The sequence below is a fragment of the Erpetoichthys calabaricus genome, chromosome 4 (genome assembly GCF_900747795.2).
Source record: "Erpetoichthys calabaricus chromosome 4, fErpCal1.3, whole genome shotgun sequence".
In the NCBI taxonomy this organism is placed as follows: Eukaryota; Metazoa; Chordata; class Cladistia; order Polypteriformes; family Polypteridae; genus Erpetoichthys; species Erpetoichthys calabaricus.
The window spans coordinates 266,424,976-266,497,064 of record NC_041397.2 but is presented as its reverse complement, the minus strand read 5'-3'; the positions used below and the strand labels follow the sequence as shown (position 1 = coordinate 266,497,064).

At 38.5% G+C, this 72,089-nt stretch overlaps 1 protein-coding gene across 5 annotated transcripts; it reads right to left on the bottom strand.

Moving 5' to 3' along the window:
* Nucleotides 1-15,699: 15,699 nt before the first annotated feature.
* Nucleotides 15,700-46,391, bottom strand: tent5c (terminal nucleotidyltransferase 5C). 5 transcript variants are annotated; one of them, XM_051926769.1, is made up of 2 exons: nt 46,220-46,376; nt 15,700-19,127 (listed from the first exon to the last, which is right to left on the bottom strand). In XM_051926769.1, the coding sequence occupies exon 2, from the start codon at nt 19,078-19,080 to the stop codon at nt 17,923-17,925; it is 1,158 nt and encodes a 385-aa protein (XP_051782729.1). In that variant the 5' UTR covers nt 19,081-19,127; nt 46,220-46,376; the 3' UTR covers nt 15,700-17,922. The 5 variants fall into 5 exon arrangements, 4 of the variants coding, with proteins under 4 accessions (XP_051782729.1, XP_051782731.1, XP_028656576.1 ...); XM_051926771.1 differs by lacking the exon at nt 46,220-46,376 and adding an exon at nt 24,776-24,796; XM_028800743.2 differs by lacking the exon at nt 46,220-46,376 and adding an exon at nt 20,669-20,825.
* Nucleotides 46,392-72,089: the final 25,698 nt, after the last annotated feature.

The following is a 72,089-nucleotide window of genomic DNA, read 5'->3' as shown; positions in this document are numbered from 1 at the left end:
AAAAGAATTGTGGACTCATTGATGCTGTAATGGCATCCTACAGCAGTGTAGCTGTTTCCTTCCTTCAACATATCTAAAACTTTTACCTTTTTGGCAATCGTTAGCATCTTCTGTTGGCACTTGGGCACGGCCCCTGAAGCAGTAGCAGGAGCAGATCGTTTTGGAGCCATAACGAAGGGCTTGACTATGCACAAAGATAAACGCAAAAGAGAACAAAAGTTAAGTCTTTACACAGCGAAACACGTTGATGCTGAATGAGCGAAACGAGACTTCCTGGTTAACGCAGCGGAATCGAATTTTGTGCTCCGTCACTGAGCCAATCAGCACACAGGAACTTAACTACGTGCTCTGATTGGGTAGCTTCTCAGCCACCCACCAATAGTGTCCCTTGTATGAAATCAACTGGGCAAACCAACTGAGGAAGCAAGTACCAGAAGTAAAAAGACCCATTATCTGCAGAAACCCGCGAAGCAATGAAAAATCTGCGTTATATATTTAGATATGCTTACATATAAAATCCGCGATAGAGTGAAGCCGCGACAGTCGAAGCGCCATATAGCGAGGGATTACTGTAATTGCAACACAAAAACGGACTTAATCAGTTTTAACACGAAAAGATGCTGACTAAAGAAGACAAAAAGCACGCCACTGGGGTGGAGAAAAGAAGAGCTGCTCAGGAAGCAGCAAGCGCATCAACCTCTGAGTAAACGAATGCTAAACCTACAGAGAAGGGATATGAAAACTATGGAGAGCATACTCAGCATTTATGACAGGCTGGTGCAGAGTGAAACAGAATTGCTTGTGCAAGTGAGAGCAAAGAACAGACCATACAACAAAGACAGGCCGACACTGAGCAAAAGAGAATCAAAGAGCAAATGAGACTGAGGAAGAAGCTAATCAACGTCAGCAATCAGTGGTCAAACGTGCCAGAATTACAAAGGTAAATGAGACAGAGCACAATGCCATCCAGCAACAACAAAGAGACACTGATCACATGACAATAGCTAGAATGAACAAGACCGGTGACCAGAAAGTACATCATTTAAGACAAAATGCGGCAAGTAGATGCAGCTTACAGTGTGCCGTCACCTGCAGCTCCCAAACCATTTGACCTACTGACCTGAAATTTGGTTCACATATATGAAGTTCAAGCTCGACGGTCAACGAAGTATGGTCAAGTCAAGTGTATTCACTGCACGTTATCATACAGTGCGCCATTACTGGTATTGTAATAATGCAGAACACTACCTGTGTCAGTGTCCCACTTTCATGACGTTTAATAAGGAGCAAATGATTAGTTGGATCAAAGCTAATAGTAAATGCTGGAGATGTAGTCGAAACCACCATGCAGCTCAGTGTACCTTAAATAAGCCTTATCACTTAAGCAGTGAAAGGCATCTCCAAATTCTTCATGAAGTGAATGTTTGGAAAAAAGATGAAGGCTCATCATCAGGTCCATCAGTTAGCATCACCAATGAAATGCTATACCTGGACAGGCTAGAAGGCTCAAGTTGTATCCTTCTTAAATTTTTCAGAGTCCTTCTGCACCATAAGGATCAGATTTTAGATACTTGTGCTATTTAAGATGATGGGTCCAAGAGGACTATTCTGTTGCCAGCAGCTGCACACACATGTGTCATAACTCTAGGAAGTGGAAGGCTAGACCTATCATTCACAAAATGCCAGACCTCCCACCTGCCCGGCTTAGACTATTTAAACCTGCCTTCTATAGTACTAGTATGGACTGTTTTGGACTCTTGCACATCAAAATAGGAAGGCATTAGGAAAAGAGGTGGGGTATAATTTTTAAGTACCTTACCACAAAAGGTGTTCTTCTGGACCTTTTTACAGGTGTTGATACTAGTTCTTTTTTGATGAGGTTTGCTGCACAAACAGGTACCCCATATGAACTATTGTCCGATCAGAGAACAAACTTTCATGATGGGGAGCGACAGCTAAGAGAAGCCTTTGCAAATTTAAGACATGAGTTGTAACAGCACGTACAGTTGATAACCAAAAAATTATGTTTTATTTTAACCCACCAGATGCACCTCATTTCAGTGGGGCATGGAAAAGGAAAAAAGATCAGTCAAACAAGCACTCCATACTACAGTATAAATGGTTTACAGACAGTGATGGAGGAGTTACTCCAAACTGTATTCATTGAGGCAGAGGGGATTTTGAATAGTAAACCACTAGGATATATATCCTCCAGTGTTACAGATATTGACCCAGTTACCCAAAATATGTTGCTTAAGGGGTGGCTAGATAGTTCACTACCACAGGTGGTACATTCAGCTACAGAGCTTATAGGGAAAAGAAGGTATAGGCACAGTCAAGTGATTGCTGATCACTTCCGGGCAAACTTTATTAAATATTATCTGCCTAACTTGCAAGACTGCCAGAAGTGGAGTGAAGATACATTGGATATTCCTATGGGGAGTGTACTTATGCTTGGTTGATTGGTCGAGTGATCAAGACATTTCCCAGCCAGGATGGACATGTTAGAGTTACAGAGGTAAGGGTAAAACATAAGATTTATTGTCTGATTAAGCTGTCAGAGAACCTGGAAGTGTGTAACAATTAGCAGGTAAACCCTAAATGATCTCTCTGCCTTTCTAAGGAGCAACTATGCTTTGCATATTTGGGGATGGCAATGTAAGAAGGACAGAGCCAATCTAACTTGCACAAAGCAGAAGCTGCCCTGGCAGTATATGAGTGTTCAGGAAGTGTTAAAGGCTTAGCAGGCAGCGTGGAACAGTACAGTAAAGCCGAGTTAAGTTACGTATTTATTTTGGAATACTAGTCTTCAATAAAGGGTACTGAAAATTAAGCACCTGGTTTTCACTCCTTTTGTGACTGTGCAAAATAGGCCTTTGAAACATCTCTAGTGTTTTATTGACACCCTGTTGCGAACAGAGCAACCCGTGTTGGTGTTTGAGTGAGTTTTCCTCCCCTACGCCCCTGTCATTTGATAAAATCTAACAGCAATGTGAGGAAGAGGGTGGGTGATGTCAGGCAGTTATACAAATGTTAACCAAAATTTTTATTTATAATAAAAGTAGGAAAAACCCTCGAACAATATTGTTTTATAACTATGACTGCTAAGCTAATAAATGTGTTTTTTGTTGTGAAATTTTTCTTCTAGGTGTAGTGAGTGACATGACTTGGTACTCCAGCTTAAACAGATACTACATTTTCTTGTAAGCCAAAATTTCCAAGCAGACAGAAACCAATGGTGGTAGTCATGAGTGCAGTTCCACATCATAGTGGAGTGATCCATTAGTCATGTACTCTTCAAAGCATTTCTCTGAATCTTAACATGTGTTTGTTTGTGATTTATCTTATGTGTTCCTCCTTTCTTACAGTGGCTATGCCATAGTCAATGGGTCAAGACCGTTAATGCAAGCAAATATGGCTTTTTCTTCCATTATTACTCGGGCATGTTCTTTGACATAATGTGGTTGCAACATAAAGACTAAAATAGTCTGTCAATGTACAGCTCTGTATGACCATGAGCATTGAGGTTGATGAAGGAAGTAATCAGCTGAGGTTTTACAAAGTTGTAATGAGAACAGACCATTTAGTTTCACATATTTAATAATTTCCTAGTAACAAAGTTTCTGAAACATCATTAGACCAAGAGATTAAGATCTACAAAGTGTCACTTTTAATGACATTTTATAGTAAGTTTTTACTGTATCTTTAGTCATCTGTGTGGGGCAATATTATAATTCCATTCCGTAAATTTACATCTATAAACCCGCCATTTACATGACTGACCCACAGTGTGACACAGATCACTACATGATGTCTCATCTAGGATTGGTTCCTATGCTGCAACCAGTATTGCAGTGATCCTACACCAGATAAAGCAGATTCCAAAACTTAATGGATGGATGAATGAATGAATAAATAAAAATATAAGTTTATTAAAAAGAGATAACTGGCTCTAAGTGATAGATAGATAGATAGATAGATAGATAGATAGATAGATAGATAGATAGATAGATAGATAGAGAGCTTAGTACTGAATATTCCACATCATATTTATATTATAAAATTCTAGGCCAATGAACAAAAACATGAAAACCCAAAAATATTTGGTTAAACGAATAGTTGGTTTCACCCTTGTACCCTGTGATATTTATAAAATGCCTTTGACGCTGCAGATTATAAAACTTACAATAACAATATTATTAAATAACAATTGAAAGAAGCATTAGATAAGAAGGTAAATGATGAAACACTGAGAAACAGCTTCAAATAACCTGGTATGAAATTGGGCAAAAATGGAAAATGCAGGTACACAAAAGAGGTAAACAGATTTACCTCGCAATTAATCAACTGCTTATTAAAAAAGGCTGAAATAGTTTCAAATTGACCATTAAATGTGAACGATGGAACTTTGAGAACATTCATACAAACACAAAGCAGAGTAGCCTTAGCCAGCAGCCAGACCATTGAAGCTATACATGTTTGGACCCAGAAAGTATTTGGATGGGAGACCACCTAGGAAAAGCTTGGATTGCTGCTGAAAGAGGTCCTGGTGAGGTCATTGGGGGCATTTACCCTGTGGTCTTTGTGTAATTTCAATGCCCAACTGCAGTGATGGAGCCATTGTGCTGTACAAATTGGTGCTATCCTTCAGATGACATGTCAACCAAGGTCTTGACTCTGTGGTCATAAAAGACCCCTGGTGATATTTTGTACACAGTTGAGCATTTCCTGATGTCCTGATGCCTACCATGCTCTGAATCATTCTGGCCCCCAATCACTCCCTGTCTCTCATTAGCTTATTATCTCTATCACCCCTTCACCACCTAGTAGTTAATATGTGGTGAGCATACTGGTGCAAGATTGGCTGCCGTTGCATCATCCAGCATGAATGCTACACATTGGTGGTGGTTGAAGTGGTTCCCCATTGTCAATGTAAAGCGTTTGTAGTTTGTTAAAAAAGTGCTATAAAAATGTAATCATTTAATAAATTAGTCTGATAAATAAGTTATTGCACTGTAATCTAAGGCCGGTGGCTTATTACCCTCCACTGACTCATTGTGTGACACTGAACAAACTAGTTAATCTGGCAATCATCACACTGTAAAAACATGGAAAACAGTTATTCTACACCATACCTGCAAATTAGGATGTTAGCTCTATTGAAAGGTGCTATATAGCTTGCTAGTAAGTGAGGTCAATATGCCACGTGCTGCTGAATGATAACTAATTTGAATGTTCGATTCCTAGTACTGACTGTCTGTGTGACCTAGAGTAAGTCAAATAACATACTTGTTAACATTGTAAAAATAAGGAACCAGCTGTATTATCAAGTACATTCACTTTTGGATGCTATTCACTAGCATGAGGAACATTGTAAAATTGTTTATTTTGTGTACTGCAGGAAGTGTGGCTTAGTAGCATAGACTTGTACCTCTAAAGCAAAGCTGTTGGATCAGTTCCCATGATTGGCTCACCACTTAAACTGTCCTTTGAATAAATACAATGCAAAAAAAGCAACTCACAAATATCAAAGAAAATGCTTACCTTTTTTCCTTTTTAGGCCTTTTCCTCAAAATGTCTACTGTATTAGTGCACACATTTTTTTTTGTTCTTTAGGAAAAGAGAAGATAAAATTGTGACATTTTGGCCATAACAGAAAATGTATGCATTTCAAAAGAAAGCATTCATTAAAGAATAGTTTTCTTGTTCTCTGAGTGTATACATTAGCACTATTTCTTATTAATAATATCAAAACTTTGAGACTGCCAGGCAGGTATATGGAAAGCACCTCAACCCCTTTACTGTGTGGTCTACTTGCTTATGTCAAAACATAAATTCTTAGTAAACAAGTGAAAGAAACCTCAGGCAAAGTGAATGAAAAAAAAAAATCACATTTGTACTCATTTAATGAATTAAATGGAAATGCCAGTATACATCATCTGTACTTGGCAATTTTTTGTGACCCCCCCTGATGCAACCAGATGCTGTTTCGACTTTGCCAGTACATTTTTAGAAGAGTGACTTCAGCGGCATGACTCAATTGGAAAGCCCTGGCACTAGAGCTGCCACTTTCATGTCAGCAGCTTGTTGTTCTGGACTGAAATCAAAATGTAGGAAAAACCGGCTTTAAATCTGTGCTGAGCAGTTTTTTTTAATCTATTGTGCTTTAACTCTTGCTAGTATTCGCTAAAAAGGTGCAAAACGTGCACGACTGCCAGTCTGCACTGAAATCCAGCAGTACATTTTGTTTAAATCTGTGCCGTGACCTCTTAGTTTCATTAGACCTTAAGAAAATAGTCATAACACACAAGCGTCTGTAATCACCTACCAAGGACGGCGTGACGCCACTACAGCCCCATATAAATTATGTGTCCAGAGCTTCCCGAACTATGCGGAGTAATGGAGAATTAAATACTAATTTATAAAACAGCAAAATGGGTAAAATTTCCGGCTCGACACAGACAAAAAGAATAGAAAATTTGTGAACATGACGCAGAATCCGGTCAAGAGGGCAGCTGGCCAAACCCTGACGACGTTCGTGATTGGTCAAAGTAAATTGGAGGCTGGACCGTCAAAGTAAATTTGTTTCTGATTGGCCAGATGTTACCCGCAATTTTTTGCCTCGTATGATGTCTTTAACGCATCTGTGTTTTGAGTGGAAACAAGCGACTGAATATTTTTTCTGGCAATCTCTGCAAACTACATGGGGTGAGGGTTCATATAAAATTGTCAGTTTTGGGTATAATAATGCTTTAAAGCTTCACGTGTAGGCTGAGCTTAGAACGCGTGAAGCCGTTGCTAATAAATGTTTTATATATACAGTAATATGTATGTGTGCATTTTAAGAGATCACTTGAATGTTTTAAATGGATATTATTTTGTGTCCAACCCCATATGATAGTCTCATTCAGTGAACATTTCTCGTTTCCCTATTTGCCGTTTAGTCTGAGGGTGCAACTCCTCCATCAGTGTAAATTGCGATTTATAAACTATGTGGATTTGCACCTCGCCAGTCTGCCTGCACTGAATGAAAGCGCAGTAGCGTGCAGTTCACATGGATTCGCTGGATCATTGCATTCAGCTGACATCGTTGCTGATTAGTTGCTAGTTGAGCCCAAATGACATTGTTTATGACTGTTTAACGACGTCGCGTATTGTCAATTCCACCATAACCTGTCAAGGACTGCAAGATATCCGCTGGAATTATTGTGTAAAATATCCTTAATAATGGCCAAAAAGTAGCCACATTGTAATGGACAGTGGCATTATGCCATTTGTATCAGTACACAGGGTGGGCCATAAGTTTCCATACATATGGTTTTAACATTTTATTTTTTATATTTCAGATACACTAAAATGTGTTTGAATAAAGACCAACGAATTAAAATCATACTGATGGCCCACTTGATTTTTATCTTTGGGGGCATTTGAAGGCCATGCATGGTGTGTCAGGAAAAGACACGAAACATAAATCATCTTAGGGAACGTATCACCAACGCCATTACAAGGATAACCCCAGCTGTGCTAATACGTGTTCATCGGCAGTGGCGAACACGTTTTGAAATGTGTTTTCAAAACAATGGCAGCCATGTAGAGCATATTATATAAATAAAAATGATTTTTCATAAAAAAAATATTTTCCTATGTATGGAAAGTTATGGCCCACCCTGTATTCAAATGAGGAGATGCTGAATATCAGATTACTCTTTGCATACATCAAGGGGGCGGGGGGTTAGATAACTCTTCTAAACTGAAGTTGCAACAACTTTACAACGCAAGGGCAATCTGTCCCATGTTATTTTGGGCAATCCATCTTCATGACCCACGGGCGGGGCAGCTGAATTATACCCCAGTAGTCACAGGCTCCAAAGAAGCAACGATATCTAAACAGGGCACCCCCACATCACAGGGTGAACACACGTGTACGCAAAGGCAAATTTAGCATCGCCAGTTCTGTAGGCCTTTGGGATTAAAAAAGAAACCAGCACGTATACAGGGGGAACATGGAAACTGCACATTGGGACATGAATCCCGGTCTACTTGTTGTGAGACAGCAGGTCTAACAGTGCACCGCTATGTCGCCCCTTGTTTAGCCCGAGCAAAAAAAGATTTCACTGTACACAAGACAATAATTGACTATATAAGGCTATATGCGTACAAAAACATAACATACTGGTTTTTACTTACCTTTAGAGCAGTTTCAGCCGTCATACGAAAAGTCAGTTACCTTTCTACTAAATATATATTTATTTTATGTAAGTCCTTATCAATTTATTTTTATTTATGAATTTTGTTTTTTTTAACTGAATTAAGCACTGTGAGCTGCAACCTAATATGAAAATGTGCCATAGAAATAAATGTTACTTGTGAAAAGTACTGTGTAGTAAAAGTCCTTCCGACTTTAAGCATTTTAGCATATTGCCGGTTTTATTTTTTAATCTATTTAAAATTCACTTTACTTTTATGCAGCTTTTTTCCTTCCCACATATCTTTTTGAATATCTAGCCCACTTAACATACTAATAATCTTTACTTTCTTTTTTATACCTTGTTGTTCCTCGTCCTTGTCAGCTAATCATGCGCATTTGTAGGAGTCTGATCCTAAACAACATTTTTTAAAGAGTGTGCATATATTTCTTCTCAGTTTGCAGCAGGTTCCAGAAAATATGAGAAGTGTAAGTAATGTTGAACCTAGATCAACTGACACACGTACTAAAATGTATCGTCCTTTTTTTTCTTTTTCAAAAGTGTACGATGAAAACATTTATGCAGTCATTTAAAAATCAACCACATAGTCCATTAAGAAAAGAGCATAAAAGCTGAGCAATCAGCACCAGGTTCCAGTAGCGTTTTATTCGCATACATTTAAACCGTTACCTTTTTCTGCCATTACGCATGTCTTTATCCAGCAGGCTATTGAAAATAAAATCGGATAACAGTATTCATCGTGTTTTATTCAGCAAAAGACACGGCTCCGATTAAAACTCTGTACAACGAAGGTTTTAAGGAATGATCAACACACAGCGTAAGAGAAGTCCTCATCTCCTTTTTATTGCTTTTATCGAGGTGTCTGATACACGTAAGAGTTTTAAAGGCTGATTTGTGCTCGAGTAGAACATTTCACAACGTAACAGTTCATTACATTTAAACAGAATATATGCTTAAAAGCAGATACTTGAGATAATACCTCATTAAAGCAGTGCACCTTTCATTACCATAGGCTACTTTCCTAAATGAAGGAGGACGCCATCATTCATTCTGGAGCTTTCAAAATATTCACGTTGTTACATTTAATGTGTTTACATACATGTGTAACAGAACAATCTTAGGTTGCTGTTATTTGGGATTTTATTGTTAGCTTTCATTTTGCATACACATGTAGCTGAAACCCAATTTAACTATGCCATGTTGAATTTTCCCACATTTTACAGTTTTGAATGATGACTGGTGGCGGTGACAGGTTTTTCAAAAGTAAAATGTATTTAAAAGAAAGGAATATGTGTTGTGCTTCCATTTTATTCAATATATATTTGTATATCAGTAATTAAAACACAGTGACACACATGTTATGTGTGATGTATCAACAAGTATCATCTTATATAATATGCTACCGTGGCTGTCCGTTTGTCTGTCCAGGATTTTAATTCACCTGTAGCTCGCAAACCGTTTGACCTAAAATTTGGTACACATATACTACATGACATCTACTATCCGCTTTAGGGGTGATGATTGACCTCCGAGGTTATTCCTCTTTTTATTTTTATTTTATTTTATTGTAGAATCAGCCCTCGGCAGCGGCCAGCAGGGCGGTCATGCTGCAAATGCTTACGGGGCGCCGTTCTCATCCATACCACCTTCGCCGTCACTTCCCCTACCTCTTCATATCTTAAATCATTCTTGAGGCAGATTGAAGACTTAAGTGCCAGCTTAAGTGAACAATTAAAAAAAATGTAGTAAGTAATTGCAACACAAACACTGACTTAATCAGTTTTAACGCGAAAAGACACAACGAAAGAAGAGAAGAAGTGGGCCGCTAGGGTGGAGAAAAGAAGAGCTGCTCAGGAAGCAGCAAGCGCATCAACGTCTGAGCAAACGAATGATAAACATACAGAGAAAGAGGATGAAAAGTATGAGTGCTCAAGTCAAGTGTATTCGTGCAGTGCACCATTACTGGAATTGTAAATAACAACGAAACATTATTAAACTCTACATGTTTGATTTTTCAACTAATCCAGAATTTAACAGTTTTTAAGTTGGTTCCTGCCAGGCAGAAGTTCTACCCTGCTGTGTGTAAAAAAATATAGTATCCACAGTTGGAAAGACAAGATGCCTTTGTTTATACTGTTAACTGAAACCGGTTATTGCAATTATATCAAAGGCAATAATCAGCAATTATTAGTCATAATTTTGCATCTCTACAAAATACCGCATTTTTTTCCAAAACAAGCCCACAAATACCCAACCAATGAAATCCCTTTTTCAACTTTTTCAACAATCAAAAATAGCCCAATTGGGTGGAAAAATCATAGACCTGGCACCACTGGTTACCTGCCTAACCGGCTTATTTTGATGGGGAGTCGGTGTTCTGATATTTTACCCCACTTGATCAAACCGTCTTACTATTATAAATTGTTAGATTTACTGTGAGAAATGCATTTTTTGTGAAAGTATGTTTTAGTTTTGATGGAAAAAAATATTTTTAACATGGCAGTCATACTTTTTCTTAGAGTGAACTTGCATTGTTCAAATGTGCATATCAGTAGTGTAGTGCATGTGCAGGCCTTGAAAGCATTTCATTTCATTAAGGAGGAATTGTAATTTTAGAACACTGACGTCAATCTTAGAACCATGAAGAGTAAGGCAGGTACCAATCCATCACAGAGTATTGTCACACTCCCAGACGGGGTCATTTAGACTCGCTAATTATGCTAACCAGTGATTCATGTGAGAGGGACCGTTTCTCTGTGAGCCTGCTGTCACTGCCAATCTCTCATTTATGTAAGCTGATGCCTGTAATCGATACACCCTTAAACCATTCAATGTGTACAAGGTGGTATCACCTCATAACACTACCAAGCTGTTATTGTTCCACTTTATGGTCAATATCATAGGACTTTAGTTTTTAACCATGAACTATGAATTTTCATCTTTACCAGCTCTACCAAAGTTCATCTTTGATAATTTTAAGGAAAGCTAGGCTGCTCAGCAACAGGTCTGATGCATAAAGCTGTTAACAATTAATTTTAATAGCCATAACAACGGAATCAAATGCAGTCTTGCTTAACTCTTCTGGGCCAGGTGTTTGGCCAAATAAGTCATAACGAAATTTTTAAAGAAAACGTGTAAAAGTCTTCCAATTCTTTTAGTAGCAGTTTCTGATAACTTGTTTCATAGCTGAATGAGTTTCATTTGGATAAGAGAAAATACTTATTTTGTGCTTTATATTTTCTGTTAAAAATGAAGATTACTGGATTTTTAAACCACTCCTCTGAAACAGTATCTTTGGCCAAGCTATTCTCAAAAAAAAAAAAAAAAAAAAAAAAAATCTCACAACTTTATTTTCTGATTTTCCTCAGTCATTACACAGCACATGTCATGCTTGATGCTGCAGTAAGCCCGGTCATGTCCCTGTACTTTAAGAGAATTTAGACAATGAATAAATTCATACTTGATGAAAAAAGGCTACACTCCTGCAGAAGATTAAAATCCATTGTAACAGGTGGCTACATGTTTGTATTAGATCTTCTAGTGGTACAAACATAGAAATGGCACACCATACACATGCTTCTTGGTTTTCCTAGCAGTATATGAAACAGCAAAGTTGTCCTCTCCTCTGCCTCGAACTATTCACATGTTGTGGCTCTCAGTAGTTAACTATGCACTTACCTTTAACTTGTATTGCACCTTTCCACATTGAGCATCTTCTTCAAAGCAGTTATTTGTACAAATAGTACTGTTTTGCCCAGTTAAGTAATTCCTGCAGGGTCAAACAGCAGAGCAGTAGTAGGAAAGGAACGGGTAAGTTTAATGTGCATAGTCTAGTACCTTAGAGATGCTTGTTTTGCCAAATGCTTCTGGAAGGGGCAGAGCTGCCATACAGGTCAGGTCAAGGTCAGATTGAGGAAGCATGCACTGGTACAGCACATTGCCATACCCACCACACAATGAAACAGCTTGGGATCCCGGTTGGCAATCCCCCAAACAGACACATGGTTCAGTCCCATCCCCAGCAAACGACCCTCTATCTGCTGCAGTCAGGTGTGATGTGGGCATCCCCTTGGGCTGGGTCAGCCACTCGGATCCTCAACAGTAAGGATCCTGCAGGCTAGATCACCTGCGGGGAAATCGCACCACATGGCTGAAGTGCTGTAACTGACACTCTTTCACAATGCAGGTGATGTGCCTCATTTGGGACTCCATGAGCAACCACAGAAAGTCAAACCAACAGTACCCAAGGATTCTCCAAAGAGACACAGTCCTGAAGGAATCCAATCTTCGTCTCAGGTCACTGGATAGCATCCCTGTCTTGCAAGCATACAGCAGAACAGGAAGCAGCAGAACTCTAACGAATTGGACCTTCATCCTTTTGCAAAGATATACCCACTTTTCCAGCGACCTCATGACCAATCATACACTCTCATAGGAAAAGTCACCAGAGGCATAAATGTTGCTGCCAAGGTAAGTAAACCTTTGGACAAGGTTGACACTCTCTCCGCAGACAGACACACTGCTGATGGCTTTGCCTACGAGGTTATTAAAGGCCCGCATCTTGCTTTTTATCCAGGACAACAGCAAGCCTGGACACAAGACTCCTCGCTCAGTCTCTCAAGACTTCTGCTCAGAGCCTCCATCGACTGAAGATCACAGCATTGTCCACACGATCAGTGAATCTCTCTTCACCAACAGATGCCCCACTGCCGCTGGACCACACGACCTTGCCCAGCACCCAGTCCATGCAAGCACTGAAGAGAGTACCCCAATATCAACTGGGGAAAAACCCAGTGGTTCTGCCTCCTCTTTGCACAGCACTCACAGTACCAGTGTACAGGCCGGCCATGATATCCAGCAACTTAGAGGGGATCCCACAAAGTCTGAGCTGTCCTGTGGGACATCCTGAATCAACCGAGTTGAACACTTTACAAAAACTGACCAAGGCTGGAAAGAAACTGAATATTAGCATTGACGCTCTATGACAACCCTCAGCACCAGGATGCAGTAGATGGTAGACTGCTTAGGCATAAAACCAGACCGAGTCAGTCTCTAATAGATGAGCTAGTACTCACAGATCCTAATGATGGTGACCCTAGCAAGGACCTTACCTGGCACCAACAGCAGTTGTATTCTTCTGCAATTGCCACAATCCAGGTGATCACTCTTCCCTTGCCAGACAGGGATGACAAGTCCCGTTTTCCAGTCAGTTGGGATGATGTCTAGAAGCAATCTCTGCTTTCATTTGGGAGACAAAGCCTGGAGGACAGCCTTACCACCCAGCCCGGACACTGTGCAATCTCTGAGATTGGGTGGGTTACAGCTAATTGGAGGATCAACCTCAAGAACCGTGGACCCAGAGATATCCAACATCCTAGCTGGAGGATCAGCATTAAACAGCTGCTCAATGTAGCTATCATGCTAGCTAGACCTTGCACCCACACCATCCCTGTATAGCAGTACACATCACAGTAGCTATAGGGTGTTTACATATAAAATAAAAAACAAACACACACAGTTGATACTGAACAAGTCTTCAGCAATGCTTTAAAGAGTCTTACCTCCAGCCAAGCTCATGTAGCTGCCAAGTTGTCCATTCAATAACTAGTTGTTAATGTGTAGTTTACCTTTTCAATTAATTACAAAAGAATGCACACAAAAGATTAAGGTGTACAGAATTATTTTATTCACTTTCAGTCTGTTTCAGGGCTCAGATTGAAACATTTCCATTAACACCAAGCAAAGTAATTCAAACCTGCGCACACAAACACACTAAGGGAAGTAAATCTTATTCCTCTCACCACTTTATGTTACACTAACCAAAAAAAAAAAAAAAAAGTTTAGGAGTCTGGCAAATCCCATGCACACTTCCCATCACATACACACACACACGTATAATTGCAAACCAAAAAAATGAAACCCTGGTACAGAACACTAAGGCTTACCAAGGAATATTAATTTTATTTAGCACAATATTTTTGCATTGTTTACTTTAACATGACATTTTCATTGGTTAAAAAAAAGTTCAAGCCATTAAACCACACCCCCAGTTTATATATTTAAAAAAAAAAAAAAAAACCCACCAGTGTTGAAGTTATAAAAACTGACAAAGTGACCAGCTCAGTGGTGGACAGTCTGGTGTGCAAGGTTGGGATTTAGCATTTTAATAAAGATGCTACAGTTTAAGATTTCCATTGTGTTAAGCACATTATGGATGCCATGCCAAGTAGGGCAAGATGGCAGCCAGTTAGCAGGCACTTATAACTAAACTGAAAACACTTGCAGAGTTACACTCTTAACACTTCAAACTGATTCCCACTTGAAATCTGTGGTTTCCACAACACCACTCATATTAGGGCTTGCAGTCAAGTTTGCAAACTCCTGTTATCTGCTGGGAGGAGATGGAAATAGGAAAGGGGAGATAATTCTAGAAAAACAAAGTGCTTTGCTTCTGTTACCATACCATGAAAAATATGTTGCGTGAACATCGTTCACATGAGTTTGCTTTAAATATTCCTCCTAGGCCTTCTGAAACTGTTCCACACAGTGTGTTACTTTATTTTGCTGAAACTAAAAAACACCTTGAAACAGCACAAACTAACAGTATAGAAATATTCAAAAAACAGAACATCAGTCAAGATTGAGGGAAAAAATCCTAATTTCACAATTCAACTAATGCTTCCTGCATCAATAAATTTTAACATTAATTATAATTAAGCAAAGGAAATTCAGTCACGGGCTTACATGTATAATTTAGGGAATAAAACTTTGCCTGCATATAAACACTGCAGTAACAAATTTAAAGTGCAATGGTAGCTCAGAAAAGTTTGAACAATTCTGACATTTGTGCATTCATAGCTAATACCAGCATAACAGAAGGTATAAATTTTCTTCAAACTATGAACACAACCTAGAAAGCAAACATCCTATGAAAACCACTGTTCCAGAGAAAAAACAAATGAACTTTACAAGAACAGATATTTTAACAAGTGGAAGCCAGTTAATAGGACAATATGTACACAAACTGAAATGTGCTTTAATTTGCACCTTATATGCTGGAATACTGAAGACAGAACTTAGAAATTCACATGTTAATCTAAGGCAGTACTCAAATATACTCTTGCCAGTGGGAAAAAAAAAAAAAAAAAACACACACACACACAGCAAGCAATCACACATAGCGTGCCTACAGGCAAATGGTAATGCAAGTCTTCCACTTACCCAAGCAGTACTCTACAGGGTCAAGAACAGAGGACTTCATGCATATGTAGTATAAACCAAATGTATACAGTGGACAGGGAGTAACAAAAAACATGTATTAGGATGTGTGCTTTTGTTTGGCAGAGACATGACTCAATGAAGATATATTTAAGATGGGGAGAAAGAGGGAGAATGTATCAACAATAATGTAGTATCCTACCACTACATTGGAGTAGTACTTTTTATCCACTTAGCTCATTATGGGCACAGAATTTGTTTATTTTTTCTTCCCTTTGGTCCTCCAACTGCACCCAAAAAACTGCAATCTTGTAGCAGCCTGCTCTTTACTTTATACATCTAACACTAAGTACATGCCCTAGTTCTTAAAAGACTAGTGTGACCGGGTCATTTACACTCCATGAAGGAAGGTCAATAACCCCCTGTTTAGGCTAGATAAGGGTGGTAGGGTGGAAAGAGATATTTTAAACTGAACTGACGAAATCATATGGTCAAAGATCAATACCTAAAAAACACTACCTACACTGAAGAAATTCACAATTAGTTCTTTGTTTGCAAAGGCCATTTTCTCTTCAAAGGTCATGCATTAAAAATGACACTGGTTGAAGGGTGTATTAGGAAAGTCTGTTTATGTATTACAGAAAATGTGATGCTGCAATTTTCTGCAGTGACGTTAAAATCTTTAGCTTTCAAAGGAAAGGCCACACACCTAATGACCCTTATTCAAAGCCGTCAAACCATGAATACTTGCTACTGTACTCAACTAGGAATTTCCATATACTCCATGCCTACTCATCTTTCTGCACAATGTGTGTTAAAAGGATTAAGTGCATATGTTGATTTAAAAAAACATCACAAATCATATGCCACTCAAAAAAGGAGAGTTCTTATTGGAAGGTTTGGACTTCTTACAATGGCAGTACAACACTAAATTTAGCATCCTGCTTGATTCATTTATAAAAATCCAGTATTCATAGTTTACAAGAAAAGGGAAAAAAAAAAAAAAATTTTGCAAAATTGCAAGACCGCTATAGTGATAAGTGGCATCTTTCATGTCCTATCCACTACAAGGCCTGGGGAAGGTTTTTTTTTTTTTTTTTTTAAGCAACTCACCTCTGAATATTAAAACATGTTATCAGTTTCCACCCAATACACAGTTCTAGTCATTAAAGAGAAAAAAAAGATTCAAGAAACAAAACAAACAAACAAAAAAAAAAAAAAAAAAACACCACTCCCTTTGAGGAGCTGCGTGTCCTTCTCTAACATAAGAGGTGACAGCACAACTCTTCCCCATTTAACCTCAAGGGATAATTATAGCTTGCTGTCAAAGTAGATGGCCTATCTCCTTTTTCAGGATGGGGTTGCCACAAAGCGTTCACAGCTCAGCAAAGTCCAAAAGACCCTTGTAAGGCAAGAAGTGCCATTGGTAGCACAAACAGACAAAAGGGTTGTCAGCTTTTATTTTTTTTTTTTAGGCATAATTTGAAACAGATATTCAACTAACAGCACACTTTGCCAAGAATGGCAAACCGTAAAAAGCCTACAGCCTAAAAAGTAATCTGCTAGTTCCCCAATTTTTGATACAGATATGTTCTAGGTAAACCACAACCACCAGGTTCTTTACAAAATAAAAAGAATCTATGGATAAACATGGCAAGCTCCACATTCACTTGATTATAAAAATAAATGCATGATGGGGAAGATTCAGAACACCAAGAGGTCTCAATAGGCCACTAAACAGTCTCATGAAGATGGGGAAACCTCAAAATATGCAGCATAAGTTTATATTTTTCCATCACTTTTTTTTTTTCTTTTTTAAACATACTTTAAACAAAGGAGAAAAAAAAAAAAAGACCCCTTTGCTTTAACGTTTACAAACATTTATAAAGCAGGAGCTCAGACATGAAGTGCAAAATAAGCAAACCCCCAAAGCTAACCCAATAAGGTTGTAAAGCAAGGCCGGAAATATTTTGTCCCAATACGGGCACAATGACCTTCATATATAGAATATTAATTCCAACCAAATATACAAATACAAACCACATTGTGCAATAGTCTGTGTGCAACATCCCCCCCCCCCCCCCCCCGCCAATTTTTGCTTTTTTGGTTTAATTAAATTACTTTCATTATTTAACGAAAATTTTAATGTAAACATGTCTAGAATACTTCTAATCAACACTTCCCCCCTCCCCTTTTTAATTTGTTTAATTCTATACCTACTTTTTACATCTTTCCAACACAAAAAAAAGTGTTTAAGTGGAGCAGGAGACTATATTCATAGAATATGGAAAGACATAAAAAGTGCTGACAGCGTTTGGGTCCAAGAACTATATAGTATACACCTACCCTGCCACCCAACCACATGCTCCCTTGACAAAAGCTTATAAAAATTACCTACACTACCCCCATAACATTCAAGTGCTTCTGTCCACTTTATTTCAGTTCAAGTGAGAGCAAAAAAAAGGAAAAAAAGTTCTTGAACCTCTTTATCACAACCTTAGTTACAGGGCAACCAAGTTGGGTACGAATGATTGCAGGAGGCTACATAGTAGTTGCTGAAGTTTAAGTCTCTCACATAGGGAGCTGGCTGGTAATAGCATGTAACACTCGATGCATCTGGTATTGCATTTTGCTCTGCCAGGACACGGACAGCAATAAGGGAAATCAAATGAAGAGTTTGCCGCCTCTCGTGTCCCATGAGGCACACTGTGCTCTCATTGACCACCCTGCGAAGGATCATCAGATAATCATATTTACTTTTTTCCTCACCAACAAAATGGCTGTGAAGGTAAGACTCCAGTTTGTGCTGCTGCTCCACAATATCAGGAAAGTCTATAAAAAACCTTGAGCACATGTACCTCTCCAAAGCTTTGATTTCATCCTCATCTGCTGGTTTGAAATCTCTAACCAGCAGATTGCAATACTTAAGAAGCCCACCTCCCCGAATTTCTTCTGGATTCTTTGTAGTTATGAGCTTATTTTTCAAGTGGTGCAAAGCAACATCAAAGTCACCATACACGCTTTCTCCTATAACAGTTGGATGGAAGTGCTCGGACATGGGATTCTGTGAGCAGTCATAGTAAAACAGCAAGGAGTCAAGAACAATTTGAAAAGAATCTACACTGAACTCAAACTGACGTCTGATTGAGTCAACAAACTTCAGTTCTACATTTCTACCATTGTGGTTGGAAAGAGAAATCAAACTCCATCTGTCCTGCTCAGTGTAAACTTTTACCAGTTTCTGAACATAGGCCTCTTTCAGAGTCATGGGGGTAATCTTTTCCTTATTAACCCCTTCTGGCAAAAAATCCAAGAGTGTTTCCAAAACAACATCCTTGATCAGCTGGAATATTGCCTCACTCTGAAGATCCACTCGAAATATTAGATCCAAGTCCTTGTAACTCCAGCCATTGTCCGGCACCAAAACATGGCTTGCAGTGGAGCCATTTAAACGGATATCCTTAACTTGAACACCTTGTTCCCCGAGTCTGTTTCGGACAATTTGGATGATATCTCTCAGTCTCACCTCTAAAGTTGGGAAGTTACCTCGACCGTGAACAGGAACAGCCTCTGTAAGGACCTCATTCAAACGGCTTACTTGATCCCAGGTCAGTACACTGCAGGATTTGCATGCACCACTTGTAACTTCTGCCATTTTTTCTGGAAGTGTAAGGTTGTGTAGCTTTTCAGGATTTAAGTGAGCTAGAGAAAACAAAAACACAACAAAATAGAAAAGTGAAAAACTGGTCATACAGAATGTTTACCATGCACAACTTGTCCACAAACATACAGGTCATGATGTTCTGACCATTGCAACAATAGGTTTAGTGCTTTTTCATCAAAATGCACTAGACCAAGCCTTTATTTACTTCGTGCACACTAGGGACAAGGGACACCCAGGTATCCATTCAGTTTCAGCTGGATTTAAAGCCCCCTCTAGTGCCACGTGAATAAATTAAGGAATTCCACCTTTGCTGCCTTTTAGAAACCTGTCAAAAATTTCAGGACCATTCAACCCTTCATGAACCAGATTTTTCCAATCCAGGGTCGTTTTAGGGGCAGAGCCTGGGACAAATGCATGACAACCACTAATTGTGCAGAGACAGAGACACGAATCAATCAAAACCCGGACCCGAGTTTAAACAGACACCAATTAAACTCACAAAATCAACTCAATGGAAAGTCTCTGGTTAGAAACATTTACGATCAATGAGGAAAACGACAGAAGAGGAAGATGAGAATATTCAAACGTCATTAAGGTATCCCAGCCCGGAAACGAGAAGCGGACTATGAGGACTGACAACACCACCGTACCTCGCAGTCAACAAGGTCATAAAATCGACGACAACAAATGGCTGCCGCTAGCCCGACTAAATCTACACCGACCTCGCATGCACACCATAAGTTACACAGTAGTGCAATACAAGTATGTCACTTAGGAAACTATAAATACAAGTAGCGGAGACCAGACAACTTTATTCACCTTTAACTCGTTTCGACAAAGCTCAGAAACTCCTATTGGTGTCCGTAATGTTAATGCTTTGCTTTATTGGGCTTGTTGCAGACTACGGCGAGTTACGTCCCCCCTAATCAAATGAAAGGCGCCCTATTAAAAACTGAAACTCTTGAGCAGCAGAGTAGCACAGCAATACTCGGTTCCCGACTGAAGTTAATATTCCATGTAAACTTCAAATTTCATTTCCAAATAAAGAATAAATACGTAAATTACATCAATAAAACAGAACATACTTTTTGCACTGAGCCTACTGTTATTTATCGAAAACATAAAACATATGGACGACGGTGAGCAACTTATAAAAAAAGACTATATAAAACTTGTTCAACATTAACTACGGAGCCAACCATAATCGTAGAGTCCGCACGGCCAATACAGGGCAAATCTCAACATACCTACTCACACTGACACATTTAAAGGTTATCAGAAACTAACTTTTACCTGCAAGCAAGTAACTTACTGCGCGTCTGTACCTTCTTCACGGCTACATCTTAATCGGGCACTTTCACAAAAGTCGGCGCACGTGGTGGCAAGCATCGTGTCCGAATACAAGGTAGGTAAAATGTTTACCCGATGCTCCCACAGAAGCAAATACAACCATAGAGTCGGCTCGTCGGAAGCGGCAACGCACACTGAGATTCTAGAAAGTTTCACGAACCGCAGTTATCACTGCTCCAAACTCTCAGGACTTCTCCACAACACATAGAAATAGAAACGTACAATGTACCTTGTAGAATTTTAAAGAGCGTCTTTCAGAATAAGGCATTCAATATTGTAACATTATCGGAGAATACGTTTGTTTTGTTTTTAAAAAAAGATATCCAGAAGTGAACACAGTCGCTCTTAACTCTGATCGCCCCGCCTGCTCGTTACTGTGATGCAAGCGCCGCCGAACTCCTCCACCTTAAATGCCTAATGACTCCCTTCTGCTTCATCAGCGATAACCTTCCACCACCCCGCACTAGGATCTCTTATTTAACATAATCAACCCTCAGCAACGATTGATTGCCTTTGATTTGTTTACCACTCCACCCCTACTCTCCCAAGTGGAATTTCACTGAAAACGGCAAGAGCCTTTCATGTGCACACTCTTAATAAAACCAGAATATTCTCGTGAGGTAGGGAAACATCCGCGCTGCAGTATATTAATGCGCATTCACCAGGAACAGCATCGAACATCTGTTGCACGGCAACGGGACGCTCACGCACAATTCAAATTTACAGCGCCGTCAGAAAGACAGAGCACAGCATACCTACTATGCAGCGGTTCAGCATCGTTACTCGGAGTCTATCTGCCGTACGTTCCATCCGTTCCGAGGGATTAGGAGGGTGCAATCGAGCTTAGAGAGTGTAACAGAATAGTAGCAGATAAACTGAACTTGAAACCCAAATGTCACATACAGTACTTATTTTTCATTTTGACCAGTACTTAATTATGCATTTGAACCTGGATAGACTGTTAAAACGAGAAAAATATATATGGAAAAAACTTTTAAAGTTTATATACTGTGTTCTGGGATGATATTAATCAAAAGTACTGACAGATAATATAATATATATAATTAATAATAATTAGATAGATAGATAGTACTTTATCTGTCCCAAGGGGAAATTTGTCTTTTTACAGAAGCTCAAGAAATATTTTATCTAATTATAACAATCCCCACAAACACACTTATGAATTACCAAAAAGAAGGAAGTACTAGGGTGTTGTACCGTGTTAGCCATTATGAATGTAGTGAGAAGTCAAGTAAAACGACACCTTTTATTGGCTAACTAAAAAGATTACAATATGCAAGCTTTCGAGGCAACTCAGCCCCCTTCTTCAGGCAAGATGTAAGATGTATGTTCTGATTTGGCTAATGATAAGAAAGCCATATTGATTGTCATTGGTACAAAGGAGGCCCTGCAGTGTTTCTTGACACAATTCTGTTGAGTAATTTGTTGGTTACATGTCCTCAATGCTAGTGTGTTGGAAAGGGGATGTGCAGCATTGTTAATGACCATCATTTTTGTCTTTATTCTCTTCTTTACTTACCCCAGGCTCCAGACCAAATTGGTAAGGGGGGAGGGGGGGGGGGTTCAAGGAAGGGGGCATCCATCATACCACCTACACTTCAGTACAGGTGATCCAACAGAAGTTAAGCATATTTGTGTCTGGCCAATTCTTGGATGGGAAACCAACCAAAAAAAATATCCTGGTTAAGTTGTCCATCATGGCTTTGTCCGTTATTGCCTCCTAATCATCCTTTGTCTCTAATTGGCTATCTCTCTTAACCCTTCACCACATAACAGCTAATGTGTGGTGAGTGAACTGGGACAGGAATAGCTGTCCTTCACATCTTCGAGGATGCTGCTGCACATTGATGGTGGTTATAGTGGTTCCCTTACTATCTATGTAAAATGCTTCGAGGTAATTAGAGAAGTGCTATATACTGTAAATGTAATGAATTAATTGCTTAGTTGGGGCATGGTATCCAACAAGTTATAGTAATGGGCTTTGGGGGTGGGGGACCCTGGCTAAAGGACCCCCTGGAACCCAGCCTGCCTCTACTACTACCTAAAGCAGATTAAGAGTGCATTCCTTAACTGAGCCTGCCCTTTTAATTAGCTTGTTGATTTCGTGGGCATCTCTTGAAGTGATGTTACCAGTCCAGCACACCACAGTGTTGAAAGTGACATTGGCCACAACAGAGTCATTGAATAAGTGAAGGATACGTAAAGATGCATTATATAGGACATGGAAGTGGTACAGAGATGCAAGTACCTAGGGCTTCATAAAAAAAAAACAAATTGGACTAATCTGAAAACACAGTGGTGCTGTATAAGAAGGGAAGACTGTACTTGCTAAGGAAACTCAGGTCTTTTGATGTGTGCAGCAGTCTACTGGAAATGTTCTATCAGTCTGTAGTAGCCAGTGTGGTGTTTTATGCTGTGTTCTCCTGGGGAAGCAACCTCAGCTCAAAAAAAGCACAATGCCTGAAAAAACTAATCAGGAAATCTCTATCACAGGGCAAACAATGGACACACTGGAAACTGTTGTACAAAAGAGGATGGTGGCAAATTTGGATGCCATCATGAAAAATACCCTCCATTCCCTCCAGAATCACTGTCTCAGAGCACTTTTAGCCACAGGTTCATTGTGTGCTAAGGAGCGCCTCTGGGGATCTTTTCTGTCCACTGCTATCAGACATTTCAATGCTTCCTCCTGAGGCGCTTGTTAAGTTTATTTTGAAATATCTGAACAATATTTATTTATTTACATATCGATTGATTGATTCATTGGCTGTATTATTTGTCCTTTGAGTCTGTATCCTTGTTTTTATGTTTCTACTGCTGTATGCATGTGAATTTCCCCTTGGAATTAATAATGTTTATGTAATCTAATCAAATCTAATCTAACAAAGCAGATATATAGTAAAATTGAAATGTATCATACTGTATATTGTACAAGTTTATGAAGGAAAATTGATGCAGTGAGTGATGCAACAATGTCATTAGCTCATGCTGAAAAACAGTACACATAACTCAGCAAGGTTTAAAGGCAATGTAAATGATTTTAGCTTTTTGAAAAACTAGTAGTCAAATCATTTAGCATTTCATTGAAATTTCTTGTAACTACTGTGAGGTTTTTTTTTTTACTTTTTCACGGGTGTAAAGTTCAGGAAAATATTAATTAAAAGTTTCATACAGTTCAAACAAGTTAACCTCACTTTGACCATTCTTTCGGTGGTCAAGCCATGGCTCCTTAAGGGTGGTTCACACACATACACACATAATGTGGTCCTGTGAATTATGCAGTAGTTATGTGCTGGAAGGTGTGGAATGTAACTCTAAAACTGCATGAAGTCAGGAACACCCATGGACCCTACCCTTATACATATAATGGATTGATTCTTCATATAGTATACTAGCTTTCCCCTGTGGCTCCACCTGCATAGTAGTGAAACAGGACAAACTTTAAAAATCAATAAACAACAGGTATCTCTAGCTAAGTGGAGGCAAGGTACACTGACTCAAATGGAGGCTGGCACGTGAGTGAGGAGGGCCCTGCCTCGCTCTCCAGTCCTGATGTCACGCTTTCCCCTCTCCTTGACCCACAGCCTTTGTCTCGGATTAACGACAATATATCACTCCTGCAAGCGAACTATGATTCTTAGAGAGAAGTCGCAAAATCAACTGGAATGTTCAAGCAAATTATAGAAAACATCCCAATTTAAATCCATTAAGTAGTTCTCTCGATCACTAGCTATGTGGCGGTAAGGTACACGCCCCGAGGCTGGTGCACAAGTGAGGAGGGCCCACCCCCTTCCCCTCGGCCTGCTGTGTCTCTCTCAGATTTGTGCAAATAAATTGGTACCGCAAGCGAACTATGATACTTAGCGCGATGAGAGAAGTTGCAAAATCAACCGGAATGTTCAAGCAAATTATAGAAAAAACCCAATCTAAATCCGTTAAGTAGTTCTCTTGTGAAAAGTGGACAAACAGATATTGGATTTTATATATATACAGAGATTAATGCAGTAACAGATTTGAGTCACATGCAGTATAGGCTATCCCTCTTCTAGACTTGAATTTTGGGGATTGCAGCTCCCATCCAAAGGATGAAGCTTTAATACAGGTGGCCTATACATCCATGGCTAGGCTGGGAAGTGTGGCTTAAGAGTATTTACAACAGAGCTGACTGTCTCCTGGATATAATACATGTAAAAATAACAGCTTTTGGTATATTAAATTATTCATCAATATTAAATATTAAATAATATTGCATATTAAATAGAAATCTTTACTATAGTTACTAGATTCTACTATACATATTAGCACTGTCACTCACCTAATGCTTTGGGGCCATATCTGCTGTGGCATAGTGGCTAAGGCTTTGGACTTTAAACCCAGAAGTAGAGGGTTCAAATCCTGTTACTGACACTGTGTGACCATGAGCAAGTCACCTCACCTACCTGTATTCCAACTGGAGAAACAAAAGAAAAGTAACCATTTGCATCTCAGAAATTTTAAGTTGCTTTGAATAAAGCCAAATATGAAACTTAGGGGATGGGAGTTGGTACAAAAGAAGGAGGTAAGACAGAAAATCATGTAATCAATGAACATAAAAGGACAAAAATGGATTCTATTAAGTGCACTTCTTCAAAAGCAGCCCGATATGTTGGTGTGCACTTTTGTTAAGTCCCTTTCCTTCCTAAATTGTGCAGTGACTTTTGAGATTATTGTTTTGCTTAGTGCTAGTTGTTTAGGATTAGAAAATAGTTTAGTGTACACTGTAAATGTAAAACTGCTTGTTGATTGCATGTTATTCTCAATCACCCTAATGAATTGGAGTCCCAGTACTGACCCTGTGGGACCCCACCACTGACATCACTTTACTCAAAAAAATTTTCACCCTGTAATCCATCATTTCCTGTGTTTAATTTTTTTGTTCTGTCATCGCCATTCATATCTGTGTTTGATTCCAAGCCATATGTGAAAAAGAAAAATATTGAAAATATCATGTTTCATCAAAAGACAAAAACAAATGAAACATAAAAGAAGCTGGAGATGCTATTAAAAAACAAAAAAAAAAAGAATATACATTCTAGTACACCATGTATACAGTGCCTATAAAAGCACTGATCCCCTCAGAATTTTTCACATTTTCTTGTTATACAGCATTGAAGCACAGAGGATTTAATTTGGCTTTTTTTGAATAGTGAATTAACACTTGAAATAATCCAGAGCTGAAAGTGTTAAAAACAACAGAACATTGAAAAAAGAGAGTCTTACTAACATGAGGTGTGAAGGCTGTAAGAATCAAAAAGTATCTCGAAGTCAGCATAATATGTCATATTGGTCCCTTTGTCTGAGAGCCACGAGGGCATAAGTTACAGTATCCTCCTGAGTCCCTGTGCATTTTGACATAAGAGTCACTTGTGCCTGGTGTTTAACCACTTGGTCAGGGTCATCCAGGATTTCATTTTGAGTGTTATTACCAACCCCCAACAGATTGTCTTCTGCAGCAATGCTGTTAACTGGAGTTTACATTTTTCTTTCCTCTTTTACTAAGGTAATGGAAATTTGCTGTACAGTATATTGATATGCTTTTATTATAATTAACTATGTATATGTATGTTTATATATGCACAGGGTTAGTTTTCTGCTACTACATTAGTTATGGTTATAAATCTGTGTAGGAACAATGACATTCTAGTCAGTAAAGCACACTTTAGAAGAATAAAGTTATTTGATTTACATATAAATCCCTTACATATTAATCCCTAAGACTCCTTAAGGGTGAAAATATCTAAACCACTGGTCATTTTCAAACCCTGATTAAGAAGTTCTATGTAATGAACACTGCACTCAAAAAGCAGCCATAATGGCTTATCCTTAAGCATCCTTAGGTACCTGTAAGTTTGAAGGTTTGAATCTTTAAACTATATAAACATAATTTGTTAAGACTTGGGTATCTTTGTTCTATTAACAAAGTGTCAGTAACCTGAGAGGTGCCTCTGGTAGCCCTCTTGCTTAAACATGCTTTTGAACAATACTAACTCACTTAACAAACTTTCAGTAGATGTACCACTTTCACCAGCTCATATATGTCCCTAAAGCCTTATAATCAGGTCCATGGTGGAATCAGTTCCAGATCTGCTACTTTGAATGGGTGGGGAAATAGAGTACTATGCCTTTTGCTACCTGGAGGTATTACACTTTGCCTTCCATAGATTTAAATTCCTTTCCTAAAATGCAGTAATATCAAGAGATCTAAAAGTCAGCATGCCTACATGAATGTGTCCTGCATCTTTAGAGCGATACTTTTTGTTGTTGTATTATTGTGGCAATTCCATGCAAGATCTTGGTGCCTGTACTCAGTGAAATGCCCTACTAAAGAAAACATTTAGCTGAATATAGCTTAATGTCTTACACATTCTACAATGTATGCCACAGAGGCACAGTAGGTAGTGCTGCTTCCTCACAGATCCAGTATCTTGGATTTGAAAACTTCCAACTCAATTGCTGTCTTTGTGAAGTTTGCACTTTCCCCCCTGTGTGTCTGCAGGTGCTTTCTTCCCACATCTCAGAAGATGTCTTTGTTAACTTTGTGATCCCATGTGAGCAGGTGTGTGGGTATGTGTGTGAGTGGGCCCTGTGATGGACTCTACCTTGCACTCAGTTCTGCCAGAAGAGCCCCCCCCCCCAAACCTAAACTGGATGATGTCAGTCTTGAGAATGTTATATCATGTTAAGATTCACATACTCATATTTTCATATTGTTGTACAAGTGGCGGGCGGCACGGTGGCGCAGTGGGTAGCGCTGCTGCCTCGCAGTTGGGAGACCTGAGGACCTGGGTTCGCTTCCCGGGTCCTCCCTGCGTGGAGTTTGCATGTTCTCCCCGTGTCTGCGTGGGTTTCCTCCGGGCGCTCCGGTTTCCTCCCACAGTCCAAAGACATGCAGGTTAGGTGGATTGGTGATTCTAAATTGGCCCTAGTGTGTGCTTGGTGTGTGGGTGTGTTTGTGTGTGTCCTGCGGTGGGTTGTCACCCTGCCCGGGATTGTTTCCTGCCTTGTGCCCTGTGTTAGCTGGGATTGGCTCCAGCAGACCCGCTTCAGCGGGTTGGACGATGGATGGATGGATGGATGTACAAGTGGCAACTCCACACTGAGTTGCTATGCCATGCAATATTTAGAGGACTACATCCTACTGTGCTTCAGCAAAACAAAGCCAGCTAGACCATTGAACTCTAATTAAATATTCTTCATAATAAATATTTTTCTAAATATTATATACCAATATAATGCACCATCACAAGGTCCTTTATCTAGAATACAAGACTACATTACAATAACAATGCAACTTTAAAGGTACTCTTTACAACATGTGCTCAAAATGATGATATTTTTTCTGAGAAAACTCTAATGCTGGAACCCTTACTGTATCTGCTATTGATGATGGGAATGGTCTAAGCTGGTTAAAGGCTGCTTCTCTCTTTAACACCACTGCTCTTTTAAACCAACCAAACAAACTAATTATCACATGCTAGTGAAATTCAAATTCTGTGAACACCCTAAAAATAAAATTTGAATTGAAAATAAAGAATGAAATTAGTTGGGCCCATAGCATTACTGGTAAATGGTTTTTAATGTCAGTGCTGTGTATTTAAATATCTTCAAGAATATTTCTGTATGCTTATAATTAAACTTAGAGCAAGAATATACTGCATATCCTGTCAGCACTTTCAGTGTATTTGGAATGCATTATGAAAATAAACTATATGCAGTATTGTCAATGCTTTGCATTATTATTGGAGCAGTCTAATTTGCTCTTTGTGCAGTATGATCAAATCATTAGAATTTTACTTGAACAGATGGAAGAATCAAAAGTGCAGAATTTCACTTTTTTAAAAATTTGGGGTGAATGGCAGTGCATTTTGGTTTGTGTCTAGAAACACAAATAAATGTTTAGGAGCAGAAACTCGCACATTATGGTGTCTCTGACCCATTTCTCGTCTTTTTATCTCATCTTTTTATTTGTCATTTTGACACTCATTATTCATCACTCACTTGTGTATCTTGCAGGTTTAAATAAAGCATTTTTGGGGTATTTTAGTGGCTAGCACATTTATTGTCATTTGTATTACCCACTAGGAGACTGTCTTACTATGGCAATATACAGTATGTGTATCAGAGCACTCTGTCTCCATTTCAAGAATGTATGAAACTGGGGCCTGTCCTTATCAGTATCAGGTGTAAGACAGGAGCCAACACTAGATGGGATACCATTCCTGTGAAAGGCAAGCACACACACAGTGTATACTCAATTCAGATTCACCAATTAAATTATGATACATCACACGTTCTGGATATGAGAGGACCAGAACAAGTTGAGAAAGCCAATGTTTACCCAGGAAAAAGTGCAAACTCCAAACAGAATGAGACATGTCTGGGAATCAAAGTCAGATCTCTGAAGACACTATATACTACAGTACAGTATATACTAGAGAGTATACAGTATACTAAATGTTACACTACAATAGATACATGCCAATCAGACTTAACATTAAAATCACTAATAGTTGAAGTGAATACAATTGATTATCTTGTTACAGTGGCTCTTTCCAAGGGGTGGCATATATTAGGCAGCAAGTGAACAGTCAGTTCCTGAAGGTGATGTATTGGAAGCAGGACAAACAGGCAAGTATAAGGATCTGAGCAACTCTGACTAGGACCAAATTGTGATGGCTGGACAACTGGATCAGAGCATCTCCAAAACAGCAGGCTTCATGGGGTGTTCACAGTATGCAGTTATTAGTACCTACCAAAAGTGGTTGAAGACGGAGCCACCGGAGAACAGGTGACAGGGTCATTGGCCCCCAAGGCTCATTGATGCAAGAGAGGAGTGGAGGCTAGCTCATTTGGTCTCATCCCACAGAAGAGCTACTATAGCACAAACTGCTAAAAAACCTAATGCTGACCATGAGAGAAAGGCGTTAGGTCACACAGTATATAGCAGATTACTGTGTTTAGGACAACATAGTGGCAAACTGGTACGAGAGCATATGCTTACCCCTAAAAGCAACTCTAATGTGCACACAAACATCAGAACTTGACCATGGAGCAATGGACGAAGGTTGCCTGGTCTGACAAATCACATTTTCTTATAGATCATATGGACAACCAGGTGTGTGCACATCATTTACCTGGGGAAGAGATGGCAACAGAATGCACTATGGGAAGATGACATGCCAGCGAGGCAGTGTGATGCTCTGAGCAATGTTCTGCTGGGAAACCTTGGACCTGGCATTCATGTGGATGTTACTTTGACACATACCACCTACCTAAAGACTGTTGCAGAACATATACACCCTTTTGTGAAAAAAGGAATTCCCTAATGGCAGTGGCCTCTTTCAACAGGATAATGCCCCCTGCTATACTGCAAAAATAATTCAAGAATGGTGTGAAGAACATGATGAAGGGTTTAATGTTTTGGCCTAGTCTCCAAATTCCCCAGATCTCAATCAGATTGTGCATCTGTGGGATGTGCTAGAAAAAGAAGTCAGATCCATGGAGGCTCCACTTCACAACTTGCTGGACTTGAAGGATCTGCTTTTAACATCTTGGTGACAGATACCACAGGACATTTTCAGATGTCTTGCAGAGTTCATGCTGCACATCCCCTCTCTGACACACTAGTATTAAGTACTTTCAGACAATGACTTATTCAGCAGAAGTGTTTCAAGGAATGCTACTAATGCTCCTTTATACCTATGGTAGTGCACCTTTATAATACCTCACTGTGAATGTGCCTGCTTTTTTCCTTTAGCCAAGTCAGACGTTTTCTTTCTTTTTTGTAATTCTGGTGTGTATGTGTTTATTATGGTCTTTATTTATTTAATGAGCTTCTGTAAAAAGCCAGATTTCACTCTTAGGATAAGTAAAACAATAACTATCTATCTATCTATCTATCTATCTATCTATCTATCTATCTATCTATCTATCTATCTATCTATCTATCTATCTATCTATCTATCTATCTATCTATCTATCTATCTATCTATCTATCTATCTATCTATCTATCTATCTATCTATCTGTAGTGCTAAGAGTTGTCTGTCATGCAAAACCTTGTGAAACACTGGGCCTTAAACCTTGATCTTGGTTTTAATTGAAAGCTTATGATGTGACATACATAACACAAGCCATGCATTGGAGTTGCAGGCAACCTCGGCCATGTAATTGGACTTTGGGTTCTCTTTTCATTAAATGGTAGTGTGGCCATACTCTTTGGCTGGCTTTAAAAGAACAGTGATGCAAGAATGTGACATTGTTGCTAGGAAAAGAATCATGGCAACATCTGCTGAGAGTGAAGCAGCTTGCAGTAGCTAATAGGAAGAAGATAAATGACAGCTGTGCCTACCATTGCATGCAACCTGCTGGTACTCATGAATTACTGGGGCTGGATTTACTGAGTGTGAGGCAAATTGTAGAAGCAGATTACATAACAGAAAGAAGAAGAATGACATCTCCAGCCTCTGTAGAGTTATTGGGTTCACTTCATTCCTATGGCAAACTTCATAGGCAAAAAGATCAAGAAGGTGACATGGCTTCTGAACTTTAAGCAAATTGCAGAAGCTGATTATGTGATAGGAAGAAGAACAATGACAGGTCTGGCATCTGCTGCCTTTCAAGCACATGTGGCACAGCAACCTGCTGGTACTTGTGCACTGCTGGGGCTGGACCTCAGTCTTGGGAGGACTGAGTAATTTCAGAATTTTAAAGATGCCAAGAAGTTAAAAGATTCAATAAGAAGTATGTAAGTAACAATTATGTTTTAAATATTTCACATTCATTCATCCATTTACTGAATACAGTGGAAGCCAGAGTCCAAATTGGTAACATTCAATATAAACCAAGCCTAGGATGGGGTGCCAGCCCAATGTAGGACAAATTCCTCATATACCTGTATTCACTCAAGCTAGTACAGAACCCCCAATCAACCTAACCTGAATGTATTTGGGGTGAGTAAGGAAACAATAGTGCCTGAAGCAACCTTACAAGAACTCAAAGAGAATGTTTAAACTCCACACAGACACTAGGAGAACAAAATCCACTGAAACTGTGCCTAGGCTGGGAACTGTGACACACTAATCACAGGTCCCTCAAGAAGTTATTGTGTAATATTAGTAATTCTTGTTTCTTTAATTACTTCTTTTGTGATAATACTAGGGGGCTTAGCCCCCTACTTGCTTTGCTTGCCTACCCTCTCCCCCTGAGGTGCGCTACGCTCCAGCCACTTCGCGTCTCTGCTACTCATTTTTGCGAGGTTGGGGGTGGGGGATTATGTTCTGAACGCACACTAAGGAGATGCAGTCTGATCAGCTGCTGCTGAGCTACGTGTTCTGCTTGTCACACTGCATGTCGATCATTTAAAAGCCTGTAAAGCAGCTGTCCTTTTGTCTCACTGCCTTGTCTCGCTTGATGTTAAAGTGTCTCTCACAGGACATCAAATTGTCTTCTGAGAAGATCACGTATCGTCTCCTTCCAAGCCTTCCAAGATTTCCTTTTATAATAGAGAGGTATATTCTGATTGTAATTGAATTTGATTGTTCTTGAATTTGAATTTGACAGTCTGTATGATGTTTTCAGCTCATCTTCTAAGATGTGTGATATATTGTATAACATGTTATGGAGTACATGGGTTAGCTGCCATCCTGGCTCGGATGGATTCTTACCCGACCGGGTGGAAAGACAGATTGAGACTGCTTCCCGGTGTCAAGTGTTCCCCTGGTACGATAGGTGGCAGCATCTTTCTGGTGGATCTCCCACCTACACACCCACAGCGCTACATGGAAGTTGTAGTCCCTGTGGGCAGCCCTGCTGGGTTTCTTGGGAGCTGTTAGGGGGAGATCCAGAGAGGAGAATTTCTCATTTTAAGGAGGTTCTGCCCGACTCGGAAGTGTTCCTAGGTACAATGTGGTAACACAAAATGTACTACCAAGTCTGGTATAAAGGAGGCTACTCTGCTTCACCCAGGTGAGTTGGAGTCAGGTATGGAGAAAGGACAAAGCTCACAGTGAAGTCTGGAGGAGAGAAAGAACGAGAAAAGGAATTGTATTGTGGTTGTGTGAACCTTGTAGTGAGGAACCTGTAAGAGGTATTTCATTGAAATAAAATTAATTAATCTGAATTTAGGACTTATCGTTGCGGTTGTGTTTGGAGTTTGAGGCTCTGTGATGATCCCAACAGGACACAAAGAGTTCATTTAATTGACTGTGCTATTCAAACATAACAACTTCAATAAACACTCATGCTTCCTTGTCATTGACCCTGGAACTTAATAAAGGTAGTAATAGATATTTTTTCTTAGATTTTAATTTTTATACACTTACTGTACAGTATATTGTCTACATAGCCTACTTAGTCAGGGTTAGTGGTTAGCAGAGCACATTGTGTCCCAAAATTCTGCAGATGTGACATTAAAACACAAATTGCTGGTTCTGCTGCATTCAAATCCTGGTCTGATCACTATTTGAGTTGGGTTTGGAATTTGAGAGCAGCACATTGTGTCACATTTTGTGAAAAGTTTTGTTTTTCAAAACAATATGGATACGATTCAAAAAAGGAGATTATCATAAGCAAGAAGGACAAATAGTTCCCAAATTTCTCCTTCTATTTCTAAATTGAACTATTGCCCAGTGGTGAGGTCTCAAAATTTCAGGACTGTTTCTGCTTTATGGTTGCTGTCACTTCGGCAGTGCTGGCCGAGGCCTGGGAAGTTCAGGGCTGCTTGTGTACAGTAAGTTGTGGGGTGGGGATGATTTACATATCATATGGCTGACAAATGGTTGGAGGGAATCCAGTTGTAACTTTCTGCAAAGATAAAGGAGGATTTATCTGTTCAGCACAATCATGTGTTTGAAGTCTGATAAAATGCATGCAGAAACTGCATAATGAAATGTTTAATGAAACTGTGCCTGACGTTTCTTCTGGACTTCATCTGGAACTAAGTGACCGCTACAAAAGTAATAGTAATAATAATAATATGAACGCACTGAATTAAAAACTAGAAGGAATGCAGTTATCTGCCGAGTTTAAGACAAGATTAATTAACAGGAGGTCATGTAAGTTTAAACTCAGTGAAGGAATGGCTTTACTAGTTTATTGAGATAATCACTTGGTCACCAGCCCTATGCTGATAAATGTGTAAAACAAATAATTGGAACATGATAAAAATATCAGATTATTTTAGCTCTAAGTGTCCACAGATGTGGCTGTTCTCAAGCTACAGGCCAAAAATAAACACGTTCAATAAACATGATTCATTTTGGTGTAGTTGTATGTGAGCAACATTAATGGGGAAACATCCCAAGTAACACAAAACACTCAAGTTCTTTACAGCAATCCACCCATTTGGTCCACTGGATTCCCCAGGTCAGTGTTGAGCTCTCTGCTGCTTTTTTCCCATACAGTGGTTTATTATGAATTGGTGCATTTTCAGATTGCCCTTAAGAAATGACTATGATTAGGAAAACCTTTGTGAGGCGGTATGCATAATGAGGGCAGTTTGGACCCTTTGGTTTCCTTGCAATCTTGGAAGGTCATACAATGTACAGTATCTTCATGCTTGCATAGCTTATTTTTGGACTATAGGTGCAGACTGGTGTGTGCAGCTTTGCAGTAGCACACATGAAAAATGTCACACAACTTTAAGTTAACTTTTCTAAAGTTAAGCTTTATTTGTATCCTTATAATCAAAAATGACTTTTCATATCACTCCTATGCTGATGACATTCAGTTTGTTATTTCCTTTATTCCTGTCATACTGTATTCCTCCCTGCTTCACTGATATCTCAGTATGGACAACAGGACACCAGCACCTCTTGCTCAGCCTTTTCAAAGATTCGTTCTCCTCTATACTGCGATGCAATTAAAATGAAGGGTCCTAAAGCTACTGAAATCAGGATATTACTTTGAATGACATCTTAACTTTTATGCCATTGTCTCACTCCTAAAGACTCCTACTCTACAATCTGTCATATCATCTGTGCTGCTTCTAGTGCAAGAAATGGTCACATCTTAGTGATGTTATTGCAGCTCCGTCAAATTGTTTCAGCTCACTCAAAACACAGCTGGCCTTTTTCCTTTCATAACTTAACCATAGTTATAACCTCCCTCCATTGACTACCACTTGTAGACTATATCAGACTAAAAATCCTAGTGATGACCTTCTAGAAGAGCTCACCCTTTGTACCTCTAGAGCCTAATCCCCCCTTACTAGCCCTCCTCTATTCTGTTTCTCTTCTTGTTATCCTGATGTGGCACTTAGTGCCAAGGTGTTCTTCTACCTTTGAAAAAGTCATCTGAGATACCATGATCATTGGAATCAGTGGATGGAAAGCTTCTTTCATCAGATTGGATGGCCCAGCCTATGGAATGCCCAGTTAGCTAGTTGCCAAAAGCGCTATGTCTGACTTTGTCTTTGACTTTCTGTCTTAAAAATGAGTGTTGACCACCCAGAGGTTTATTTTCTCCAGACATGCTGCAGGCTAAGTTTTTTGTTTTCCTATTCCCTGTTGTCAAATGGCCATAGTTCAATGAACAATTAATGAAAATATATTGTAGGTTTCAGTTGATTTTAATCGGTTTCTACTTTGTTTTTTGTGTGCTTAAACAAATGTGTGTCTTTATGTGTGCTAATTCTGTTTTTACAATTAAGGATTGTGTAAAATTCATACTTTTATTGCAGAACTTGTCACAGTGCTGGTTGCCTCTACTCAGTGAAGGGCACTACACAAAAATAAACTGAATTAAATTTATGGCATCATTTAACAATGCCATCTCTGAACAGCAGGAGATCTGCCTGCCAATTCAGTAGTGGAGCAACTTATCTATCACAACTGGAATGGCTGAATCTGTCCATTATCAAAAGGTAAAGAGGAGGCACCTTTCCAAGGACTATATTTGTCTCAGTGTCCTGACACTAACACCTCTATTGTGTACTATTTGTGATTATCGCTGTCCTAACAACATTTACTACATGGAGTACATTTTGAACTTCTTTCTTTCCACTAGTGACTTAATTTGTACATTTTATAATTTTGATTTTTTTCTCTAATTTACCTACATTTGGTATTTTATTAGGTAGCTTCCTATAAGCATAACTGATAGTGTGTTATTGCAATTGGCAGCCTTTGATTGTTAGGCTTTGTATTTGTCTTCATTTGAATGAAGGTACCTACTAAACATACGAAAGTAACTGTAAACTGTACCAGTAATTTTGCAGGCCTCCTTGTTAACCCAGTCTTTTATTGTTCTTAAATAAACAGTGCATGTATTGCTTTTTGTAAAGATTACTTAAAAGTAGCTTTCAAGTGAAAGGAGAACCTTTTGAATACCTAGCTAGAGACCTAATGGTCTCCCTGAAGATTTGAATTCTGAATGTACTGACTGAGTTTGTTGAGTGCAACTTTGGTTAAAAAAAGAGTTTCCTTTGTTAAGACACAGTTTTGGATACTTAGCATCCTAGAAACACTGGACACAAGGCAAGACCCTGCTGTCCATTTCATGGCCCACACAGACACAAAAAGCCAGGTCAGAATCAACATTTAACCAAAACTGCATATGTTTGAAAATGAAACCCACAGAGACATTAGGAGAACTCCACACAGATGTTGGAAATACCCAAACCTCAATGAAGTGTTATTGGCTGTTATAAAATAACTGGAAAATGTTGCAATATGTTCTTATCAGTGTTTAATTCTAAGGGCTTTTTTCACGTTAGGACACACAGTATATAGCAGATTGCTGCGTTTAGGACGACATAGTGGCAAATTGGTCCAAGAACCTATGCTTACCCCCAAAAGTAACTATAATGTGCACATGAACATCAGAACTTGACCATGGAGCAATGAACGAAGGTTACCTAGTCTGACAAATCACATTTTCTTATAGATCATATGGACAGCCAGGTGTGTGCACATCATTTACCTGGGGAAGATAGGCAACAGAATACACTATGGGAAGAAAACAAGTCAGCGAGGCAGTGTGATGCTCTGAGCAATGTTCTACTGGGAAACCTTGGAGGTAAAATGATTTGAATTTTCTATTAAATGCAATGAAATTATATTTTTAACGAGCTGTATATACCCGGCGTTGCCCGGGGCAGAAGTAACCTAATCGGTCAAACACTTACATATATACCAAAGTAAACCTAATCGGTCAAACAGTTACATATATAAAAAAACCGAACCTAATCGGATAAACAGCTTCATATATACAGAAGCAAACCTAATCGGACAAACAGCTAATCTATATACATAAGCAAACCTAATTGGTCAAACAGTTACATAAATACAAAAGCAAACCTAATCGATGAAACAGCTTCATATATACAAAAGTGAACCTAATTGGTCAAACAGTTATGCATGTGCAGAATGATTTTACAAACATTATGCGTGTTAACAATCATTAAAAAGAAAAGATTGAGGAACTCTTCTTGTATATGTGATGAAGCTGGATGAAGCTGACTTGACAAAGACGTAGGTGGCATAGATTGGTTTTTCTAAAACAGAAGAAAAAAACGAGTATCTATTATTATTTTAAATTAGAATGAAAATGAGAACCTTGATTAGAGATAGATTATCCGTATTAAAATATGTGCATGAATAAACTTTTGCTAACTCTGTAGCAAAAGTTTATTCATACAAATTGGAATGGGATGGCTTTGTGAAAAAGTAAAAATTACATAAAAATAAATAGAGAATGCGTACTTCCATTTGACTGAGATTATCTGTAATGATGAAAAAAAAGTTTAGTATGTTTTTTTTTCCATACGGGAAGGATGTAAAACCTTACATAGGCACCCTTCAGCCCGTACTGAAGGGTAGTGTCAGATTCTTACTGACTAAAAAACACCCTTTTTATTCCACAGCTACCCGAAAAACCACTATTAGGCATTACTTTGGGGTGGCAGTAGTTTAGTTATGAAACAGCTGGGTCCTGAAAAAAATCTGTCTTATTAGTGGCTTCATCACATATAGAAGAACAGTTCCTCAATCTTTTCTTTTTCATGATTGTTAACACGCATAATGTTTGTAAAATCATTGTGCACATGCATAACTGTTTGACCAATTAGGTTCGCTTCTGTATATATGAAGCTGTTTGATCGATTAGGTTTGCTTTTGTATTTATGTAACTGTTTGACCAATTAGGTTTGCTTATGTATATAGATTAGCTGTTTGTCCGATTAGGTTCGCTTCTGTATATATGAAGCTGTTTGTCCGATTAGGTTCGGTTTTTTTATATATGTAACTGTTTGACCGATTAGGTTTACTTTGGTATATATGTAAGTGTTTGACCGATTAGGTTACTTCTGCCCCGGGCAACGCCGGGTATATACAGCTCGTAAATTATTAAACAGTAAAATCTTCTTCTGTAATTTGCTACCGTGGCAATTTGTGTGTCTGTCCAGGATTTTAAATGACCTGTAGCTCGCAAACCGTTGCACCTATACACTTGAAATGTGGTACACATATAATACGTCACGTCTACTATCCGCTTTATGGGTGATGATTGTTTTAGTCTTTTTATCTTTATTTTATTTTATTGTACAATCAAGTCCTATCTGCGCACAGCAGGGCAGCCGTGGGCGGATGCGTATGGTGTATTCACTCGATGTTATCGTGCATTGCGCTGTCAGTGGTATTTTGATAAAAGAATTTGAACAACATATAAGAAGCGTATAAATAATTAAACAGTAAAACATTAACATTTAAGAAGTAAAGTTACATTGAGTACTACTGCAGTGCCTTCGGGTATACCTCATTTTTTCTTTGCCCATTACATGCTTAAATGTATACATTTTTTGGTGTACCTACCCGAGAACACGCGACATATAACCGAGCGTGGGAGAAGCATGGATTTTAAACACGCGTTGAGTTCATCTGCTGGTCTCCCTCGTGGAATAACTGGTAATGTTTGAGTAAAATCTACAGCGAGTAAAACGACATTACCTCCTTTTTTTTTTTTACGATCTCTGAGATCTTGGTTTTTTTCGGTTCAAGGCTTGATAAGCTCTTTTATGTTCAATGTTGTACTTAATAAGTACTAATTATCCCAAACCATCATCTTTGAATGTTGCAAGACTTTCGCCTTGTATGTAGATCGGGGTAATTACATTCATTGCATTCCTAGTCTGAATCACAATGTGATTGTATGGGTGGTTACCTGGCACTGTAGGGTTGCCACCCGTCCTTTAAAATACGGAATCGTGCCGCGTTTGAGAATGAAATTGCGCGTCCCGTTTTGAATCAATTCTGGACGGGATTTGTCCCGTATTTTTTTTATAATTTTTTTTTTAAAGTAGCGTCTCATGCAAATCATCCCACACGCATTTTATGAAGATGCCTCCTTTCCTACTTTTGATTGGGTAATACTTGATGTCATCGTTAGTTTGATTGGTGTTTTTAACTGTCCAGTGAGTAGGGCGTGTCTTTCAACTGTAAGCAGATTTTTTGCACTGGTATCACTGACCTCGACGACGGCGACGTTATACGCCAAAAATAAATTACGATAAATGACGATTTTACCGATATTTTATTACGACGGCGGCTACATAGACACGATCAAATAAAAACAAAAAAATCAAATAATCATTCTACATTTTCAAAACGTCGAAAAAACGACCGAATGAAAAAAAGGCCCACCCGACGACCCACCCATTCCATTTTTATATATATAGATATGTTGTCATTTATGTCTTTTAATATGTTCTCATTTTTCATGGTGTAGGAGAACTGCAAAGTGTTGCATGTGGGATGGATATTTAAATGAGTATTTCACTGTACTCTGTACACACATGAAAATAGTTCTACTACCACAATGACTTGATGATGAAGGATTCAAACCCCAAATGCTGGATCCGTGAGGCAGCAGCATTAATCACTGCCTGCAATAGGATGCCTCCTAAGTGAATTACAGTGCTAACATAAAGACTTCCTAAATTTTGTTATATATGGTACTCTGTGGACATATTCCAAGACAGAGTATTTAGTATCATTTTAAAAACTGTAAAGAAAACAACCAAAAGTATTCTGTAAACATATCTGATAATAGAATGCATTGTGATGACCAGAGCTCAAGCTAGTGACATTCCTGAAGGGGAGTTCTGGCTAAAATAAGGCCTTTATGAAATTACTGTCATAGCTGTATGATGACTGTTAGATGAACTGATAGCTTAAAATTGATCTGGTGTGGATGTGGGTGTGTGAGTATCTTGAAATGGAGTGGCACTCCATCAAGATTTGCTTTCTGCATTGCCCCCAGTGCTGCCAGAATGAAACTTGACTTCCTCTTGCGCTACAGTTTGAATAAGTAGGTTGAATGATGGATAGATGAACAGATGGGTGGATGGAGTGACCGAACTAAGTGTTTAATCACTTTTGTGCTGACACATTGCATGTTAGGACGTCAGGCACAAAAAACAAGCAAGCTCTCGGCAGCCTCCACTACCTGCACTTTTGAGTTGAAACTCAACGATTGTATGGCCGGAAGGAACTTTTATGCCTGAGCCTGAAACCACTTCTGGGGTCACTAATGGTGCCCTTGGTTTTTGCCTTGGGGTGAGGAGTGCCCTTAGAACTCCAGGGGCCATTCTCCTAGTTTTCTCACCCCAGCTGCCCCACTTGTCCTTCTGAACCCCAGATTCTTTTACTTGGGACTGGTGCCCCATGGATGCCTGTCTATTATAATGCATAGCAGGGATCAGGCATTGCATAACTAGGCTCCCTCACAACATATATATTTCACATAAAGGTTGAATAAGACTGAACCAATGCTAAAATGGTTCTTTGACTTCAGTCCAGTATTGTGGTACACCACCATTACCTCCACTAGATTATTTCAAATCTCCTCAGTATGCTCCCATGTAAGGCATTTTCACTTTGCAGCCACTTCTTATGAACCATTCATAGTTTTCAGCTATCATGTAGAGGTGTAAATCGCACTGCCTGAACTGTGGCTCACAGGTAATGCATGAGATCTTTTGACAGCCTCCTTTTATTTGTCTAAATGTGCCTCTCTTGACAAATACTCTTAATCTGTGGTTCATCTATGAGGCTCAAACCACAGCTTTTATATCTTCCCAGAAACCCCTCTCGTCTCTTAAATCTGCTTTTCCTGAATTGAAATCTTTTATAACTGTCCTTCTGCTCATGTGCTGTGCTTTTCATTAACTCTCACTGTAACACACAGTTGATGTCTGTGTTCATTTGATTCAATGTGTAGCTTTCCCATCAGTATTTGAACATTTCTTTTTGATTTACCATGAGCTTTATTTATCTTGAAAACTACTTTTACTTTGTATTGGGTTCTAGTGTGTGTTGTAAAATACTAACACATGGATCTGTCTGAAAAACATACCATATAAAATAAAGGATGATTGATGGATTGGCTTCCTGTCCTCCCCTCCTTTTGTACATACTGACAATTTGAATCATTCTAGCTTTGTGTGTTGGCCCCTACACTTGCTATAAGAGGAACTCAGCACCACTGGGTAAAAGCATGAATGCTGCACTAACCATACCAATATCCATCCATCCATCCATTTTCCAACCGGCTGAATCCGAACACAGGGTCACGGGGGTCTGCTGGAGCCAATCCTAGCCAACACAGGGCACAAGGCAGGGAACCAATCCTGGGCAGGGTGCCAACCCACCGCAGGACACACACAAACACACCCACACACCAAGCACACACTAGGGCCAATTTAGAATCGCCAATCCACCTAACCTGCATGTCTTTGGACTGTGGGAGGAAACCGGAGCGCCCGGAGGAAACCCACGCAGACACGTGGAGAACATGCAAACTCCACGCAGGGAGGACCCGGGAAGCGAACCCGGGTCTCCTAACTGCGAGGCAGCAGCGCTACCACTGCGCCACCGTGCCGCCCCCATACCAATATTTTTTCTGATATTTTTTCTAATATTTCCATCACCAGAGGATATGCTCCCAGAAATAAACTGGCCTCCTTACTTCAAAGAACGGTTATCTTATAAACTTTGTATGAAATAGAAAATACGACTTCATAAACTGCATGTTTGCAGTTGATGGGTGCCAGCAGCAAAAAGTTATTATAAAATGCAGAACGGGGCAATTTTGAAGGGCGAGAAACCTCTGTGAGAACAACAGAAGAGCACTGGTGGGTAAGAACTTATATGATCATTAACTGGTAACACAGGGTTAATGGAAGTATGCTGAAAGACTGGGAGAGGGTCACATTTAGTCGCTCTTGCCATTTGAGAGCAGGGGCATGTGCTGTGTTCCAGAGAGTAGGACAAATGTTAGAAGGCAGACACTAGAACATGACTACTTTATAGACAATGTGCCTGTAAAGACAAGAGCCGTAACAGTGGGCCAAGAGGCACGAAAATATACTGCCATTATTTTTTATTATTGTTGCATAATAGTGTGATGTATTTTGTATGGTTGTGTATTCATGCAGTACATCACTGCAGATGAGTTCTGAAGCTGTTTAATCACAAAGTATACACGACACAAAGAGAGCCAACCACTCGCACTATGGTGATGGCAAAGTGAACTGTTAAGTTTACCACAGTAATTGACTTCAGTTTTTCTTTGCTCTACATATGCTGATTCTACTTTAAATATGGAGCACTTCTACTAGGAACAGTGTAGTCATTCTCTGTCCTGGGGAGCTTGGCACAATCTAATCTAATCTATTAATTAATGTAATTTATTAATTAATTCCTCCCTCTGCGAACAAGGACTCAGCAATAAAAATGGTTCACTCTGCTACCATCACTATATTGCTGAATCATTCCAACATTGAAAGGATGGTGACTTCAACCAGGGGAATTTTGGAAGGACCAACAACAAACTTCCATCAGTATGTGCCATGTTCTATTCATTGATTCAACAATTTGGTATAATATCTGCAAGTCGAATTGGGTTTGATAGTGTGTCAGGAGAAAAGGGAAAAGCCAAAAAAAGGGTTGATACCTGGAGATCTTAAAGAATAAGCATCAAAGCCAAAACAAGACAAAAACTGTGGTTAAAAAAAGAGCAAAAAAGTCATTACCAAAGATTGCTTAGCAAAAAGAGTTTAAAGAGGGTTTTGGATCCACAGCTTGGATAAGGAAGTGATTCCCTGGAGAGCTTTTTAGTCTGTTTAGGACAATGACAATGAGCGTATTTCTAATGACAGGATCTCCAAAATAATGGTGAGCATTAAAAGTAAAATGCAGAACAAAACAGTTCAAAAAAGTTTAACTTTCAGCATGAAGGAGGAATGCCGCAAATGGATGTCAGAATCAGACTGGAAAAAATGAAACAATAGATAAACATAATTAACACAGAACAAATGCACAAAAAATCAGAAACAGGAGCACATTTCTAAGAGCTGCTTTATTTAAATATTAAGTGCCATAAAATGTAAGCCTATGACACAACTGGGCAGATCTGACCAAATTCTGATAAACCTGATTGCCATGTATAAGCCATTATTAGATCCAATTAGATGGCAACAGGTCTCTTATCATGATCTATCTCTTATATAGTTCCTTTCATATCTATCTCTTAATCTACTTCAAGCCTGCTTAATATAGTTTAGGTTAATGTGGCTATGTTAGTTTATTCTTATCTAATCTGTGTGCATATTGCTGCAAATGTGCAATACTGCCAATACCAACATACATAGTGCTTGTAGTTTATTAGAAACATATTTTGATAAATGTTACATAAAGTCTTCATTATATTATTAGTTTTTTCTTTTTGATTTTTCCTGCTCAGCATGCTCATTTACCTTGAAGAATGTCTTCTTTTATCCTTAGACCTACTGCGTTCAAGAAAGCCTTACAAAAGAATTAATGGGTCTCCATTCAGAAATTCCTATTGCAGACTAAGTAATTTTTTTGAACTGTCATTGTTATCATGTTTGTCCAGTATGCAAATCCACACCATTGGCTCTGTCTATGCCAAACTTTGCACAGACTTCCTGTTTGTACAATGGAAGACCATAGACCATGTTACAATTAAAAATTTAGTTGATATTCCCACCTCAGCAGTGCCAGTTGGTGCATCCAACCCGGGTGGCACTCAGGACTCCGCTAGTATTGTATATACTAAATATAATTGCATATACTGTATGCAACATATATAAACTGCAAAGTTGCTATGATCCTCAATTGTCCTGGGAGAATATTGTGTACTTTCAGCCATGTTACGCTCCAGCTCCTGGGGGAGACTGTAAATAGCCTTTGCAAGCAATATGATGGAGTGCCCTCTAGTAGTATTCTTTTGCCTGCATTACTGTCATGACATGCAAAGCTTCACTGTCTTTTATAGGGACTTACTGGGCCCTGCCCATATCTAGGACACCCTTTTTTGCTTTTATGTTTAATTATTTTTAATCTATCTATCTATCTATCTATCTATCTATCTATCTATCTATCTATCTATCTATCTATCTATCTATCTATCTATCTATCTATCTATCTATCTATCTATCTATCTATCTATCTATCTATCTATCTATCTATCTATCTATCTATCTATCTATCTATCAACCAGCTTATGCACACACAGGCCCAAAAATATATTTCTATAACTTGCTGCTTTTTTCCAGCACACTTTTTTTGCTTTTTTATTTTCCTACTTAAGGACACTGTGTGCTAGGGTTTACCTTTTGACTAAATGAGTAAAATACAGTTTCAGGGTGAGTCTCAGATGTTTTAAATAAATTGTGAACACAGCATTTGCATTCATTCTTTAATATTCTGAACTTTGTTAAATGGTGCGACTCAAACCACCTACACCTGAACACCAGCAAAAAAAAAGGAGCTGGTGGTGGATTTTAGGAGGACCAGGCCCCTCCTGGACCCCGTGATCATCAGAGGTGACTGTGTGCAGAGGGTGCAGACCTATAAATACCTGGGAGTGCAGCTGGATGATAAATTAGACTGGACTGCCAATACTGATGCTCTGTGTAAGAAAGGACAGAGCTGGTTATACTGACTTAGAAGGCTGGTGTCCTTCAACATCTGCAATAAGATGTTGCAGATATTATATCAAACGGTTGTGACAAGTGCACTCTTCTATGCAGTGGTGTACTGGGGAGGCAGCATAAAGAAGAAGGACGCCTCACGCCTGGACAAACTGGTGAGGAAGGCAGGCTCTATTGTAGGCATGGAGCTGGACAGTTTGACATCCGTGGCAGAGCGACGGGCACTGAGCAAACTCCTGTCAATCATGGAGAATCCACTGCATCCACTGAACAGTATCATCTCCAGACAGAGGAGCAGCTTCAGCGACAGACTGCTGTCACTGTCCTGCTCCACTGACAGACTGAGGAGATCGTTCCTCCCCCACACTTTGCGACTCTCTATCTATCTATCTATCTATCTATCTATCTATCTATCTATCTATCTATCTATCTATCTATCTATCTATCTATCTATCTATCTATCTATCTATCTATCTATCTATCTATCTATCTATCTATCTATCTATCTATCTATCTATCTATCTATCTAATTTTAAGGAGTTCATGAAGTCAGAGTTTTTCACAGCTACATGGGGTAGGAGACAGCAACCCAGTATGGAAAGGATGGCAGTGCATCACATCAGGCTACTTTAATGCCAGCAATGAATATAACATGCACACACATACACATGAACATGTTTCCGAACATGGAGGAAACCAGATGTGCCAAGGAGAATACACAAATTCAGGTTCAAGAAGTAGTTCTATGTTTCTTCTAAGGTCAAAATCTAAGTCTCACAGCACTTGTAGCCTCCAAAAAAGACCCCAACAAGTCTTGTGTAGCCTGTTGTCCTGTCCAAAGTTGGTTCCTGTCTTGCACTCAATTCTGCCAGGGTGGGCACCAGCTTCCTACACCCTGAATATATAAGTGGGTTAGATAATGGATGGCTGCGGTGGGTTGGCACCCTGCCTGGGATTGGTTCCTGCCTTGTGCCCTGTGTTAGCTGGGATTGGATCCAGCAGACCCCCATGACCCTGTGTTCGGATTCAGCGGGTTGAAAAATGGATGGATGGATAATGGATGGATGAATGATTCTTCATACACATTATAAAAACTTTTTAATTCTTCTTATTATATTAACAGAAGCCAGAGTCGAGTCCCAGCTGCAGTAGGCATAGCCAAGAGCATGCCCAGAATCGGGTGACTATCCCCTGAAGAGCACACACATGGATAAGTATTTTCATGAGAACATGTGACCTAAATGTATCACGATGGGCAGAGTGACAAATGCAGCAGATCACCAAAAAAAAAAAAACAAAAAAAAAATTGACAGAACATGCAAACTCTACAGTGGGCCAAAGTGACACCTGCTGAATGGCCTCTTAATGTATACAAAACGAGAAAAAACAATATCCATATATGAAATGTACTAAATGATAAGAGAATATCAAGTGCCTATAAGTTTGTGTTGTTCTTCCCGCAGCTCTACAGCTTCCATAACAGTCCTGAGCTGCAGACGTTTATAGCTACAAAATAAGTTAATCAGCCAAACTGAACAGTTAATCAGTAGAGAAAAAGCAAAGTTGCAAAGCTACCAGCCTGCAGCAATAAGCCCACAAATATGTGTTTTCTGTTGAAACGAAGATCCACTAAAATAGGCAGTTTCAAACACTGAGAGATGAATCTTGGCAACATTACAAGTGGCGACTCATTATGCTCAGGTACCTTGCTGTTTTCGAGACTTGGGCTTCGCATTCTTAAACAGTGAGTATGCAGAAATTCACTTACCCTTTACTTCCAAAGCTGCAGGGCCATGTCATATCATTCTTGCAGACTAAACTTCTGGCTGGTGTACTCTGTGTGGCTGGTCATACCCTTCCGTCCTCAGGACTGACTGTATCCTCCCCTTACTGGGAGACGCTTGGATATTAAATCCTGGGGTGAGCATATACAGGCTTGGCAGTCTACTGTAGTTTGTGAGTCACTCTGAAATTCTCTCACTCGGTCTCCCTCTCGCTCTCTCTGTCGTTTCCTCTCACTCAGGAATGACAGATGACCAGAGTGCTATGTAAAGGACCTTCACGCTGCTTCAGCTAAAGCCTATATATGGTGAAGCGTTTCCAGAGTTGCGAGGTGCCAGCTTGACATTTCAGTCTCTGCTGTCTCTCTGTGCATCTCCAGGTGCTGCAGTGTGTCAACTGCAATTTATTTTTCACGTGTAATGCTTATTTTTTTTTACATTTTTACATAATGTCTTATACAGTATAATGATATTAATTTATGTGTATACTACAGTTACACAGACACGATGCTCAAACCAGTACTGACTCAAAGTCTGTGCACCGTGCCAGAGCTCATTCCTCATTTTGATAGCAAATCAAGTCAGTTCTTAAGTGGAATGCAGGAAAGCCTGTTGGCTGGTGTAGGGAGATCCAAGTCACCAGGTTCAAATCTCATAACCCCAGCTGTTAATCAATGCTTAGGAATGGCACTATTTAAAATTATTACACATTAAAGAAATTTTCAATATATATAATTGTATGGGGTATTGCTCTGTATCTGTGTTCCCCATAAAAGTAATTAAATACAATAAAAGATGATACACCTGTCCATTTTCTAAGCTACTTTTTCAATTAAAGTGGTATGGAGGCCAAATTCTACCTGAGCAGCCAAACCTGGATGGGCCACCAGTTCATGACAGGACACAATCATACATTTACAAATACATATTCATCCCAGACCTGTTTAGGTTCAACAGGTAGCATAATATGTACATTGTTAGTATGAGGGTTGAAATTGAAGTACATGGGGAAAGTGGGAAAGATGTGGTCCCTGGAGCAGCACAGCAGACTTCCAATATACACACAAACTCCCTGAGTAGTAGTGCGGCAGTGTTAACCTGCACTCCATAAAATGAATGATGATTAATAACGGTTTAGGCTTTCATGTCGTACTGCTTTCTCATTCTGTATCATTTTGAATCTGTAATGTTATAGTAATTGACACTTGGGAATTTCATTCCTCATAAAAGGCATAACATTAGAACATTTGAGAGAAGAACAGGACATTTACCCTAACAAGCTTGTCCATCCTCTTCAACTAAATTGTCCAAAAGAACATTAAGTCGAGATTTGAAGGACTCTAAATTCCTACTCAGCACCACACTATTTGGTAACATATTACATGTGTCTGTAATTCTTTGTGTGAAGCAAAACTTTTTAACGTTTGTGAAAAAATGTATCCGTAACTAGCATCCAACTGTGTCTCTATGATTGTTTTGTAGAATTTACTTTAACGTAACAGCTGGGATTCGCTGTGCAAATCCACCTTGATAAATGGATAAGTGTTTGTGGGACCGTCCAGTTGTTATGATGAGCACATTTCTCATTATTCAGCAGTATACACATTTTCAATGTTGCTGTAAAGAAAATTATTTTTTGTTTAGTCTCTTTCATTATTTGTTTTCATTAAAAGCTATATAATGAATCAAACCTTAATTTAGTCTTTAAATTAACACACAAATGATATATGTGAGTGAAAATGCCATGAGAGCCATTTGTGATAGTAAAACCTGTAACTTTGGCCTAGATAACAAACATGGCCAATCTAAGGTAGTTGGAAATTGAAGGACGTTGAGGGATTTGGACACACAGAGTTTCTGCATTTGTGAGAAGTAATTGCCGATTTGCTGTTAAATGGGCAGACATTTTGAGTGTAGCTGTAAGGGAGAGTTGAGGTCCAGAATTGCAGGGTTCCCCTAGACCTCTAGGGGTAGCGTTAGAAGGTCAACCCCAGGGATTTCAGTGGCTAAATCTGACCAGGTGTTCACAGTAGCAGGTCCTGGCTAAAGTTCAGAAGCTCCTTCCAGCAATCAGTCAGATGATTTTTTTGTAAGAGGGTACAAGAAGTTGAATACTGAGATGAAGAGAAGCCAGGGAGTTGAAGGGCTACGGAAGTTGTGAAAGTGAACTGAATGTGGCTTATTCAGAGGGCAGAAAGTGCATAGGACATGCAACCAAACAGACAGAGGTTCAAATGCTATTTTTCTTGGTCCAGTGGGGTAGCCGAGGTCTTGTTTGTCTTTTTTTTGTAACTTCAGTCCACCTGATGATTTATGCCCTTCCTTGAGTTATTATTTAATAATAAATACACCAACTTTGAGGACTATAACCTACTGGATGTTTATTCTGGGTTAGGGGTCTGCTCACATATTATAAAAACTGGGTTCTAGTGCCTATACTGTGTAATGGTTTTCTCCATGAAAGTTTCTGTATAAAATAAATATATTTGTACTAAACACTAATCATCTGACCTGTTGAAAACAGGTAATAGAATAAATTTTAAAATGCTGTATTTACTCTTTCTTGTCCTACATGTACCTTTAGCACATTTCCTCAGTATCCGTGTGTCTGTAATCCTCTCTTGACTGACACACTTACTGTTGAGCACATTCCTGTAAAGCCTGCCTCTCAAGGTGACCTGCTTTCCTCGTGTCCACTTTTAAAATTCCTATCTTTGAAGGTGACTCACAGCATGCACTACCCAATTTGCAGTACCTTGTAGCAACTTGTGCCTCCTATGCCTTTTACTTTTCCTCATGTGTCTCACACTTATACCTCTCGTTTGAGTGTGTCACCAAACCCAAACTGACCAATCGGATTACTTACAGGGACTGAACACACACACACACACACACACACAGATCTTAGTGTTTTATTATATAGTAGATTGAGGCTAAACTTTGAGAGCTTATCTCTTCAGATTAGTACATTTGCTAAGAAACACACTTAATAAAATGAATAGCAATGAAGCACCATACTATATAATGATACCACTTATTACTAGGTTATAATTTTCCTGATGAAAAGTGCTATATAAAATATTATATGTACTGTACATACTGTATTATTAATGGTTTACTAAGTTTTTCTTTTTTTTCAATTTAGATTTGTATTTCCCAGCAAAGGCTCTATATGAAACATGTAACAATTAATGGTTGTACAACTTAGAGCTATCAGCTGCGAATAAATAATAATAATAATAATAATAATAATAATGCATTTTATTTATATAGCGCCTTTCCCATGCTCAAGGCACTTACAGAATATAAGAAAGAGCGGCAAGGTATACAGTATATAGCGCTGTACAAACCAGAAAAATAAGTAAAGAAGATTACGACAGTGAATTCAGAGAAAAAAAAAGAGACAACATAATTGATGGACTAGCACAGGGGTAGGCAACGTCGGTCCTGGAGTGCCACAGTATGTGCAGGTTTTTGTTCCAACCCAGTTCCTTAACGAGAACTCAATTATTGCTGATGAAGCACATATTGCTTAAGTGACATTTTAATGCTTCATTTTAGTGGTCTCGCTTGTTAAGGTTCTCTAACCTTAATTGCTTATTTCAATCTTAAACTGCTGCATTCAGTGTTTTAATTGCTCCTTATTAGCAATAAGATGTAAAAGACAAAGCAGCCAGCAGTTCTCCAGCTAGCTTTTTTCCAATTACATCTGTGTGTGTTCATCATGCACGGTTTGATTTAATAAAACACTTAATAGAAAAATGTGACAGACTGAAAATGATCTGTTTTAGGCTTCAAATCATTTGGATGATATCCTTGGAAAGGAAAAAAATCTATGATATAAAAGCCTTACATTGCACAGACTAACAAGCCATAAAATTAAATAAGGTCTGAGATTGGCAATGATTGGTTTCTAATTAAGCAATTGGGTTGAATGAAAACCTGTAGCCACTGCGGCTCACCAGGACCGACATTGCCTACCCCTGTTTTACATCTTATTGCTAATAAGGAGCAATTAAAACACTGAATGCAGCAGTTTAAGATTGAAATAAGCAATTAAGGTTGGAGAACCTTAACAAGCGAGACCACTAAAATGAAGCATCAAAATGTCACTTAAGCAATATGTGCTTCATCAGCAATAATTGAGTTCTCGTTAAGGAACTGGGTTGGAACAAAAACCTGCACATACTGTGGCACTCCAGGACCGACGTTGCCTACCCCTGGTCTAGCACACACACACACACAGGGTACATGAGCATCTTGACAGAGAAGTAAACTGAGAGAAGGGTAATAAAGTCAAATAGAGCTAAAAGCCTTCCTGAACAGATGAGTTTTGAGTTGTTTTTTTAAAAGAATTCATGGAGTCAGCTGACCTGATTAATTTCGGTAGGTCATTCCAGAGTCCGGACGCTATACAGCTGAAGGCCCTGTCACCCATGGAGTGTAGATTAGTGTGGGGTACAACAAGATTGCCAGAATCAGAGGACCTTAGGCACATAGTGATGGAGAAGGTCACTGATGTAGTTTGGCACGAGGTTATTTAAGGCTTTGTAGGTTATTAGTAGGATTTTATATTCGATTCTGTAAGATACAGGGAGCCAGTGAAGACAGAGCAGGATGGGTGTGATGTGCTCGCTGCTGCTGGTTCGAGTGAGGACTCTTGCAGCTGAGTTTTGAATAAGCTGGAGCTGTGATAGAAGATTAGAAGGGGCACCTGCCAGTAGGGAATTACAATAATCAATGTGGGATGTGATAAAAGCATGGACAAGTTTCTCAGCATTAGAGAAGGAGAGGAAGGAGCGAACACGGGATATGTTACGGAGGTGAAAGTAAGAAAGTTTCTTAATGTGATTTATGTGGGTGGAATAAGAGAGGGAGGAATCAAAAATGACACCAAGATTCTTTGCAGTAGAGGCAGGTCTGATGAGATCACTGCCAAGATAGACTGGGAAGGAGCTCATTTTATTAAGTTTCATTTTAGTCCCAATTTGCAGGAGTTCAGTTTTGTTGCAATTTAATTTTAAATGGTTCACTTTCTTATTAAAGTATCACTCAGTAATCTCTAGACCTACTGCCGTTTCTCTCTTTCCCTTCACATCCTGCTATCTCTTCCTTTCTCTACAATCACAGAAACTGCTGGTTTTAAACTCCCTTCTCAGATTCATTTAGAGCCTAACTCAGTGGTCCTTGGTGTTTGTGCAGCCCTGAGTCTTCATTTTGCTCTGAAGGTCCGAGGTTTCCATTTTGACAGAGGCTCAGACAGTCCTGTTATAGGAACATAACACATTTGCTCCTCATTGGTGCTCCTGCCTGTATAACGTCTGGAGCACTCCAGACATTACACAGGACAGAGTGTCCTACTACCTCTTATATTGTCAGGGTTTTGAATGGCCCTGCTCCTGTCCTCACTGCAGACTGCCTTCAAAATAGTGTATTAGGCTGATTGGTATTTAGTAGATGCACCTCTGGTGTCAATTAAAGCCTTCATTCTGGGTGGACAGGTCTTGGTCAGCTTTACACATTTGGACACTGTACTTTTCCTCCATTCTTCTTTGCAAACTTAGGGTGAATCGCCTTTATCAAGTACAGTGATAGTTTCTCATTTGGAATGAGATCTAGTCACTGACTCAACTACTCCAGTACTCACACTGATGTTTTAGGCATCCCTATGCAGCTTTGACTTCATGCTTGTGATTGCTGTCTTGCTGGAAATCCGGCCTTCTCCCAAGGTGAAGGTGTCTTGCAGACTACATCAAGATTTACCCCAGGATTTCCCTGTATTTTGCCACATTCATTTTACCCTCTACTCTCATAATCCTTCCGGGGTCTGCTGCAGGCAAGCATCCTCACAGCATGATGCTGCCACCACCTTGCTTAATGGTGGGAATGGTGTGTTTTTGATAATGTGCAGTTTTTGGATTACATTATATAGTGTTTAGCCTGATGGCCAAAAAGTTCACTTTTGGTCTCATCAGACCATAGAACCCACTTCCAGATGACTTCTGGAAAACTCTAACTGAGATGTCATATGAGTTTTGTTCTAACAGTAGCTTTCTCTTTGCCACTCTCCCATAAAACTGTGACTGATGAAGCACCCAGACAGTGGTTGTTGTCAGCACAGTCTCCACAATCTTGCCCATTGTAGCTTGTAGTTCCTTCAGAGTTATCAGAGGTCTCTTGGTGGCCCCCTCACACTGGTCTTCTTCTTGCATGATCACTCAGTTTTTTTGTAGATGGTCTGTTCAAGGCACATTTACAGCTGTGCCATACTCTTTCAGTTTCTTAATGACTGATTTAACTGGGCTTCAACGGATATTTGGTCACTTGGGTGGTTTCTTGTCACATCTCCTGCCTTGTTCTTTTCAGTCACCATTTCACCAAGTTATCTGGAGTGTTCTTTAGTCTTCATTGTGTAGGTTAGGCCACTACACTGACTCACCACAAGTTGGACCTTCTTGATAAGGTACATTTATACTACTATTACTAATTCCCCAGACAGGGGATTTCCATTGAACTCATTTTGTGACTTCTAAAACCGATTGGCTACACCAGTGATGTAGATAGATAGATACTTTATTAATCCCAAGGGGAAATTCACATAATCATAATATAATGATTAATATAAGCATAATATGATGTGTCATATTAAAGGCGATGAATACTTAGTAACCAGTTATTTTATATCTATTATTAATTTAAACCACTTTGCAAAGATGTTTCACTGTGACAATAAAGAGACTTTTTCTTTTGATCAATGGCAAAAAAAGCCAAATTAAATATACAGTGATTCCCTGTTGTATAACAATAAAATGTGAATACTTCCAAGGGGGTGAATACTTCTTATAGACATTAAACATTGTGCATTTAGTGCATGTGCTTGTATACTTTCTAAATATAGTGCATTTCCTAGTAAGTAATATGAAGGAGCAGTCTGTGTGCAAGTTGTGAAGCTGTACTTTTTAAACTCATATACACACTATATGAGATAAAGGAGGACCCTTGAAGTGCAGGTTGCAGCTGCTGCTTCTATTTTTAGACCTGAATTGCATTTTCCACCTGTGCTAACCTGCTTCTGAGAATTCAGAATGATTTGCACAGTCAGGAAATGCGTTCATCTTGTGTCTCTCTCGAGCACCCTCATCAATTGTACAGTGACGTTTGAGAGATGTGACTCAGTGCACCCCCCGCTTCCTAACTAAGCTAAGGAAAGATTTACTCATCTGCAATTTGAATGACACTGAAAGGAACAAGAAAGCAAAAAAAGCTGCTTCAGAGACAATTCTGATTTACCCGTGCCCACATTTGTTTTTCCCAAGTGGACTGTTATTTGCTGTTCTGTTTAAAGTGGCCACTTTGGGAAGCCCATCTGAACCAGAGAACACTATAGTGTATTCATGTTGTCTTTATTCTACACTGACAGTTGTAATACACCATTTTATACCCTTCCATGCTGGTGACCCTGAGGTTAGAATTATTGTCTCTCAGCCCTTAGGTCTCAGGTTCAGTTCCAGTGGTCTCATTTTCATGTTATCTCTCTCTGTTTGTGTAGGTGTGCCATACAGTGGGGTCCTACCACATTATTACCAGGCACCTTAACTCTTACTGGTATAACTTTAATACTTCAATAATAATAATAATAACCTTATTCAGGTCTAACAATTCAAAGCAGAATACCTGACTTGGGCCCAGTCAGGATTGTCCCCAAGCTGGATCTTGAATCTGTGGCCACACTTTTTCACTTCGTTTGTGCTCTTAAAAAGGAGATGAGGCACTCTACTGGAACAGGCATCCATAGAAAAGCCAGCCACCCACACACACACGCTGGTGCGTCCAGGCCGCTTCCAGGCCAGCAACTGTCTGCACAGATGGCAGCTCCTCAGATGTCATACTACTCTTCAAATCTGATATGACATCAAGTCCAGAATTTAATAAAAGCGCCTTACCTGTAACATCTGGTGGCTCTAAACCAATGTGATCTTTTCAGATAATTAAAGAACAAAACAATTAAAGGAAGAGGAAGACAGTTTCTGAGGAAAACCCAGCTTTGAGGAATATGATTAGATTGTTTTAATAAAATTCTTCTTCCTCTTTTAATTTTCATTTCTGTTGTAACATATTGTTGCATAATATTCTCAAATACGATTAATCCAGTTTGGGGTCAAGGAGGCCATCTCTGTTTCTGCAGCCTTGACTGTTCAGCTTTAACCAAGCCCAGGTCTGAATGCTTATGAGCTCTGTACTAAGTCAGCCATGTCTAGAATGTTCCAAGAAGCCACAACACCTGGAGAAAACCCACACAAATGCCGGTAAGACCTACAAATACTTTGTACAAATCTCACTTCCATCCATTTTATGAAACTGCATATTTCACAAATTTCCTGACTCAGTGAGGCCCTGTGGTGATTAGTTAAATCACTGAACAAATGTAGACAGCTAAAAACAGTTTTCTACACTACTGAGTTGCCATTTGACTGAGCAGAATAACCCCTGAAACAAGCACATATCGTATACCAGAGGTCGGCTAAGAGACATCAGCTGGTGAAAGAAAAACAAATGTAAATAAATACAAGAAAAAAAGATCTTAACGGTACGTCATAATACGGTTTTTGGGGATTCTGAAGTGATAGAATCTGATTGTTGTATATACACATTCTTCTGCAGTGCCATCTTGTTTTCTCTATGGACGCCACCATGCTGAAGACTGATTGCTAGGATGCACGACTGTGTTGCTGGGAGATGGTTCTCAGAGGTTGTGTGTCATGACATCTTTAGCGCGACATTTTAAAAATCTAGAACTGCACATACCTCATTCATCCAAAATTTAATTCCTGAAAGAAAATACTTTGCATTGTTACTTATTTTTAGTTTTTGATTCTAATGGTTACAACATTTCTTTTCTGTCCTCTGATTATGGCTTGTGTCTCGTGTTTCTCTGAAGTTACGTGTACAGTTTTTAGTCTTATAAATTAGTGGTCTGTTTTCAGACTACGATCCTGACCCCTGCATGCACTCTGACTTTTCTGTGCTACCTTCCAGTTCCATTTTCCTCCAGACTGCTGTTGCTTTGTGCAAGCAGTACATCGAGAATCCATTTTATCTACCATCCAAAATCAAAATCAAAAAGGGGTCTATAATACAAATAAAGATTAAACCAACAACCACACAAAGATTTTTTTTTAATTATTTGCAAATGTGGATGATGGAAGGTCGTCATAGCCCATGGTGTGAATGATGTCAGACACTGTGACCTTTGACAATTGGATGTGCATCTTAACAATGGAACTACTAAAATGGAGACATGCATGAAATTAGAGATGGCACGATGCAAAAAAATGGATAACTCTCCGAAAACAATAATCTTAGAAATGAATTCTTTGACCCAAAAAAACTCTAATTACAAATAAAAACCAGCAATATCAGTTCAGAAATACTGGTAAAAAAATAATACAGCGTACAAATCTTAATAATTGATTCGTATTACTCTTTGTCTTGTGAGCATTTTCATTCAAGGTGATTTACAAAATCCATATGTATGTCGTGTCTGAATGAGTGCTGTAGACCTCCTCCTCCTCATCTGCAAGAACAACTTTAATAACTGTCTTAGGTAGTACACCAGCTAAAGTAGACATGATGATAAACCAAAAAACTGTTCTTTGTCGAGTTACATTTGTAGAGGGCCAACAGATCTCCCTCACTGAATATGTTTGATTTCCACTCAGAGTAAAGTGGTCTCTAGAAATGTCTGCCAGCCATCACACAGTTCTTAATGAGAGTTAAACTGGCTGAGTTTTTTGGGTGACAGCCATGTTTCTTAGATGTTTCATTAGAGGATACCTCAGTTTTGGGTGGATCAGGGATTCAAGCAGCTGATGGGACCGGATTACACTCAAGATGGCTGGAGGCGAGGTGCCTGATCAGCCTGGATGGACACCTGCGTGTGAGTGTGAGAATAAGGATCTGGACAAACATGATTAGCTGGGTGGGGTTGAGCTGGCAGGGCTCAATTATGGATCTGTGACAGAAAGATAGAGAAGCGGGACTAGAGTTGTGCATAGGGCTATCTCAGTAACACATGGAGTCCTTATTGTATGTGTGCTGCTCTATTTCAGTTTTTTATTCCAGTAAAAACTGAAATAAAGCCTCACATGAGCAGTGGCACTAAATGCATTTACAGATAAGCAGCAATAACAGGAAGAAGGGGCACAGGGGAACTCCCTATTGAAATTGCTAAGCCATACAACCTGATCATGTCAACTTTTATTAATCTTTACTGCACATCTGGCTTTACCTCATACAACACATCGCCTGTATGACACAGAAAATCACTGGAGGGTCCTGCCAGTTCTCAAGGACACTGAAATCAAAAAGGCTTCTATGTAGTCTAGTCACTCCTTGGATATTTTCTTGTCTCCACCCGCTGACTTGTGCTTTTCAATCACCTTTTCGTGGAGTTGCTTTGAGTGTTCTCACGTCCACCATAACGACTCACCACAAATTGGGCTTTCCAGATACACAAGTGCATTTAGACTGCAATCAACGGAAACCCCAGACAGGTGATCTCTATTTAGATAAATGTGGGACTTGTAAAACCGATTTGCTGCTCCAGTGATGATGTAGGTGTGTCATTTTAATGAGGGCAAGTTATATTACATTAATTAGTGTTTCATATTTGTAATTAATTTAGAGCACTTTGCAGAAATCTGTTTTCACTTAAACATTAAAGAGTAATTTTCTGTTGATCAATGTAAAAAAAGACCAATTAAATCCACTGCGATTCAATATTGTATTGAAATAAAATATTTTATAGGCACTATATAAAGCCTTATGTGTGGAACACAAATCTGGCAAGATACAAAACCTTTTAACCCAAACTTGTATTACTATAGAGTATACAACTTATACTTACAACTTTATTCAGACCCTTCCACAGGGAAGTAGTACAATTAAGTTTTGTTACTTGCTACTTAAGTTATAATTGCCAGACAATTAAGTTATAATTAATTATAAGTTAAGTTGTAATTGCAAGACAATACGAGCCTGAAGTGATAAGATTAAAAAGGCTAACATGAATGTTTATGTATCCACTATATGGCTAAATGTATGTGGACACCCCTGTTAACTGCTGAGTTCAGGTGCGTCAGCCGCTCTCATTGTCAACAGCCTGGTGCAGAAAATCAGCAAATAGCCGTGCAAACTCCACTGACCCACACAGGCAGTGCAATGGATTGTAGTGAAGCGTGCAGAGACCTTCAACATGGAACTGTCATAGGACGCCACCTTTGCAACAAGTCGGTATGTGAATTTTTTGCTCTGCTAAATCTGACCCCATCATCATTAAGTGTTTTCATTGGGAAATGTGACAGTGCCTATTTTTTTAACAGGAAACTGGTACATGACCCAATACTAAGAATGACCATCTGCAGAACAAGATGCTGAATTTACCTACCAAATTGAATGTGAATGGATTGGAGCTGACATGAGCCTGTGTGTCACTTTTAACACCACAGTGAGTCCTTCCATCAGTAGTGGTCGAGTGCTCACTTGTTAGTATACCTGATTAGGTAAATAACTCAATGCCATTCTTTGTATTCACTTCTTGGGATATCTGTAAATCTTCATGCTGCACTGTTTTTGCTTCATCCGATGATAATTCTGCATCTAGTGGAGAAGATTTGAGTGTTGTTTGCACTTTTGAAGCTCTCTCCACTAACTCACCTTTAACAAGCCCATGACTTACTTTTGAAGATGGGTTCCTTGTTAACTAGCTCAGTGATAGACGTTTTGGTGGGTTTGGAATTTGTTAAATCTTTTAGGTGTTGGTTCACCTCCTGTTTTGGATAGATATGATGGATACTGCCCACCTTCCTGATCAGTTGTTTGATGAATACATTTTATTAAGATATTGTAATACACTGAGTGTGCATCAACCATATACAAATACTCACCCATTTATTTAATACTGCATGGAAAAATTGACAGTGCCCAAATATCTGTATAATGCTCTGCCAGCTGCAATAAAAACACAACATTTATTTTGTGTGTTTTTTGTTTCACACATAATCTGGAGAATGGCAAAAGACGGAGTTAGCATGGTAGCACCAATAAGGTCCTTTATGGAGTATGTGAACCTCTGCTATGTTTTACAGGGAACTGGCTAGAAGGGGATCAACCTACCCTTTAAAACAGGGCCATAGGTTGGTGGGGGAGGTATAGGAAGAGAAACCCTGGAATTCCAGTGGGCATTCATGATCTCAGCAGTTATTGTGGCATTAGCGCAGAAGTAGGCCCTTGCTGGGGCTTAATGGCTCCTTGAACATGGAATTGGGGACTGAATGAAGACAAGAGTTCAACTGGAAGGAGGATGTAAGGCCACAGGGTCAAAGGGGAAAGTCCACTGAGACACCTTGGTGGGAAATTGCTGTGCTGCTCTTACATTATAGACAGAACAACTGTTTTGGGCCTGGGGGCCCAGAGAGGCTTCAGGATTTGTTGTCTGTCTGTGCATTTTTTTTTCTCTTAATATTCAGTCTTCCATTGTGAACTTTTATTTGTGCTGACTTTCTTTTAAGAAGCTTGGCATCCTTTGTATTCATTCTCAGCTATGGCTCCAAACTGCCTCCTATCTTGTTCCAGAGCGTGACTGATTTATTTCATTAAGGAGTTACTGTATCGTAAAATGCTCTTGAGACAATCTGAGTTCAAAAGTCACTATAGAACAAGCACTGATTATATTACTATGTTATTGTGTACAGTTTTGTAAATTGCTTTAAAAACAGACCTGGGATGAAAGGCATTTATCCACATATACAGTATATTGATTGATTTAAGTGCTGTTTTTATTGTTGAGAATTCAGAAGAATCTGAACCTGCAGCCGTTCAAGTTGAGGACACATTTCAGTATGTTTCACTGTAAAAAATCAATCGCACGATCTACCCTCCAAAATAAAACTAGAAACTTGTCAAGTTGAAAACAATACGGAACTGAAAAATAAATGGTAGCCATCACTGCATGAAATTCTGGATTTCTAGTCTTCTGCAGATTACCAATAAAACTCCTTATGTCTGACCTGACTGAGATATCGCTGTATCACTACATTAGCACACTACTGGATAAGTTTGTGCAGAGAAATGTGGGATTTTATCTGTCTACTTTTAAAGCTATTGGGGCCAAATCCTTCCATATCGGCACCAGGTGCAAGGCAGGCTAAATGACATGGGTAAAATAACTGCCAAAGAGGACTGGGGTACAGTATGTGCTACTGTTAAGCACCTTTTGCTGCCCACTGAATGTGTGAGCTCAGCTTATTCACTGCAGGCCGATTCCTTGGAACCCGGCCATACTGCCAAATGACTCATGAGACTTGGGCTGTCCAGCTGAACTTCTACAGCGGACATTCTGAATAGACATGCAGACGAAGAGCATGGCGTGAGAATGCTTTGCTGTGTTTTCCACACTGATTTCCACTGGCCTAGGCAACAGTCTTTGCTTTTTTTGTAGCATTTGAGCCGCTGGGAGAGAAATAAAAAACTGAATAAAGTGCTATCCTTGCCAGTTTGTGAAAATATGGCCAGGACACATCCAAAGAAAAATGGATTTTTCTTTGAATACAACAAAGTATTGAAAGGGAAAAATGATTTGCAAGTTACTCATTCCAAAAAGGGTTTTGTTTTTTCTGGTAATTCTAATTTTGATAATAAACCTTATTTGACGGTGGCAGGTTTCTTGACATTTTTCAGCTGACTTTTTCTTGACACTGTATTTAGACTAATCTAAATATTCTTTTGCTGCTGCTGTGGGCTAAAGACCAAGAAGGCAAAGTTGAAATAAGGATAGCCTTACTTACTTATCCTGTGCTGATGGCTCAGTGTGTGTGTGTGTGATCTTGAGCAAGTCGGTTAACCAAGCAAGGACTATGCCATGTTCAAAGTCACTTAATTCACATTTCTTCCCCATTCTCATGCTTGGTTTGAACTTCAGCAGGTCATCTTGACACTGTCTACATCCCTAAATGCACTGAGTTGCTTCCAGGTGAATGGCTGATTAGATATTTGCATTAACAAGCAGTTGAACAGGTCTACCTACTAAAGTGCCCTGTGTGTGTATGTGTGTGTGTGTATGTGTGTATACACACCTCAAAGCTATTTGATTTTGGACCTGATTTGTTGCCATTTCAATTTAGACTAGAGCCAGCTGGCCACATAAGCAGTATAGGGGAGCGCTGTTTAGCGCAGGGGGTGACGGAAAAAGGAATAATTTTATTTTTATCCATCCATCCATTTTCCAACCCGCTGAATCCGAACACAGGGTCACGGGGGTCTGCTGGAGCCAATCCCAGCCAACACAGGGCACAAGGCAGGAACCAATCCCGGGCAGGGTGCCAACCCAATGCAGATTTTATTTTTTATATATATATATATATATATCCATCCATCCATTTTCCAACCCGCTGAACCCGAACACAGGGTCATGGGGGTCTGCTGGAGCCAATCCCAGCCAACACAGGGCACAAGGCAGGAACCAATCCCGGGCAGGGTGCCAACCCAATGCAGATTTTATTTTATATATATATATATATATATATATATATATATTTACTCCTAGTAATGTCAACCATATATAATGTCATTTTTTTTCTAAGAAATTATAATATTAAATGAAAGTAAATTAATAAATACAATATAAATACAGATTTTTGCCATGTGCCACCACCCCTACTCCTCCCACCCTCGTTTGCCCGTTGCTACCTGTTCGTGAGAGCTCGGCTATTCCATTCAACCAAGAGAGTGGAGCTGACCACAAACTTGATAGTAAATGATTAGCATAATTTAAAAAATTAAACTATAAATAACATAAGAGCATGTCAAAATGACAAAAACCCTCTGGTTCACAAGGAAGAAAAAGAAGAAAAGCACAGGAGGAAAAACTGCAAAAAGACAAAGGTAAATGTACAGTTTATTTATTTGAAAGTGTCTAACCCTTTAAGCAGAGGACTATCTTGCTTTGGACAACCATATTATGTTATGTATCTACAATGCTAGTCACTCTAACTTAAATTTGTCGGGGAAAGATGGAAAAATTATATGGCCGTCTTAGAGAAAAGAACAAACTATTGCTTAAAACATAATTTTCAGCAATACAGATAGGCCTATGTCTTTTAAGTGAGCTGCACAAAAGCAATATGATTCAAGAAAAACGCATACAGTTTAATTGACATTAATTTGATCATGCAATGCTATTTTCATGCATTGAAATTTTTTTTCCCCATTTTCATAACTTAATAAAAGTCATAAGCTGTTTTTTCTTTTTCTTTTGGCATTCTCCTTATGTACAAGGTGTTATATAAGTTGATTATTATTTTATATGAAAATATACTGATATATAATATTTTTTTAAAGCTCATCAAATGTTTTGTTTCAAATGCACAGATGCCATTTTAGAGTGTCAAGGCTGCGTGTTGTGCTGACATTGTACTAAACAAGAGAGAGATGGTATATAGCACAAATTAAAAAAAATGCAGTTTACAGGTAGATTTCACATTCGTGAGATGAAACGTTATTTTTAATGCTAGGCCTATCTCATGAATGACCTACCTAAACTTGCCTATTAGGAATTTTTTTTTAATTATTTTTATTGTACTATATGCATACCTCCCTCCCTCTCTTGGTGATGCACTTAATAAAATGAAAACCACTTTTTGGATACAAACTTCACTTCAAGAGAGATTTCAAAACCTGGGTGAAGTCAATGACACATTTGGAGTGCTCCTCAACTTCTCCAGCATGTCAAACAAATAGTTGCTAAAGCCCTGTTGAACCATTAACACTGCTCTAACCCATGACAAGCTGCCAGATATTGATGGCAGGGAACTTTAAATTGAAATGTAAAATTGTCCAAATGTGCCATCAAAAACATAACAAATACGGAAGATTTGAACATTTTGCATGAACAGAAAACTAACAGAAATCTACGCCAATATGTGGGTGCTCTAAGAATATATGCCACTCTTCCAGTTACAGTGGCTTCTGCTGAAAGGAGCTTCTCTAAGCTCAAAATCATTAAAACATACTTCAGGTCTTCAATGGCACAAGAACGTCTCGCAGTACTTTCCATCATTCGTATTAATCATGTTGTCTCAACAGCTTTTTTCATTGACTTTGGAAGAAAGTAAGACCGGTGAAACTGTGCTGAGGCTACTTATTCATATTGCTGTGTGGTTTGCATTATATACTGTAGGTTTGTGCAATGCCTTCTTTATATTATATTTTTGTTCTTTTATGTCCGCAGTTGCTTTTTTTTTATTGTATTTTGTGAAATACCCTATTTATATTTTATTTGTTTTACACTGCTTGCCTCTATTATACAGGGTTTTTGGTGTGTATGAGTATGAATGTATGAGTACAATTGTTTATGGTGAAAGTGACCACAATATAAGGAGCACCTGCTAAAATCTTGACTAGGGCACCAAATTGTTTAGGGCTGGCTCCGATTTGGGCAGTTCTGTGCCGCTATATGTTCCTAAGCAGTGGGTGGTTGTGTGTCCCTTGTGTTTTTATAGTGTGTTAATTTTATATTGCTGTATTTTGTCAGACGATGGCCATGTCAGAGGGTATCACAATCTGATACAACAACAACATTTATTTATATAGCACATTTTCAAACAAAAAAGTAGCTCAAAGTGCTTTACATAATGAAGAAAAGAAAAATAAAAGACAAAGTAAGAAAATTAAAATAAGACAACATTCGTTAACATAGAATAAGAGTAAGGTCTGATGGCCAGGGAGGACAGAAAAGACAAAAAAAAACTCCAGATTGCTGGAGAAAAAAATAAACTCTACAGGGGTTCCAGGCCATGAGACCACCCAGTCCTCTCTGGGCATTCTACCTAACATAAATGAAATAGTCCTCTTTGTATTTAAGTTTCTCACAGAAGGACTTGATGATGATGGTCATGCAGACTTCTGGCTTTTAATCCATTAATGTTGGAACATCATGGTGCTTTGAGTAGAAACCAGAGAAAACCAGAGAAACCAGAAAAAGAAACAGAAGAGAGAGTAGGGGTTAGTATGGATTTTAGAGCCACCATGAATAGTTATTATAATGAACTGGATATACAGAGTATCAGGATTAAATTAAAGTGAAGTTATGAGAAGGCCATGTTAAAGTAATGTGTTTTCAGCAGCTTTTTAAAGTGCTCCACTGTATTAGCCTGGCGAATTCCTATCGACAGGCTATTCCAGATCTTAGGTGCATAACAGCAGAAGGCCGCCTCACCACTTCTTTTAAGTTTTGCTCTTGGAATTCTAAGGAGACACTCAGTTGAGGATCTGAGGTTACGATTTGGAATATAAGATGTCAGACATTCCAATATATTATACCTGTATATATTGTCAGATACCTGCCAAGACAGACTAGGGACTAGCATCCCATAGTATTAATTATAATATAATTATAATTTAATCATTATTATTAGGTGAGTTAATTTAATTTTACATTAGAGAAGTCAACACATATATAGGAAAATTCTGATATACTGTAGCTCACTTATGATCAAACAATTGAATTCTGCTCGACGCTGAGCTCAGCAGTGGGTGATGTTGCATATGGTAGATCAATTTTCGAAGTCTTACTTATTACTTTTGATGCTCTTCTCACTTGTAATTTATTTTTCCATAAAGAATATGAAATGATCTGTCCCCTCAAATACACTATACATGTATCCCTACAGATATCTTTGGAGTTGTTAGTCTCTATGCAAAATGTTGATTTTTTGCAGAAATTTAATTCAAAAATCTTCAACTAGTATTTATAGGCAAAAATCACCAATTTATTAATTAGTTGTACATATTAATTTGAGCACCAATATAAGAGGTCAGAAATAACTAACACTATAAAACCAAGATTTAGCAGAAGGCAGTAAACTATCATCATTATAAATTTAGTCAATTTATGAAACAGAAAAATAAATATTGTGTAGAAATTTCCTTTTATCCAACAAATTGCAGATCTGCCATATGATGCTTTTAACTGGCAATCTATGCGTCACCATGTTTAATCTGTTAAGTTGTTGAAGTCTAGCTGTGGGTCTATTGTGTAGTGTATAGACATTACTCATTTATTTGTTATCTTAGGCCTGCTGTAGACCTGCCATTACATGGAACTTTAGTGATCTCTGTTTTCTAATGTTAGATTCTGCCTTACTTGCTTGGTTAGTTGTGCTGACTTATGATTTATTCCATAAGTGATATTAAGTAGATTGATAAGAGAACAGTACAGAAAGGAGGTAAAAAGTAAGATAAGTTCAAATTCAAACTGAATGTCTTATATGTATAATACTTGCATATTTCCCACTAATGGCTTTAATAGAATATCAACAACAGAGGGAAAAAGTAGGGAATTCAACAGCATGCATAGAGTACAACATACAGTGTATTTAATGTGTACACAATCACGGTGTTGTCAGTATGAGTAGATGTTGAGTAACCTGTGGATAAAAAATGTCATTGAATCTACCTGTGAAAAATTACAATGGTACTACTATTATAGTAGTAATATTAATATAAAGGCAACAGAAAAGATGTAGTGAATAATAAGTAATAAACAAGAAAAAGGAAAGAAGCAAAGTCATGGCAGAAAGTTTAAGCAAAAATAAAGCTAACAGAAACAGAAATAAAGCAAATACAAGCAAACATTAAAACCATGCACAGGTCTGTGTCTGTTGTTGTTAGACATATAAATACTGTACATTGTATAGGACATATAAAAGACTTTAGCTAAACTACATTTTGCATTTTCCTTATGACAGAATAGTGTCCTTTCTTCATTTTATATGTCTATTCACATTTTATTTTTCAGGCTTTGGTCAGACCATATTCAGGTTTTGAAAATATTTTAAAGTTTTTCCTCCATGACCACAATTTTTTTTTTTCAATATGATATGGATGCATTGATTATTATATAAATCTAATGACTAGACTAATAAACCTTTTTATATTTCCTAAAAAGTAATGTTTGTCTTTGCACTCCAAAAAAAGCATTCATCACATTTCAGCCATATCAATAAACAAATGTTACATGACAAAGGCCACCTTCAGAAAATATTTAACATTTACTTTTACATTGTCATATGTTTGTTAAACTGGGCAGTTTAACTGCTAAAGGTCATCCTTTCACATTTTGGCAAAAATTAATCATGGGGATAAACAATTGACAATAGTGTTTTTCCTGTACAAGTGTCCTTAAATGTCCTCATTAAATACCAGTAATTGAATTAAAAATTACCTTCTACAAAGTTTGTTATTTATGCCAAAGCAGAACAACATGTAAGTGTAACCAAAGTCTAATACAAGTGCTTCTCACAGACGTAGAATGGCTTCTAAAATCTAAAAAAGATAAGCATTCTTGACTGCTGCCCTTCTGTGGCTAACAAATTTTCCACTACAAATGAAGTATTCTGCATCTCCACATCCTTTAATCAAGAAACTGCAATGACTGAAATTTTGGAGTCCTTAATAGATGGAAATTGCCAGTATTTTTTTAGAAGCTACTTTGTGCAATGTCATATTTCTAAACTTTAAAAAAAATATTTTTTACATTTAAAATTTTAAAGTTTACATTTTTAAATTATGATTATTTTAGATATAATTATAACTAAAATAATAGTTACAAAAGGAACTGTTAGGCCTGAGAGATGTAATGGTACAGCTTCTGGGTCTTTCAGAAAAAATAAGAATAAAATTTGTATCTTTAGTGGCAGGATTGGCACTCCAGCCACAGTAAAGAAACCTCACACTGTTTCAGGGTGATGCGGAGGTGTCACCCGTGGCAGTTGAGTCCTAGTCCAGGTGGTTCACTGTGTGGTGAGCGTGGCAACGTGTTATCACTGTATGCTCCCATCCTTTATGGATTTGGATTATTTGTCAGTGTGAAGTACAGCTTATGATGTAGAATGTTATGGAGATATCATCAAATATCAGTTAGCATTACTAAAAATGAATAGCAGGGATAACAAATATCAACAAAATTAAAAACTGTAAAAGACAAATCAAATAATTGAAATGTCAAATAAGCAGAAAACAATCAGTGAAGAAAGAGTGTTTGCCACTAACAAATACAGCTTGGCCCAAATGAATGATCTATGAGAACTTCCTGTTTAGTTCTTTGATTATACTGTTTAAATAATGTTTTAATCTAAATTTATTAATGCAATTGGTCTACAATTGGAGGGCCATCTTGTTGTTCCTCTCCTTTTGAAAAATGCATATATGTGCCTCACAGTAAGGTTTTTGGAAGTGTATCTTTGTAAATAAAATCATATATATCATTGACTACATAAGTGGAGTAAATGTTTCATCGAATGCTTCACAAGACTCAATTCCAAATCTGTCTGGGACTGATGAATTAGCAGACAAGAATGCTTTTTTTATCTTGCCATCTAATTTCTTATTACTGAACTTCAAATCATCTTTATTGGTCTCATTTAATTTTGGCACATAGATGTAAGAAAATTTTGAATTTTAACCTGATGGTTAATTAAATATTCTTTATACAATGCATTATAATTATTCTTTATTTCCTATGTCTTTATCAGTGTATTGATTTGTTCTAGATATAATTTTTTAAACAACATGTCTTACTTGTACCCCTTAGAACAGTTGTGCTAAAATGTGTTTTTATTTTTCATTCCTTCATTTTTACTAACTTGCTCTTCAAGAATGGCATAACATTCACACTCCAAACTTCAAATCTTGTGGTAAATAGTTTTGGAAATGGAAAATCATAACCCAATTGGAGAAGTGGAAGTGCACTCCTGATCTCTGCAAAAGTTTTATTTTATTTTATATTTTTTCAGGCTTTTTAATAACATTAGAACTTCCCAAAGTACAGAATTGGAAGCTTGCCCTTTGTTACATTTAAGGAATTCATTCAGTCAGGAAGTCGTAAGAGCTTGGAATGTTAGATTTGTGGGTAACGGAGGATTGAAAGGACAGCAATAACTCTACCAAAGTAAAAAGCACTTGAGCTGAACAAAAAGTGAATATTAATCAGGTATACCTGGGGCCCACAAAGGGCAAGTGTCAGAAAATTAAAGTGGTGCATAAAAGTATGACAGATGCCAGCATTCAAATTGGAAGGGTGGCATCATTAAATCAGAGTTGAGTGTATGGAAAACATAGGTACCTCTTTTTATTTTGTCACCTCTTATTTTGTGTGTGCCACTTGTTTGAATTTTCTGTCACTTGCCCTTCAGGTCCAATGTGGGTATCAATACGTTTAACATGCTAAATATTAGAGCTCAGTATTGACCTATATGTATTCTAGTATTTTAGCATTAAGAGAATGTTCAAAGAGAAGGTGAATATTATCAGAAATACTAAAGGGTGAACTAAATTATACAGATAGTGAAATAGCAAATGTTCTAAATTCGTCATTGTCTTTACATATATGAGGAAATCGATAACCTCTAAATAGTTACAGGGTTCTTAAGAAGGTCCTTAGTGATTTGGATGTTGTAGAAAGACAAATTTTGCTTTGATTAAATAGGCTGAAATGTGACACATTTCTGAGACCAGATAACATTTATCCTATAGTCCTTAAGGAGGTTACTGAGTACATATTGTGATTTATGCAGAGGAGAAATCTGTGCTTTCACTTTCAAAGAATGGTTTAGCTTCGTGGAAATCAATTTTTGCAAAGTGAGAATGTGCTGGAGCAGCTGAATGTCAAATACCTTAACAGACATGTTTCATAACTCATGATAATAAAAGTCTTAAGTTGTTGTTTCTCAAATGCAAGATGTCCCTCTCTGGCTGGAGTGCTTCTGTCTTTTCAGGTCTACTTTAAACACAGCATCCTTGCACCCGATTTGTTTTGAACTTTTAGTAGTAATTTTTTTTAACTTTTTTTTTGACATAGGCATAAAGGTAATTTGAATTCTATTTTTCAAAGACTTTGATTCTTGCAGAGCAGAATTACATCATGGGAACAGCGTTGGTTTTGACATGAAAATTGTAGTGGGACCAGACCAGGGCCGGATTTATATGAAAAGAGGCCCTAGGCTATTCCACTTATGAGGCCCTTTCACCTTCCATTTTTAAGTTTGTAAATTACATGAGAGATAATAAAATTAGTCATATGCGTAGAATTTCTCCTTATTTTCGGTTCAGTGTTTTAGTGTTCACTGTTTTTAGAATAGTGTAATTTTAATTTTGCTAACAATTTGAATGTAGGCCCCTCTTGATCTTGAGGCCCTAGGCTGAAGCCTAGTTAGCCTATAGGAAAATCTGGCCCTGGACCAGACGGACCTGGGAGGGAGCCACTGTCGTGCCAAGGGTGTGCGTGAATGACAATGAGTGAAAGTGGCAGGGTTGAAGCAGCACATTAGTCTGAAAGAGAAAGTCTGGAAGAGGAAAGATTATTGGTGCCACATGGAAGGAGCTGTAAAAGACTGAAGCAGCGTTGGAGGGTGGCCAATCAAAGGGATGGCCACTGGGACACTTGTGTGAGTCAGCAAGGAAGAGATACTGTATTTAACAATTTATTGGGCTACCAGCATCAGTTGTTTTTTAAAAAAAAGTCAGCCAAATAATGTATTATAAATTCAAAGTATAGATCTATCAACATATTATTTTCCTAATACAGTACATTCTAAAATAACAGATCAGATACTCAATGCTGAGTCGGAAATGCCAAAAGATATTCCTATTTTTCCAATTTTTGTTCAAAGTGCTAAATAATTCTTCATACTAGTAACTCATTATAATGATGACTCCTCCACTCCATAATAGCAAGATGTAGTGGTTCATGCACATTTTAATTTGCGTTATGAACAATCAACAAATGGGTCGCTTAAAAGGTCTCTATCCTTCAAATCCTGGAATAAAACTGAAATGTTGAGACTGCACAATTGGCCACAGAGCTAAAATATGTTGAGAACACTGCAGCATCAAAGGGCCTGCCTGAGTAAACTGGAAACCGGTCTGTGAAAGAAAATTTTACTTAATCCGTAACAAAGTATTTTAAAATAGGAAATTGTATGGCGCATACCACAGAAAATTGGAAAAATTATGATGACTACATTGAATTTGCTGAAAAAACATTCTAAATTATTGAGGTGAGTTTACGACTTAATTTCTGCACAACAGCGCCATCTGCTGAGTGATGGAGGTGAAATACCCTACTTGCCCTAACGAAGAAATGCTGCTGCGTGGGAATTGCTGGCCGGGAATTTGGCACTTGAGAAGAACAGACATTGGTTGCAGGGTACTGAACATCAATTTATGATTTTCATCGACCACAAGAACGGAATTAACCTGAAGGCTACCAAAAGAATAAAAGGGAGACCGGCTAGATGGCCTCAGTTCTTCAGCTGACTTGATTTTTTATTTCTTATTGGACTGAATTCAAAACTTTTCAATGACACCCTAATTAAGCAGCTCAGTTTTGATGAAAGCTCTGAACGTAAAAATATATCACCATAAGATTGGTTATTTTCTGCTGTCTTTTTTTGAGAAGCCAGCTGATTTAATAGAAAGCATTAAAGCTCCACCACAGAAACCAAACCTAAGGGTGCAGAATCTGTTACTGAACCAATCAGAAAAGATGTTTTATTTTGGAGTAATGATTGTCTGATTGCTGCACTTCCAGGAGCATCAAACACAGAGGGACGGATTAAAAGGAACTTGGAAATTTTGGTGGCCTCAGATGAATTTGGAGATAAAAGGTTTGTGAAACCTGCTGTTGAGTCAAGTAAAGCTCTGCTAGTCTCTTGGGTGTTTACTTCACTAGCCAAGAGAGGAAATCTCCATGAATTGTGTAAAAGATCTTCCTCCATTGGAGGCTTATATCACAATGTACTATACATAGCTGAGTACCATTTTTGTTTAATCTCTTTATCTTGTCCACTCTATTCTCTGATGACTTACATGACTTTTCCAGGTCTTTAATTTCTGACTGTAAACCTCAATACATTTTGATATTAAAGTATATTTTCAGCACAATTAAATATATTTTATTTTTACCTGGGTTTACCTTCAGTATCTGGAAAAAACAAAGTAAACCTGACATCAGGATATCACCCAGCAAGAAATGGACAAAATGTGTCGAGATCTGCAGAGGTTCAGTATGTTAGATGAACTGTGAATTCTTACCATACTAACTAGTGTGAACTAGTACCCTAGTACCTTTTTAAACAAGTTCTTCCAGATTGTTCTGTTTACCCTGGCAGTGGTGACTACCACTTTTGAGTGTGAATATGTGAGAAAAAACAATTTTATTTCCTGATTTGGTTGTTTATTTCTTCAGTTCTGAGTTTGACCCAAGCCCACACGCCAAGGTGCTCTGTTCTAATTTGAACTTCTAGTACTTAATTTTGTACATTTGTTTACATGTAATTTGTTTATGCACTGTTTGAATAATTACATTGGTATTCTAGTGATGACATTTTGTGTTTTTTGGATTGCTGCCACCATTTTGGGATTTTATGGTTGCTATGCTCATATAGGGTCACGTGACATACTGTTTTACTGGGTCCCAACTTTAAAAGATCTTAGCATACAGGCTCTTAAGTCCACATGGGGTGTCTGTGCTTTCTAAACTCTCTCTTGCTCTCATTAGTGTTAGCGAAAAGACGACTTTAGTGCTAAGACCTTGTCATTGTTATTTTGACTTAGATTTTTGTTTTTGTGTTTTGGGTATTTTAATAGTAGTTATTTTGACTTGACTCTGCCTGCTCCTGTTGTGCCTACACCTCTTGATCACACCTTTTCAGTTCCATTTGTAGGCTATGCCCTGTAATTCTTAAAAATAGTCCTGGAATAGAAAAGGAAATGGAATATTCTAGAGTCTGAACTAAGGCCTCATAGATTACAGATCCCAAGTTCATATCTCAGTCCACTTACTAGTTGTGGTGCCTCTGGTTTTCTCCACATGTTCTCTGTTCATCCCACATTCAAGAGACACACTTGTTATCTTAATTGACCTAAACTGAGTGAGTGTGTGTGATTGAACATACCCTGTAATCCACTGAGATCCCATCGAGGAATAGTTCAAGCACAGTCTTGGGCTCCACACAACCATACTAAGGAAAAGCAAAAGTAGAGGTACAGAATACTGCAGTGGAAATTAACAATGGCTTCACTCACTCGTGACAGAACTAGGATTATTGAACTGAGATCCGCCATCTCTGTTGTGTTACTCAGAATGATTTTCCTATAAGCATCTTTAATGGGTGCCCAATGATTTCAAATGAGATAATCGTTTTCCCTTCTCCCTGTAGATTAAATTCATTTAGTTCACTATTATTATTTTGTATAATTATTTTGTCTTTTTTTATCTCATTTGGACTTTTTGTTATTTTCTGATTTTGGTGAATAAATCCACAGTTTGTTGAAGACTTTTGTGCTCTTGTCTCTACACCTGGCCACAGTTTTACGGTGCTCCCCCTGGAGGGACATACCTTGAGATTTTTGCTAATTATTTTTACTTGTAAAATGTTCTCAATTTTGGGGCCTAGTCTGGCATGAATCCTCCCATTTGCCTGGAGTCAGGCTTGCCTCGGTGAGGTCTCTGTTGCAGCTGCCCAGTCAGGTTTCTGGCCTGTTTTTTTGCTGTTGTTTTTGAACGCCTCACCTGTTTTTGTGGTACCAGAATCACAACAACACCAGGTCTATCACATAAAAATTAGAAAGGTGAACATCCGATTTTTAACTACAAAGGTGGGTTTTTTTGTTTGGTTTTTTTTTGCCAGCTTGCTGGTTCATGATGTAGATGACAACATATCCAAAATATTTTATACAAACAATAAGCAGGACTAATCAAGCATATTCCTCCATTTAAACTATGAGAAGACTGAAATGTCC

Coding starts and splice junctions, on each gene's coding strand:
- tent5c (XM_051926768.1), bottom strand. CDS start 20,542: ATGGTTGTATTTGCTTCTGTGGGAGCATCGG. Junction 19,128..20,511: donor TGCTTCTGTGGGAGCATCGG/GTAAACATTTTA, acceptor TGTTTTCTCTAG/CTCACTTAAATCCTGAAAAG.